Source organism: Salvelinus namaycush, unplaced genomic scaffold (genome assembly GCF_016432855.1).
Source record: "Salvelinus namaycush isolate Seneca unplaced genomic scaffold, SaNama_1.0 Scaffold7, whole genome shotgun sequence".
NCBI lineage: Eukaryota > Metazoa > Chordata > Actinopteri > Salmoniformes > Salmonidae > Salvelinus > Salvelinus namaycush.
In genome coordinates this window covers 784436-856524 of record NW_024061419.1, presented here as the reverse complement: position 1 = coordinate 856524, position 72089 = coordinate 784436, and the positions used below count along the sequence as shown (strand labels likewise).

General features: G+C 42.6%; 1 protein-coding gene across 1 annotated transcript; it reads right to left on the bottom strand.

The window, feature by feature from the left end:
* Window positions 1-39114: 39114 nt before the first annotated feature.
* LOC120042496 (zinc finger protein 883-like) lies at window positions 39115-48858 on the bottom strand. The gene is made up of 2 exons (XM_038987328.1): window positions 48477-48858; window positions 39115-40839 (listed from the first exon to the last, which is right to left on the bottom strand). The coding sequence occupies exons 1-2, from the start codon at window positions 48856-48858 to the stop codon at window positions 39485-39487; spliced, it is 1737 nt and encodes a 578-aa protein (XP_038843256.1). The 3' UTR covers window positions 39115-39484.
* Between the last annotated feature and the right edge of the window lie 23231 nt (window positions 48859-72089).

The window sequence follows — 72089 nt, the reverse complement described above, 5'->3', positions numbered from 1 at the left end:
TCTTTACTCTCTTCCTGTGGAACCATAAGATGTAAGGATTGGAGAGAAGGAGGAGTGTCATAAGTGAGATATATATCTGGATGGAACAAATGTTGGGATGTCTGAATTACAGCTGTACATAACCTTTGGGAATAATTAAACTTGGTTAAAGCTTCTCTAGTGTCCGTGAGTTATTTACTGTGAAAAAAAATAACCTAACAACATCAACAACATAGGAATCACTACAAACAATTGTATGACCTCTTATATAGCACATTAGGCCAAGCCTTTTGGAACTTTGCTTTTCCTAGATATGGCTACTATATTGTGATCACTACATCCGATGAATTTGGATACTGCTTTCAAACAAATTTCTGCATTAGTAAAGATATGATCAAAATATGTGGATGATTTAATTTCTTTACTGTTTGTAACTACCCTGGTAGGTTGATTGATAACCTGAACAAGGTTGCAGGCACTGGTTACAGTTCAAAGCTTTCTCTTGAGTGGGCAGCCTGATCACAGCTTTCCTCCAGTATTAGTTAATTAATTAACAGTGTCTGGAGTTTAGTTTGCCTGTTCTACAGTCTTGTAAAGATAGGGGGGTTGACTGGGACAGGCAATGTAACATCCATAATGTTTTTAGGAAAAGTTTTTGTAAAATTTGCACCTTACAACAGATCATTGAAACTTTCTCTCCAAAGCTAACTTTCATCAAGGTTTTATATGGTCTATTGGTTTCTCTCTTTTCATTGGCAGAATCCTTTTTCAGTGTTATGATATTCATAACATCCATATCCACCAGTCCATTTTCCTGTCAACTAACAGAACTCTGCTGGTTGTCCTGGTAACAGATACCAGTCTATCTTCCTGTCAACTAACAGAACTCTGCTGGTTGTCCTGGTAACAGATACCAGTCTATCTTCCTGTCAACTAACAGAACTCTGCTGGTTGTCCTGGTAATAGATACCAGTGAACAGATCTATTTATTTGTTCAAACTGAACTACAGCACTTACTTTGATGAGTCAAATCTGATCCTTTCTTCTCTTCTCCTCCTCTCACAGTTCCACTCAGCCCCGTTGTTTTCCTGCAGTCCACCAGCAGCACAGACAACCTCTTCATACCCAGCAGTAAGGTGCTACCGGGAGAGGCACGACACAGGGACTCCGGGAGGGAGGAAGGGCTAGCATTGTCCTGGTAACCATAAAGAGGGGACACAGATACATATCATTATGGATACTGATGTAACTGTTGTCATAAAGTGTCTTTACAGAAACCCAGCCCAGACCCCGATAGAGCAAGCTGTATGCTAGACCAGACCAAGCTGTACCATCTGGTGTTCTGTTCTGGAGAGACTCTTCTCTGACTCGTCAGCATCAGGATGTTGTTGAGGCTCCCCAGAGGATCCACAATAGTCATGTCTCTCTCCTGTGTGAATGAGAACATCAAACAGATGGTAAACTTATAACCGTCTATTTAATTAATTAATTAAATCTAATTTAAAAGTCCCCAAAATAAATGTACCAATGGCAGATTGAACCTTTAAGAATGTATACAGTAGGAAACGGGTGGGTATAATTTGTGGAACGTTCAAACACGAATCTATTCCAAAAACTTCGTAAATGACAAGGATGCCAACAAACAACGCATACAAAGTAGCATGATCAATTCACCTAGCTAACTAGCTGCCAAAAGGGCATTAACTCACCATGTAGCTTATTCTTAATAAGTGAGTGAGGACAGACATTTTTCAGAATAAACGTGGTGAGTGAAAAACCTAATGAAATAGCCCACTCCCTACCCGGTATCCTGTTCTGCCGCTATACAACTGTGTATGCGTTGTTTGTTGGCATCCTTGCTCGAAACATATTCAAGTGTAGAACTTCAGTAGAATGCCCCACAGTTCAACAACTGCAGAGTTTGTGCCCCTGCTTTTAAGTCAGTACTCACTGGTGATAATGAGATAATCTGTCTCCTCCTCTTTCACTCCAAAAACGTCTTCCATCTTCACCTTTATTGAGATAGCCTCCTCTTCCTCCTTTTTCATCCTGAAAGGTTCTTTCTCTTCTTCCTTCACTATAACAGCCTCTTCTTCCTTCACTATAACAGCCTCTTCTTCCTTCACTATAAAAGCCTCTTCTTCTTTCACTATAACAGCCTCTTCTTCCTTCACTATAACAACCTCTTCTTCCTCCTTTTTCATTATTAAAGGTTCTTTCTCTTCTTTCACTGTAATACCCTCCTCTTCTTCTTCCACGACATTGTTCAGCGCCAGAGCTTCTTTCTCCGTCCAGCAGACCTCCTCTTCTTTAACAGGGGATGAGTAGTTTAATGAGCTCATGGTCAGGGATGTTAGCTAGCGAGTTAGCATTAGCGACTAGCCTAGTGCTAGGCTCAGCATCAATCTTTAACAAGTTTGCAAATTGAACAAGCAAATTAGGTTAAAGTTAACCAGTTAATACGTCAACAGAATTGTGTTTACAACATTGAGATTAGATAATTTACATTAACGTGGTCTAAAGCGTCAATCTTTCAGTTTTATGTTGGCTAGCAAGCTACCGAGATGGATGAAAGAGTAGACGCGTTGTTGTTGGTGAAGAAGCGTCCCGTCCAGTAAATTATACGTCACGCAAGAAGCATCAACTGAAAGACGCACATCCGCCATCTGCTGGCTGGAGTGGGTAACGCAGTTTGGAAACAAGTTACTACACTTTTTGTACTGGAAAGAACGTCATAATAATTTAACAATAAGCTGATGTTTTTTCTCTTACGTCTTACAAATAATACTTTCCTGTAGACAGACGTAGATGCTGAATATGAATATCAAATAAAATAAAATGTATTTATATAGACCTTCGTACACCAGCTGATATCTCAAAGTGCTGTACAGAAACCCAGCCTAAAACCCCAAACAGCAAGCAATGCAGGTGTAGAAGCACGGATGATGAATAAATACTTCCATGAATAGGTAAGGTGTTAAAACACATTTGCTCTGTTCATTTTTCACATTCGTTTTTATCTAGATGTGAACGTACTACTCCCTTAAAGCCACGCTCTATAAGATACAAATCATCCTGTAAACAACAGAGCAAATACGGTGAAGCATTGTGGTGGCAGCATCATGCTGTGGGGTTGTTTTTCAGTGGCAGGGACTGGGAGACTAGTCAGGATTGAATGGAAAGATGAACAGAGCAGATGTATTCTTATTTTGAATCCCAGCCGCCGTAGGAGGCCTTTTGCCTTTTAGTAGGCCGTCATTGTGAATAAGAATTTGTTCTTAACTGACTTGCCTAGTTAAATAAAGGATAAATAATAAATAAAATACAGAGAGATCATTAATGAAAACCTGCTCCAGAGCACTCAGGACCTCAGACTGGGACAAAGGTTCAGCTTCCAACAGAACAACAACCCTAAGCACACAGCCAAGACAACGCAGAAGTGGCTTCGGGACAAGTCTCTGAATGTCCCTGAGTGGCCCAGCCAGAGCCTGGACTTGAACCCGATCGAACGTCTCTGGAGAGACCTGAAAATAGCTGTGCAGCGACGCTCCCCATCCAACCTGACAGAGCTTGAGAGGATCTGTAGAGAAGAATGTGAGAAAAATACAGGTGTACCCAAGAATACTCGAGCCTGTAATTGCTGCCAAAGGTGCTTCAACAAAGTACTGAGTAAAGGGTCTGAATACTTATGTAAATGTTATATTTCAGTTTTTAATTATAAAATACATTTGCCATAATGTCTAAAACCCTGTCTTTGCTTTAACATTATGGAGTATTTTGTGTAGATTGAAGAGGAAAACATCCCAATTTAATCAATTTGAGAACAAGGCTGTAACGTAACAACATGTGGAAAAAGTCAAGAGGTCTGAATACCTCCCGAATGTAAGTGATTGTGGTGGTGTATGTAGACCAGAATATCAGGAACAGGCTGGATGTGAGAAGGAGGATGGCATCTCACTGCCATTCAGCATTCAGGAAGTAAACTGAAAATGCCAATTCTCTTCTATGGTTTTCAATGAGGAATATGTTGAATTGGAATTTGGTTAACTTCCTGAAATGACTGGAATTGAAATGGAATTGACTCCAACCCTGGTTTTACTACAAAGCTGTCAACGTCATCATTTAGTCAATCGATGTTATAATGCATAACGCTCACAGATGTGCTTGTTCTCATTCAGACTACATTTTCTAATTGAATAACAGAATAGAAGAAAAACTTCATGATTTCTCAATTTGCAATCAGAGTACATTTTCTAATTGAATAAAACAGAATTAAACAAATAAAATGTATTATACACCTGAGTATCTTCAACATGGACAATCTGGTTGATTCTCTGCTCAACAACACTGACTGTGAATCAATCTGGTTGATTCTCTGCTCAACAACACTGACTGTGAATCAATCTGGTTGATTCTCTGCTCAACAACACTGACTGTGAATCAATCTGGTTGATTCTCTGCTCAACAACACTGACTGTGAATCAATCTGGTTGATTCTCTGCTCAACAACACTGACTGTGAATCAATCTGGTTGATTCTCTGCTCGACAACACTGACTGTGAATCAATCTGGTTGATTCTCTGCTCAACAACACTGACTGTGAATCAATCTGGTTGATTCTCTGCTCAACAACACTGACGGCGTCAAACTTTGATGTGTGTCCAGGCTGTCACTTCTGTCATCAGCTACTAACACAAAGTGTAGAGTGTAGACTTTGTATAGTCACTGTACAGCCTTAACTGTGGAGTGACCTCATTAAATGGGATATCAGCCAACTCACTGACAACCACAGAACACAACTATGTATAGTTTACACAAATATTAGCATCTTAGCTCTTATTGCAGGACTTTGAATGTGGTACATCACCTCCATAACCAACCTATTGTGTGTATTGAACATTCATATTGGACTGTAGCAGCTAGCTATCTGGCTACTGATCAACCTATTGTGTGTATTGAACATTCATATTGGACTGTAGCAGCTAGCTAACTGGCTACTGATCAACCTATTGTGTGTATTGAACATTCATATTGGACTGTAGCAGCTAGCTAACTGGCTACTGATCAACCTAGTGTGTGTATTGAACATTCATATTGGACAGCCTTACCTATATAGTAGCACCACCACCCATCAGCCCATTCTCTTCTTGATGTCAAAGCTGCAGTGTATTGTTGGTATAGGAGTATTAAATTAATGAATAATCCTATTTATTTAAAGCCCCGCTAAGATGTCACCATACTATTCCTTTAAAGCCCCTCTGTCAGATATAAATCATCAGAGTGGGAAACCAACTGACATGGAAACAATGGAGCAAATGTATCACTATCAGAGGGGTGTATTATGACATCATATAGAACTACTCAGACATTCCAAATATCACTTGATTATCAGAGGGGTGTATTATGACATCATATAGAACTACTCAGACATTCCAAATATCACTTGATTATCAGAGGGGTGTATTATGACATCAGATAGAACTACTCAGATATTCCAAATCAGGCTTCATCCATATCATGAAGGTGGATATTGATCCAACCATTTCAAAAGTAATGACTGGGCTGATGGAAACAGGATATGCCTTTACACTTTTATAAATGCCGACAGACGATTTGTTACTTCGTTTGACAATTTGTTTGTATATTTGTGTCAGTAAAAATGTCTAAGCGAGAAATGGCTGTGGAAACTCCTTAATGCTCAAATATTTATATAATAACAATCACATCTTAGTTAACCTGGAGTCACATGATGATATGTTGTGTGGTCCTCCCACTACGACTTGGGAACCCATGTAGTTTATTAGGCTACAGATGAAATAAGTTATGAACTTCACAGGGTGGTGAAAGAGCATGTGATGAGCTTGATGCTCCATTCCAATACATGTTGATGGTCTTATATTGGTGACATGATGATTGATGGTTGGTTGCCATTTGACAAATAAAATAATAATCTCATCATTCGGGTAACAACGTTTATTCAACCAGTGGGAGGCTTGTAAATGCCTCCAGGAAAGTAAAACAAAGAACTCTTCATTGAGACAATGATAAACAGCAATCCGTGGGAGAATTGTGGTGGATATTATAAAATAAGGATCTGCTGGAGTCCAAGTCAAACCAAGATTCTTTATTTCTGAGCTCAGAGAGAATAACAGAGTTACACAGCGCAGTGTAGACAGTCTGAATTCTGAAGCATTGGGTGATGAGCACATATCTTTATAGTTTCCTGTTCCTGGGAGGGACTTTATTCATACAAGGACACAGGTGCAGCTGGTTTGCAACACAGAATGATACTCCCAGGAACAGGAGATTATAATAGGACAGTTTCACAAGGTTAGTCACATACTCAGTTATGTGGACACATACAATTAACGTTTTCCATTACAGAGTCTGAACATTTTCATGTCATTAAATCATCAGTGGGCCAAAAATGCAAATGTCAACAATGGAGCAAATGCATCACATCCAAATATAAATTGATTATCTGTAGTGCTGGAGGAATGACACACCCAGATAAACACACAAAGAGTTTTAAAAAAGGACCATTTAAAACAAGGAACCTGATCTTCTTTATATACAAACTGACATACTCCATATTAAATTCATGTTTTCTAATAAAAACAAACAAATATATGTTTGAGTATACCTTGTACCATTTAATTTCATATGGTAAAAACAAGTAAACACATTATCAGTGAACAATATAAGACAATGGGAGCACTGTGTATGTTCTCTGATAAATTTTAAGTCAATGTGATGTGAAATATCAATATACAAGTAATTCTTCTCTTCTGTGTGGATTCTCTCATGATGTTTAAGTGACTGTGATGAGTAATATGTTTTCCCATTCTGAGCATTTTGTAAGCCTTCTCCTCTGTGTGCAGTCTTGTGTGTTATTTAAGGCTTCCTAATTTGTTAAAATGCTTTGAACACTGGGAGCAGTGGTAAGGCTTCTCGACTGTGTGTATTCGCTTATGTGTTTTCAGTTGACATAAGTTGGAAAAACTCTTTCCACACTGGTAACAGTGGTACAGCTTTTCTCCTGTATGTATTCTCTCATGTATTCTCAGAGTCCCTAATATTGTAAACCGCTTTCCAAACTGGGAGCAATGGTAGGACATCTCCCCTATGTGTATTCTCTCATGTGTTTTCAGGTCCCTTAACTGGTTACAACCCTTTCCACACTGGGAGCAGTGGTAAGGCTTCACCCCTGTGTGTATTGGATTGGGTGTCCTTTCTGGTTAAAACTCTTTCCAGGCCCTCTACTCTTTTCTATTTTTGCCAATGACCATACAGTTTTTTAATTCCTTAACAGTTCTAACAATCAGTTTCTTAACAGGTATTATCAATAATTGGAAGAAACAATTTCATATGGTGAAAACAGGTAAACACATTATCAGTCAACAATAAGACAACAGGAGCTGTGTATGTTCTCTGAGGAATTTTAAGTCAATGTGATGTGAAATATCAATATACACGCTAAGAGAAGTAATTTCTCTCTCCTGTGTGGATTATCTAATGACGTTTAGGTGACTGTTATGAGTAATATGTTTTCCCACAGTCTGGGCTTCTGTAAGCATTCTCCGCTCTGTGTGCAGTCTAATGTGTTCTTTCAGGCTTCCTAAATGGGCAAAAGCTTTGCACCCTGGGAGGAGTGGTAAGGCTTATCCCCTGTGTGTATTCTCTCATGTTGTTTCAGCTCCCTTGACTGCTTGAAACACTGTCCACACTGGGAGCAGTGGAAAAGGCTTCTCCCCTGTGTGTATTCTCTCGTGCCGTTTCAGCTCCCATGACTGGCTGAACCACTTTCCACACTGGGAGCAGTGGTAAGGCTTCTCCCCTGTGTGTATTCTCTCATGTTGTTTCAGCTCCCCTGACTGGCTAAAACACTTTCCACACTGGGAGCAGTGGTAAGGCTTCTCCCCTGTGTGTATTCTCTCGTGCCGTTTCAGCTCCCCTGACTGGCTAAAACACTTTCCACACTGGGAGCAGTGGTAAGGCTTCTCCCCTGTGTGTATTATCTCATGCCGTTTCAGATGCCCTGGCTGTTTGAAACACTTTCCACACTGGGAGCAGTGGTAAGGCTTCTCCCCTGTGTGTATTCTCTCATGTTGTTTCAGCTCCCCTGACTGGTTGAAACACTTTCCACACTGGGAGCAGTGGTAAGGCTTCTCCCCTGTGTGTATTCTCTCATGCCGTTTCAGATGCCCTGGCTGTTTGAAACACTTTCCACACTGGGAGCAGTGGTAAGGCTTCTCCCCTGTGTGTATTCTCTCATGGGCTTTCAGGTGTGCTTTCTGGTTAAAACTCTTTCCACTCTGGGAGCAGTGGTAAGGCTTCTCCCTTGTGTGTATTTTATCCCCTGTGTGTATTCTCTCATGAGCTTTAAGGGTTCCTAAAAGCTTAAAACTCTTTCCACACTGGGAGCAGTGGTAAGGCTTATCCCTTGTGTGTATTTTCTCATGTTGTTTCAGGTCCCATAAACGGTTACAACCCTTTCTACAGTGGGAGCACTGGTATCGTCTTGCTGGTTTGGACGTCCCTGGCTCTGGTTCCTCTGAGTCTGGTCTTTCTCCTGCCAAAGACACTGTGTTATCTTTAAATAGAGACCCGAATGAAACCTCCACATGATAAAACAACCTTGCTACGAGGGTAAATCCTAAATTAGATCTCTCAATAACCTGAGGCCAGTTTTAACAATTATAGTGTGATTTTAAAACAAATGTAGAGCTTCCTGGCAATTACTGCTATGTTTACATTACTTATTTATTCATCTTGTTTTACAAGTCAGAACACAAAAAACTAGACAGTTCTAGGACACTGAAGACACAGACGTCGCTAGATTCCAATCGAGCAGGTGGTTCTAAATATATAACTTCATAGCTGTATGATACAGAATGTGACCTACACACTTCCTTGAACATAAAATAACTAAAGAAGTAATTTTGTGTGGAAGTCCAAAACTTGTTTTTACGTCGAAAATACAAAGCACAAGATACAAAGAACTTGAACTTTGTGAAGCATTTATTTGGGCTGCAATTTCTAAGGCTGGTAACTCTAATGAACTTATGCATCAGAAGTAACTCTGGGTCTCCCATTCCTGTGGTGGTCCTTAAAGTAATGATGGACTGTTGTTTCTCTTTGCTTATTTGAGCTGTTCTTGACATAATATGAACTTCGTCTTTTACCCAATAGGGCTATCTTCTGTATACCACCCCTACCTTGTCACAACACAACTGATTGGCTCAAACACATTAAAACCTGTTATGGCTAGGGGTTCCGCTAGCGGAACGTTTCGACAACATCCGGTGAAATTGCAGAGCGCAAAATATTTTTTTATTTATTAAAATAATTAACTTCCATGCATTCACAAGTGCAATACACCAAATTAAAGCTTAAGGAAAGAAATTCCACAACTTAACTTCTAAAAAGGCACACATGTTAATTGAAATGCATTTCAGGTGACTACCTCATGATGCTACAGTCCTCCTTTAAGACTCCATGCTACAGTCCTCCTTTAAGACTCCATAATGTTTCATCATTAGATGCTACAGTCCTCCTTTAAGACTCCATCATGTTTAGAATGTGTCTGGAAGCGCTACTCTATCTATTCTACTCTTATCCTTTCAGTTTTAATCATATTTATAATAATAATAATGTTATAATAGGTAATAACTAACTTTAATAACTAGAGTTAATACCTGCCTGGCACCCAGACAAAACCTTTATCTTTACCCCCCTCTAACAATACCGCTACAGAATTAGCATAGTAGGCCATGTAACTTAAGGTAATCTGAAATATTTAGGACTAACTTATTCCTTGCCACCCATTCTGAAACTAACTGCAGCTCTATGTTAAGTGTTGCAGTCATTTCAGTTGCTGTGGTAGCTGACGTGTACAGTGTTGAGTCATCCGCATACATAGACACACTGGCTTAACTCAAATGTCATTGGCATGTTGTTGGTAAAGATTGAAAAAAGGTGCCAAACAGCTGCCCTGGGGAATTCCTGATTCTACTTTGATTTTGTTGTACAGGCTTCCATTAAAGAACACTGTGTTCTGGTAGACAGGTAGCTCTGGGGCGGCAGGTAGCCTAGTGGTTAGAGCGGTAGGCCAGTAACCGAAACATTGCTGGATCGAATCCCCAAGCTGACAAGGTAAAACTCTGTCGTTCTGCCCCTGAACAAGGCAGTCCTAGGCCGTCATTGAAAAAAATAATTTGTTCTTAACTGACTTGCCTAGTTAAATAAAGTTTACATTTAAAAAAAAAACTCTTTATCCACAATATAGCAGGGGGTGTAAAGCCATACGTTTTTTTCAGCAGCAGACTATGATCGATACTGTCAAAAGCCGCACTGAAGTCTAACAAAACAGCCCCAACAATATTTTTATCATCAATTTCTCTCAGCCAATCAGTCATTTGTAAGTGCTGTGCTTGTTGAATGAACTTCCCTATAAGATGAAAGTCTCAATTTGTTTACTGTAAAATAGCATTGTATCTGGCCAAACACCATTTTTTTTATTTTTTATGTAAGGGTTGGTAACAGGTTGATTGGTCGGCTATTTAAGCCAGTAAAGGGAGCTTTACTATTCTTGGGTAGTGGAATGACTTTAGCTTCCCTCCAAGCATGAGGGAACACACTTTCTAGTAGGCTTAAATTGAAGATAATGCGAATAGAAGTGGAAATATCGGCCGCTATTATCCTCAATCATTTTCCATCCACGTTGTCAGACACCAGTGACATGTCATTGTTGATTTTTTTTGCCCAAAATGTCATTTAAGGTGCTCCAAAGCATTTTACAATCATTCTTCATGTCATTTATCTTTGTTTCATAGTGTAGTTTCTTCTTTTTATTCAGTTTAGTCACATGATTTCTCAATTTGCAATAGGTTTGCCAATCAGTTATACAGCCAGACCTATTTGCCATCTCTTTTGCCTCCCTCTTCATCATACCATTTTTCTATTCCTCATCAATCCACGTGGATTTAACAGTTTTTACAGTCATTTTCTTAATGGGTGCATGCTTATAAGTAACTGGGATAAGCAATTTCATAAATGTGTCAAGGGCAGCGTCTGGTTGCTCGTCATTACACACCACGGACCAACAGATATTGTTTCCATTGTTGGAATCGGCTAAACTTTGAACATGGAGACATTAAAGAAGTGATAGGAAGTGAAAGAGACTGGGTGTTATGTCAGAAGTTAATGGTTCTCTGAAGAAAGACAGATGGCTTCGGAATGTGTTGGGTGACGAGAGGAGAGCGAACAGGATGTTGGAGCGAGTAGTCGCATTTCGCTTCGCTCCACAGGTAGTATTTCATTTCATTTCATTACAGTACAACGGTTTGATTTGTTTGATCTTAGCAATTTTTTCTTAGCTAGCTACATAGCCGTCTTTGTATCAAAGATAATTATGTAGTTTAGAGTAATTATCGAGGTTAGCTAGCCAGCTATTTTCGTCCTTCTAACGTAGTCAACACTGCTAGCTGCTAGCTAGCCAGCTAGCTAACTTCTACCGAATAGCAGCACTGTAGGAACTATTACATTACAACGGAACGACTTGATTAGTGTAGTGTTAGCTAGCTACATAGTTGTCTTTGCTGTCTTTGTATCTAAGATAATTGTGTAGTTTAGAGTAATTATCGAGTAATTATCGAGGTTAGCTAGCGCCGCCGTTAGCTAGCGCAGCCGTTCTCCTACCTAGTCAACACTGCTAGCAACACTGCTAGCTAGCCAGCTAGCCAACTATCATTTTAGTCAATAAGATTTTTTGCAACGTAAGCTTAACTTTCTGAACATTCGAGACATGTAGTCCACTTGTCATTCCAATCTCCTTTGCATTAGCGTAGCCTCTTCTGTAGCCTGTCAACTATGTGTCTGTCTATCCCTCTTCTCTCCTCTCTGCACAGATCATACAAACGCTTCACACCGCGTGGCCGCTGCCACTCTAACCTGGTGGTCCCAGCGCGCACGACCCACGTGGAGTTCCAGGTCTCCGGCAGGCTCTGGAACTGCCGATCTGCGGCCAACAAGGCAGAGTTCATCTCAGCCTATGCTTCCCTCCAGTCCCTCGACTTCTTGGCACTGACGGAAACATGGATTACCACAGATAACACTGCTACTCCTACTGCTCTCTCCTTGTCTGCCCACGTGTTCTCGCACACCCCGAGAGCTTCTGGTCAGCGGGGTGGTGGCACCGGGATCCTCATCTCTCCCAAGTGGTCATTCTCTCTTTCTCCCCTTACCCATCTGTCTATCGCCTCCTTTGAATTCCATGCTGTCACAGTTACCAGCCCTTTCAAGCTTAACATCCTTATCATTTATCGCCCTCCAGGTTCCCTCGGAGAGTTCATCAATGAGCTTGATGCCTTGATAAGCTCCTTTCCTGAGGACGGCTCACCTCTCACAGTTCTGGGCGACTTTAACCTCCCCACGTCTACCTTTGACTCATTCCTCTCTGCCTCCTTCTTTCCACTCCTCTCCTCTTTTGACCTCACCCTCTCACCTTCCCCCCCTACTCACAAGGCAGGCAATACGCTTGACCTCATCTTTACTAGATGCTGTTCTTCCACTAACCTCATTGCAACTCCCCTCCAAGTCTCCGACCACTACCTTGTATCATTTTCCCTCTCGCTCTCATCCAACACTTCCCACACTGCCCCTACTCGGATGGTATCGCGCCGTCCCAACCTTCGCTCTCTCTCCCCCGCTACTCTCTCCTCTTCCATCCTATCATCTCTTCCCTCTGCTCAAACCTTCTCCAACCTATCTCCTGATTCTGCCTCCTCAACCCTCCTCTCCTCCCTTTCTGCATCCTTTGACTCTCTATGTCCCCTATCCTCCAGGCCGGCTCGGTCCTCCCCTCCTGCTCCGTGGCTCGACGACTCATTGCGAGCTCACAGAACAGGGCTCCGGGCAGCCGAGCGGAAATGGAGGAAAACTCGCCTCCCTGCGGACCTGGCATCCTTTCACTCCCTCCTCTCTACATTCTCCTCTTCTGTCTCTGCTGCTAAAGCCACTTTCTACCACTCTAAATTCCAAGCATCTGCCTCTAACCCTAGGAAGCTCTTTGCCACCTTCTCCTCCCTCCTGAATCCTCCTCCCCCTCCTCCTCCCTCTCTGCGGATGACTTCGTCAACCATTTTGAAAAGAAGGTCGACGACATCCGATCCTCGTTTGCTAAGTCAAACGACACCGCTGGTTCTGCTCACACTGCCCTACCCTGTGCTTTGACCTCTTTCTCCCCTCTCTCTCCAGATGAAATCTCGCGTCTTGTGACGGCCGGCCGCCCAACAACCTGCCCGCTTGACCCTATCCCCTCCTCTCTTCTCCAGACCATTTCCGGAGACCTTCTCCCTTACCTCACCTCGCTCATCAACTCATCCTTGACCGCTGGCTACGTCCCTTCCGTCTTCAAGAGAGCGAGAGTTGCACCCCTCCTGAAAAAACCTACACTCGATCCCTCCGATGTCAACAACTACAGACCAGTATCCCTTCTTTCTTTTCTCTCCAAAACTCTTGAACGTGCCGTCCTTGGCCAGCTCTCCTGCTATCTCTCTCAGAATGACCTTCTTGATCCAAATCAGTCAGGTTTCAAGACTAGTCATTCAACTGAGACTGCTCTTCTCTGTGTCACGGAGGCGCTCCGCACTGCTAAAGCTAACTCTCTCTCCTCTGCTCTCATCCTTCTAGACCTATCGGCTGCCTTTGATACTGTGAACCATCAGATCCTCCTCTCCACCCTCTCCAAGTTGGGCATCTCCGGCGCGGCCCACGCTTGGATTGCGTCCTACCTGACAGGTCGCTCCTACCAGGTGGCGTGGCGAGAATCTGTCTCCGCACCACGTGCTCTCACCACTGGTGTCCCCCAGGGCTCTGTTCTAGGCCCTCTCCTATTCTCGCTATACACCAAGTCACTTGGCTCTGTCATATCCTCACATGGTCTCTCCTATCATTGCTATGCAGACGACACACAATTAATCTTCTCCTTTCCCCCTTCTGATAACCAGGTGGCGAATCGCATCTCTGCATGTCTGGCAGACATATCAGTGTGGATGACGGATCACCACCTCAAGCTGAACCTCGGCAAGACGGAGCTGCTCTTCCTCCCGGGGAAGGACTGCCCGTTCCATGATCTCGCCATCACGGTTGACAACTCCATTGTGTCCTCCTCCCAGAGTGCTAAGAACCTTGGCGTGATCCTGGACAACACCCTGTCGTTCTCAACTAACATCAAGGCGGTGACCCGTTCCTGTAGGTTCATGCTCTACAACATTCGCAGAGTACGACCCTGCCTCACACAGGACGCGGCGCAGGTCCTAATCCAGGCACTTGTCATCTCCCGTCTGGATTACTGCAACTCGCTGTTGGCTGGGCTCCCTGCCTGTGCCATTAAACCCCTACAACTCATCCAGAACGCCGCAGCCCGTCTGGTGTTCAACCTTCCCAAGTTCTCTCACGTCACCCCGCTCCTCCGCTCTCTCCACTGGCTTCCAGTTGAAGCTCGCATCCGCTACAAGACCATGGTGCTTGCCTACGGAGCTGTGAGGGGAACGGCACCTCCGTAACTTCAGGCTCTGATCAGGCCCTACACCCAAACAAGGGCACTGCGTTCATCCACCTCTGGCCTGCTCGCCTCCCTACCTCTGAGGAAGTACAGTTCCCGCTCAGCCCAGTCAAAACTGTTCGCTGCTCTGGCACCCCAATGGTGGAACAAACTCCCTCACGACGCCAGGTCAGCGGAGTCAATCACCACCTTCCGGAGACACCTGAAACCCCACCTCTTTAAGGAATACCTAGGATAGGATAAAGTAATCCTTCTAACCCCCCCCCTTAAAAGAGTTAGATGCACTATTGTAAAGTGGTTGTTCCACTGGATATCATAAGGTGAATGCACCAATTTGTAAGTCGCTCTGGATAAGAGCGTCTGCTAAATGACTTAAATGTAAATGTAAATGTAAATGAGAGCAAAGTGTGAAACAGGGGAGACAGATGGACATCTGTGGATTAGATGAAGGAGGGGTTGAGGTCAGGACAGATTCTCATCAGGGAGACGAAGGTTTGGTATCCTGTTACCCTCTTTACTCTCTTCCTGTGGAACCATAAGATGTAAGGATTGGAGAGAAGGAGGAGTGTCTTAAGTGGGATATTTATCTGGATGGAACAAATGTTGGGTTGTCTGAATTACAGATGTACAGAACCTTTGGGAATAATTAAACTTGGTTAAAGCTTCTCTAGTGTCCGTGAGTTATTTACTGTGAAAAAAAAGAACCAAACAACATCAACAACATAGGAATCACTACAAACAATTGTATGACCTCTTACATAGCACATTAGGCCCAGACTTTTGGAACTTTGCTTTTCCTAGATATGGCTACTATATTGTGATCACTACATCCAATGAATCTGGATACTGCTTTCAAACACATTTCTGCAGCATTAGTAAAGATATGATCAAAATATGTTGATGATTTCATTTCTGTACTGTTTGTAACTACCCTGGTAGGTTGATTGATAACCTGATCAAGGTTGCAGGCACTGGTTACAGTTCGAAGCTTTCTCTTTTGTGGGCAGCCTGATCACAGCTTTCCTCCAGTATTAGTTAATTAATTAACAGTGTCTTGAGTTTAGTTTGCCTGTTCTACAGTCTTGTAAAGATAGGGGGTTGACTGGGACAGGCAATGTAACATCCATAATGTTTTAAGAAAAAGTTTTTGTAAAATTTGCACCTTACAACGGATCATTGAAACTTTCTCTCCAAAGCTAACTTTCATCAAGGTTTTATATGGTCTATTGGTTTCTCTCTTTTCATTGGCAGAATCCTTTTTCAGTGTTATGATATTCATAACATCCATATCCACCAGTCTATCTTCCTGTCAACTAACAGACCTCTGCTGGTTGTCCTGGTAACAGATACTAGTGGGCAGATCTATTTCATTTGTTCAAACTAAACTACAACACTTACTTTGATGAGTCAAATCTGATCCTTTCTTCTCTTCTCCTCCTCTCACAGTTCCACTCAGCCCCGTTGTTTTCCTGCAGTCCACCAGCAACACAGACAACCTCTTCATACCCAGCAGTAAGGTGCTACCGGGAGAGGCACGACACGGGGACTCCAGGAGGGAGGAAGGGCTAGTGTTGTCCTGGTAACCATAAAGAGGGGACACAGACACATAACATTATGGATGCTGATGTCACTGTTGTCATGAAGTGCTTTACAGAAACCCAGCCCAGACCCAGATAGAGCAAGCTGTATGCTAGACCAGACCAAGCTGTACCATCTGGTGTTCTGTTCTGGAGAGACTCTTCTCTGACTCGTCAGTATCAGGATGTTGTTGAGGCTCCCCAGAGGATCCACCATAGTCACGTCTCTCTCCTGCTTGAATGACAACATCAAACAGACAGTCAACTTATAACCGTCTATTACAATCATAGGGTTTAAAAAAAAATTGTAACTTTCATCATGATTTTTAAATATATTGTTTGTGATGCAAATGTGAAAGGGTGACTTTCACGTATACTTGAGTCATTTTCTATTAAGGTATCTTTACTTATATTCAAGTATGACAATTGGGTACTTTTTCCACCACTGTGATTCATTGGGTCTTACAATAGGCATGAATGTGTCTAAAAAGGGCCTATAAAATATTATTTGTGATGCAAATGTTAAAGGGTCGTTATACTAAATGGGTGCCTTTTGTGTCCCTTTGATATTTTAAGTAGAAATTATGCAACAATATTGAATTTGAAAAGACTGTTATATTAGATGAGGGGAACTTTAATATAGACCACATGGAGAATTCAATACATCTAATTTAAAAGTCCCCAAAATAAATGTACCAATGGCAGATTGAACCTTTAAGAATGTAAACAGTAGGAAACGGGTGGGTATAATTTGTGGAACGTTACAACAGGAATCTATTCCAAAAACTTCGTAAATGACAAGGATGCCAACAAACAACGCATACAAAGTAGCATGATCAATTCACCAGCTAACTAGCTGCCAAAAGGGCATCAACTCACCATGTAGCTTATTCTTAATGTTTGTCCATAGGCTACCAGAGAGAGGACAGACATTTTTCGGAATAAACGTGGTGAGTGAAACACTTTATGAAATAGCCCACTCCCTACCCAGTATCCTGTTCTGCCGCTATACAACTGTGTATGCGTTGTTTGTTGGCATCCTTGCTCAAAACATATTCAAGTGTAGAACTTCAGTAGAATGCCCCTTAAAACCACACATTAGTTCAACAACTGCATAGTTTGTGCCCATGTTTAAGAAAGTACTCACTGGTGTTAATCGGATCTTCTGTCTCCTCCTCTTTCACTCCCAAAACGTCTTCCTCCTTCACCTTTATTGAGATAGCATCCTCTTCCTCTCTAAAAGGTTCTTTCTCTTCTATCACTATAACAGCCTCCTCTTCCTCCTTTTTCATTCTGAAAGGTTCTTTCTCTTCTTCCTTCACTATAACAGCCTCTTCTTCCTTCACTATAACAGCCTCTTCTTCCTTCACTATAACAGCCTCTTCTTCCTTCACTATAACAGCCTCCTCTTCCTTCACTATAACAGCCTCTTCTTCCTTCACTATAACAGCCTCTTCTTCCTTCACTATAACAGCCTCTTCTTCCTTCACTATAACAGCCTCTTCTTCCTTCACTATAACAGCCTCCTCTTCCTTCACTATAACAGCCTCTTCTTCCTTCACTATAACAGCCTCTTCTTCCTTCACTATAACAGCCTCCTCTTCCTCCTTTTTCATTCTGAAAGGTTCTTTCTCTCCTTTCACTGTAATACCCTCCTCTTCTTCTTTCACGACAATGTTCAGCGCCAGAGCTTCTTTCTCCGTCCAGCAGACCTCCTCTTCTTTAGCAGGGGAGGAGTAGTTTAGTGAACTCATGGTCGGGGATGTTAGCTAGCTAGTTAGCATTAGCGACTAGCCTAGTGCTAGGCTCAGCATCAATCTTTAACAAGTTTGCAAATTGAACAAGCAAATTAGGTTAAAGTTAACCAGTTAATACGTCTACAGAATTGTGTTTACAACAGTGAGATTAGCTAATGTACATAAACGTGGTCTAAAGCGTCAATCTTTCAGTTTTATGTTGGCTTGCAAGCTACCGAGGCGGTTGAAAGAGTAGCCGCGTTGTTGTTCCTGAAGAAGCGACCCGTCCAGTAAATTATACGTCACGCAAGAAGCATCGTCTGAAAGACGCACATCCGCCATCTGCTGGCTGGAGTGGGTAACGCAGTTTGGAAACAAGTTACTACACTTTTGTATTGGAAAGAACGTCATAATAATTCAACAATAAGCTGATGTTTTTTCTCTTACGTCTTACAAATAATACTTTCTTGTACATAGAAGTAGAAGCTTAATATGAACATGTGGATGATGAATAAATACTTCCATGAATAGGTAGTGTGTTAAAACACATTTGCTCTGTTCATTTTTCACATTCGTTTTTATCTAGATGTGACCATACTACTCCCTTAAAGCCATGCTCTATAAGATACAAATCATCCTGTAAACAATAGAGCAAATACGGTGAAGCATTGTGGTGGCAGCATCATGCTGTGGGGTTGTTTTTCAGCGGCAGGGACTGGGAGACTAGTCATGATCGAGGGAAAGATGAACAGAGCAGATGTATTCTTATTTTGAATCCCAGCCGCCGTAGGAGGCCTTTCACCTTTTGGTAGGCCGTCATTGTGAATAAGAATTTGTTCTTAACTGACTTGCCTAGTTAAATAAAGGGTAAATAATAAATAAATCAAATAAAAATAAAGTACAGAGAGATCTGAAAACCTGCTCCAGAGCACTCAGGACCTCAGACTGGAGCAAAGGTTCACCTTCCAACAGAACAACAACCCTAAGCACACAGCCAAGACAACGCAGAAGTGGCTTCGGGACAAGTCTCTGAATGTCCTTGAGTGGCCTAGCCAGAGCCTGGACTTGAACCCGATCGAACGTCTCTGGAGAGACCTGAAAATAGCTGTGCAGCGACGCTCCCCATCCAACCTGACAGAGCTTGAGAGGATCTGCAGAGAAGAATGTGAGAAAAATACAGGTGTACCCAAGAATACTCGAGGCTGTAATTGCTGCCAAAGATGCTTCAACAAAGTACTGAGTAAAGGGTCTGAATACTTATGTAAATGTTATATTTCAGTTTTTAATTATAAAATACATTTGCAAAAATTTCTAAAACCCTGTCTTTGCTTTATCATTATGGGGTGTTGTGTGTAGATTGATGAGGAAAACATCCCAATTTAATCAATTTTAGAATAAGGCTGTAACATAACAAAATGTGGAAAAAGTCAAGAGGTCTGAATACCTCCCGAATGCACTGTAAGTGATTGTGTATGTAGACCAGAATATCAGGAACAGGCTGGATGTGAGAAGGAGGATGGCATCTCACTGCCATTCAGCATTCAGGAAGTAAACTGAAAATGCCAATTCTCTTCTATGGTTTTCAATGAGGAATATGTGGAATTGGAATTTGGTTTACTTCCTGAATTGACTGGAATTGAAATGGAATTAACTCCAACCCTGGTTTTACTACAAAGCTGTCAACGTCATCATTTAGTCAATCGATGTTATAATGCATAACGCTCACAGATGTGCTTGTTCTCATTCAGACTACATTTTCTAATTGAATAACAGAATAGAAGAAAAACATTGTATTATGCACCTGAATAACTTTCGACATGGACAACCTGGTTGATTCTCTGGTTGATTCTCTGCTCAACAACACTGACTGGGGTGTATTATGACATCATATAGAACTACTCAGACATTCCAAATATCACTTGATTATCAGAGGGGTGTATTATGACATCATATAGAACTACTCAGACATTCCAAATATCACTTGATTATCAGAGGGGTGTATTATGACATCATATAGAACTACTCAGACATTCCAAATATCACTTGATTATCAGAGGGGTGTATTATGACATCAGATAGAACTACTCAGACAATCCAAATATCATATGATTATCAGAGGGGTGTATTATGACATCAGATAGAACTACTCAGACAATCCAAATATCATATGATTATCAGAGGGGTGTATTATGACATCAGATAGAACTACTCAGACATTCCAAATATCATATGATTATCAGAGGGGTGTATTATGACATCAGATAGAACTACTCAGACATTCCAAATATCATATGATTATCAGAGGAGTGAATTATGACATCAGATAGAACTACTCAGACATTCCAAATATCATATGATTATCAGAGGGGTGTATTATGACATCAGATAGAACTACTCAGACATTCCAAATATCACTTGATTATCAGAGGAGTGTATTATGACATCAGATAGAACTACTCAGACATTCCAAATCAGGCTTCATCCATATCATGTAGGTGGATATTGATCCAACCATTTCAAAAGTAATGACCGGGCTGACGGAAACAGGATATGCACTTTTATAAATGCCAACAGACAATTTGTTAGTTTGTTTGACAAGTTGTTAGTTGTCTTTTTGTGTCAGTAAAAATGTCTAAGCGAGAAATGGCTGTGGAAACGGCTTTATGCGCAAATATTTCTATAATAACTGTCGTGTCTCTTTGTCTTAGCTCTTATTACTTATTTATATCATAAGACTCCGCACACAAGGAATGGAACTGCAGCTTCACATTTACTAAAACGAGTTAGTACCAGATTAACATAGAACAACACTGCGCATGACCAAGGGCGCTCCGTTCTTAAAGGGGACATCAGTAATTAACAGAACATTCCTTCTCTTATTCAATCAGACTTTAACCAAACCACAACTGAAACATGTCCCAGAACTTGTTGTAGTTGTTTTGCATCTTTTAATTTGAACTTGATCAATTCGTTTTTTTGTGTGTTTGTTTATAAGTCCAGTCTGTCTGGTGGACGGTGCCTTCGTTCTGGGTAGCACCTTGGATTGAAAAGTGAAATTTGTAAGGCTTCTTTCTCCCTGTGTGTATACGCTCCCTGTGTGTATGAGCTTTCTGCTTCCCTAACTCCGTAAAACTCCTTCCACACTGAACGCAATGGTATGGCTTCTCCCCTGTGTGTATTTCGCTCATGATATTTCATGTTTCCTAACATGTTAAAACTCTTTCCACAATGGGAGCAGTGGTACATCCCTCTTAGTGAACATTTATCCTTTGCCAAGATAATCCATCCACCTGACAGGTGTGGCATATCAAGAATCTGATTAAACAGCATTATCATTACACATGTGCACCTTGTGCCGGGGACAATAAAAGGCCACAAAAATGTGCAGTTCTGTCACACAACACAGCGGGCAATTGGCATGCTGACTGCAGGAATGTCCATTGAGGCGGTTGCCAGGGGATTTTATGTACAGCACCAGTCAAAAGTTTGGTTAAACCTACTCATTCAAGGGTTTTTCTTTATTTTCACTATGAAATAACACATATGGAATCAGTAACCAAAAAAAGTGTTAAATAAATCAAAATATATTTTAGATTCTTCAAACTTGCCACCTTTTGCCTTGATGACAGCTTTGCACACTCTTGGCATTCTCTCAACCAGCTTCACCTGGAATGCTTTTCCAACAGTCTTGTAGGAGTTCCAACACATGCTGATAATGCTGTTGGCCACTTTTCCTAACCTCTGCGGTCCAATTCATCCCAAACCAGCTCAATTGGATTGAGGTCAGGTGATTGTGGAGGCCAGGTCATCTGATGCAGCACTCCATCACTCTCCTTCTTTGTCAAATAGCCCTTACACAGCCTGGAGGTGTGTTGGGTCATTGTCCTGTTGAAAAACAAATGATAGTCCCACTAAGCCCAAAACAGATGGGATATCACTGCAGAATGCTGTGGTAGCCATGCTGGTTAAGTGTGCCATTAACTCAAAATAAAATCACTGACAGTCTCAACAGCAAAGCACCCGCACACCTCCTTCTCTATGCTTCACGGTGGGAACCCCACATGCGGAGATCATCCGTTCACCTACTCTGCATCTCACAAAGACATGGCGGTTGGAATTAAAGATCTCAAATTTGGACTCATCTATCCCACCATGTATTGGGCATTCTCCTGTCCTATGTCCTACTGTTCAGAGGCCTACATCTTTCCTATGTCCTACTGTTCAGAGGCCTACATCTTTCGTATGTCCTACTGTTCAACAGCCTACATCCTTACCTCCTGTGTGGTTTATCTCATGTCTTCTCAGGTTACCTAACTCCTTAAAACTCTTTTCACACTGGGAGCAGTGGTAAGGCTTCTCCCCTGTGTGTATTCTCTCATGTGTTTTCAGGTTACATAACTGGGTAAAACTTTTTCCACACTGGGAGCAGTGGTAAGGCTTCTCCCCTGTGTGTATTTGCTCATGTCTTTTCAAGCCACTTAAGTGGTTACAACCCTTTCCACACTGGGAGCAGTGGTACGGCTTTTCTCCTGTATGTATTGTCTCATGAATCTTCAGGCCCCCTAACCTTGTAAAACTCTTTGCACACTGTGAGCAGTGGTATGGCTTCACAGCTGGGTGTATTCTCTCATGTTGGATCAGGTGTCCTTTCTGGTTAAAACTCCCTGTGTGTATTCTCTCATGTTTTTTCAGGTATCCTCTCTGGTTATAGCTCTTTCCACACTGGGAGCAGTGGTAAGGCTTCTCCCCTGTGTGTATTCTCTCATGTTGTTTCAGGTATCCTTTGTGGTTAAAATTCTTTCCACACTGGGCGCAGTGGTAAGGCTTTTCTCCTGTATGTATTCTCTCATGTTGTTTCAGGTCCCGTAACTGTTTAAAACCCTTTCCACAGTGGGAGCAGTGGTGTCCTCTTGCTGGTTTGGACGTCTCTGGCTCTGGTTCCTCGGAGTCTGGTCTTTCTCCTGTCAAATACAAACAGAGTGTTTATTTAAAGAGACCTGAATGAAACCTCCACATGAAAAAACAGCCTTGCTACAAGGGTAAATCAGATCCCTCAATAACCTGAGGCCAGTTTTAACAATCTTGGTGTGATTTTAAAACAGTAATTACCAGCTTCCTGGTAATTACTGATATGTTTACATTACTTATTTTATTCATCCTGTTTTACAAGTCAGAACACAAAAAATAAACAATTCTAGGACACTCAAGACACAGACATCGCTGGATTCCTATCGAGTAGGTGGTTCTAAATATATAACCTTCATAGCTGTATGATACAGAATCCGACCTACACACTTCCTTGAACCAAAAATAAGTAAAGTAATTTTAAGTGGAAGTCCAAAACTAGTTTTTATGTCGAAGACACAAAGCACATCAGTAACATCTCCCCGTTGTTGAAAGGGTTCAAAACGCTATTTAAAAAGGCCCAATTTATTTAGACGTTCACAAATGTTCAACATTTGGACTAAATGCTGATGTCGTGAACTTTTTGGGTAAAGTAAAAAAATAGGGTGAAATATTTTGGGTAGATGTTCCTAAAACTGATAGTAACTATATATAAACTCAGCAAAAAAAGAAACGTCCTCTCACTGTCAACTGCGTTTATTTTCAGCAAACTTAACATATGTTCATACAAATATTTACACAAGATTCAACAACAGACATAAACTGAACACGTTTCACAGACATGTGACTAACAGAAATTGAATAATGTGCCCCTGAACAAAGGGGGGTTCAAAATCAAAAGTAACAGTCAGTATCTGGTGTGGCCACCAGCTGCATTAAGTACTGCAGTGCATCTCCTCCTCATGGACTGCACCAGATTTGCCAGTGCTTGTTGTGAGATGTTACCCCACTCTTCCACCAAGGCACCTGCAAGTTCCCGGACATTTCTGGGGGGGGAATGGCCCTAGCCCTCACCCTCCGATCCAACAGGTTCCAGACGTGCTCAATGGGATTGAGATCCGGGCTCTTTGCTGGCCATGGCAGAACACTGGCATTCCTGTCTTGCAGGAAATCATGCACAGAACGAGCAGTATGGCTGGTGGCATTGTCATGCTGGAGGGTCGTGTCAGGATGAGCCTGCAGGAAGGGTACCACATGAGGGAGGAGGATGTCTTCCCTGTAACGCACAGCGTTGAGATTGTCTGCAATGACAAGCTCAGTCCGATGATGCTGTGACACCGCCCCAGACCCTCCACCTCCAAATCGAACCCGATCCAGAGTATAGGCCTCAGTGTAACGCTCATTCCTTCGACGATAAACGCGAATCCGACCATCACCCCTGGTGAGACAAAACCGAGACTCGGCAGTGAAGCGGACTTTTTGCCAGTCCAGTCTGGTCCAGCGACGGTGGGTCTGTGCCCATAGGCAACGTTATTGACGGTGATGTCTGGTGATGACCTGCCTTATAACAGGCCTACAAGCCCTCAGTCCACTCTCTCTTTGTCCTCAATAGGCTGTCTGAGCACTGATGGAGGGATTGTGCATTCCTGGTGTAACTCGGGCAGTTGTTGTTGCCATCCTGTACCTGTCCCGCAGGTGTGATGTTCGGATGTACCGATCCTGTGCAGGTGTTGTTACACGTGGTCTGCCACTGCGAGGACGATCAGCTGTCCGTCCTGTCTCCCTGAAGCTCTGTCTTAGGCGTCTCATAGTACAGACATTGCAATTTATTGCCCTGGCCACATCTGCAGTCCTCATGCCTCCTTGCAGCATGCCTAAGGCACATTCACACAGATGAGCAGGGACCCTGGGCATCTTTCCTTTGGTGTTTTTCAGAGTCCGTAAAAAGGCCTCTGATGTGGAACGGTCGTTAAAACACAAACAGCTGACGGAATTAAAGGTCACAGTTGTGACATCAAAGAGGCAAATACTTATTTTCCACCATAATTTGCAAATAAATTCATTAAAAATCCTACAATGTGATTTTCTGGATTTTATTTTTTTTGTCTGTCATAGTGAAGTGTACCTATGATGAAAATTACAGGCCTCTCTTATCTTTTTAAGTGGGAGAACTTGGACAATTGGTGGCTGACTAAATACTTTTTTGCCCCAAAAAGCTTATTTCTCTCAAATTGGGCATTATTATTACACAGGTGCACCTTGTGCTGGGGACAATACGTTTTGCCACACAACACAATGTCACAGATGTCTCAGAGGGACTGCAGAAATGTCCACTGGAGCTGTTGCCAGGGAATTTAATGTACAGTACCAGTCAAAAGTTTGGACACGCCTACTCATTCAAGGGGTTTTCTTTATTTTTACTATTTTCTACATTGTAGAATAACAGTAAAGACATCAAAGCTATGAAAAAACATAAGGAATCATGTAACCAAAAAAGTGTTAAACAAATCAAAATATATTTTACAACTTATTGTGGGAAGCTTGTGGAAGGCTACCAAAATCGTTTGACCCAAGTTAAACAGTTTAAAGGCAATGCTACCAAATACTAATTGAGTGTATGTTAACTTCTGACCCACTGGGAATGTGATGAAAGAAATAGAAACTGAAATAAATTATTCTCTCAACTATTATTCTGACATTTCACATTCTTAAAATAAAGTGGCAAACTGACCTAAGACAGGGCATTTTTACTAGGATTAAATGTCAGGAATTGTGAAAAACTGAGTTTAAATGTATTTGGCTAAGGTGTATGTAAACTTCCGACTTCAACTGTAGATGAAAACTCTCTTGGTAGATGGTGTGGTCTACAGCTTATCATGTTATACTCTACCTCAGGTGAGCAAAACCTTGAGACTTCCTTAGATATTGTGCACAAGCTGTTGTTCACAAATATACATAGACCGCCGCCCCTTTTCTTACCAGAGGCTACTGTTCTATCCTGCACCCAGCTGTTGTTTACAAATATACATACGTGATCGTAGTTTGTCTATTTTATTATCCAATGATTGTACGTTGGCTAATAGTACCGATGGTAAAGGCAGATTACCCACTCGTCCCCAGATCCTTACAAGGCACCCCGACCTCTGTCCGCGATATCTCTGTCTCTTTCTCCTGCGAATTATGGGGTTGAGGGCCTTGTCGGGTGTCTGGAGTAAATCTCGTCCGAATCATTCAAAAGAAAAATTCTTCCCCCAGTTCAAGGTGAGAAATCGCTGTTCTGATGTCCAGAAGCTCTTTTCGGTCATAAGAGACGGTAGCAGTAACATTATGGACAAAATAAGATACAAACAACGTGAAAAAACAAACTAAATAGCACGGTTGATTAGCAGCCCATAAAACGGCAGCCGTCATCTCTGACGCCATTCTCTTTTATTATGTAATAGATCATATGGGTTGAAAGGTGTTTTATTAGACTTTTATTATGTAATAGATCATATGGGTTGAAAGGTGTTTTATTAGACTTTTATTATGTAATAGATCATATGGGTTGAAAGGTGTTTTATTAGACTTTTATTATGTAATAGATCATATGGGTTGAAAGGTGTTTTATTAGACTTTTATTATGTAATAGATCATATGGGTTGAATGGTGTTTTATTAGACTTTTATTATGTAATAGATCATATGGGTTGAAAGGTGTTTATTAGACTTTTATTATGTAATAGATCATATGGGTTGAAAGGTGTTTTATTAGACTTTTATTATGTAATAGATCATATGGGTTGAAAGGTGTTTTATTAGACTTTTATTATGTAATAGATCATATGGGTTGAAAGGTGTTTTATTAGACTTTTATTATGTAATAGATCATATGGGTTGAAAGGTGTTTTAGACTTTTATTATGTAATAGATCATATGGGTTGAAAGGTGTTTTATTAGACTTTTATTATGTAATAGATCATATGGGTTGAAAGGTGTTTTATTAGACTTTTATTATGTAATAGATCATATGGGTTGAAAGGTGTTTTATTAGACTTTTATTATGTAATAGATCATATGGGTTGAAAGGTGTTTTAGACTTTTATTATGTAATAGATCATATGGGTTGAAAGGTGTTTTATTAGACTTTTATTATGTAATAGATCATATGGGTTGAAAAGTGTTTTATTAGACTTTTATTATGTAATAGATCATATGGGTTGAAAGGTGTTTTATTAGACTTTTATTATGTAATAGATCATATGGGTTGAAAAGTGTTTTATTAGACTTTTATTATGTAATAGATCATATGGGTTTAAAGGTGTTTTATTAGACTTTTATTATGTAATAGATCATATGGGTTGAAAAGTGTTTTATTAGACTTTTATTATGTAATAGATCATATGGGTTGAAAAGTGTTTTATTAGACTTTTATTATGTAATAGATCATATGGGTTGAAAGGTGTTTTATTAGACTTTTATTATGTAATAGATCATATGGGTTGAAAGGTGTTTTATTAGACTTTTATTATGTAATAGATCATATGGGTTGAAAGGTGTTTTATTAGACTTTTATTATGTAATAGATCATATGGGTTGAAAGGTGTTTTTTTCTCAAGGTGAAAGACAAAGGCCAATAGCTTTAATAAAACAAATTTGTCCACACACTTTGTGGATTTCTGAATCATGAATTAACTGGCAAAGTAGCAAAGCGACGGCCGCATCCAGAAACGTCACAAGTCCCATTTCTGCAGCTGTTTCAGTACAACACTACAGGGAGAGAGAGGGGGAGAGGACAAACTCCACTGGACTAGTTTCATAGTATGGAATCACTTAGGAGTTTCTGGATGTTGGGTAAACTTCTCCTTTAAAGCATCATTGAGAAATAATTAATTAAAGTTGGAACATTTGTAGACTAACGGTTAAGAGTGTTGAGCCAGTAACCGAAAGGTCACTGGTTCGAATCCCCACGACGTCAAGTAGGAAAAATCTGCCGGTCTGCCCTTGAGCAAGGCAAATAACCCCAACAACAAGTAGTCCCCTGGGCGCCGATGACGTGGACGTCGATTAAGGCTGTCTCCAGCACCTCCCTGATTCAGAGGGGTTCAATGGGGAAGACAGGTTTATGGTGAATGGATTTAGTTGTACAACTGACTAGGTATCCCCTTTCCCTTACCTTTTAATCATTAGACTCCATAATGTTTAAACATCAGATGCTACAGGCCTCCAACAATGGGTTTCATGAAGCATTACCACTTTTTCTGTAATATGAGTAGTATTTTGATTTAATTCAAACAATTCTGACATGAATTTATGAATATTGAAAAATATGAATATTGAAAATATAAATGTTTAGATAAGTATTCAGACCCTTTGCTATGAGACTCGAAATTCAGCTCAGGTGCATCCTGTTTCCATTGATCATCCTTGAGATGTTTCTACAACTATTCATACAATCGAATAGAATCCACAGATTGCGAGTTGAAGATAACTACTTTACTAAGAATGATATAGTATATATGGGATATTAGTAATTGACATACCCGTTCTCTCCAGATCTCCCAACAATACTATTTATAGGTTTCCTGAACCTGAGAACAGAAACAGGCAATACCAAAACAAATGATCTAATGACTCTGCCTCCTCACAGCAAAATCTGCAGAGCTTGGAAGATTGTATGTATGTATGTATGATTGTATGATATATATATAACATTCTGTTGGTTGCAATAATTTTGTATAGTATTTTAAATTGAAAAATTTGAAGTTTTGAATCCGGCATTGTTTTGCGTATCAATTCATAAACAATGTGCCTTGAATTTGGGTACATCGAAAATCTCTTCCCAACTATTTTGCAATTTATATGGCACAGCTGTCAGTTTTTTGGTCCTGAAATGAAATTGGTATTTGCTTTGATTTATCATACTTTTCTTAAACCATTTATATTCTTTAATACAGAGGCCGACATACAAGCTCCTTACTTTTCCCCCATTTTTGTGGTAATGCTGCAATTAGTTGAAAGCAGACATTTCCATATGTCTGTGTTAGCTGTATGTGTGGTATAACTCCACCAGTCCTATTTATGATATCATTCACTAAAATTATACCTTTTTTTAAATTTAAATTTCTTAGAAAAATACGTTTTTTTAAATCAATTAGTATATTTGAGTTTAACCACAATATTTGTTGTACCATGACTATATCCAACCCAACTCCATGTGTTGCCACTATCATGTATCCTACCATGACTATATCCAACCCAACTCCATGTGTTGCCACTATCATGTATCCTACCATGACTATATCCAACCCTACTCCATGTGTTGCCACTATCATGTATCCTACCATGACTATATCAAACCCTACTCCATGTGTTGCCACTATCATGTATCCTACCATGACTATATCCAACCCAACTCCATGTGTTGCCACTATCATGTATCCTACCATGACTATATCCAACCCAACTCCATGTGTTGCCACTATCATGTATCCTACCATTACTATATCCAACCCAGCTCCATGTGTTGCCACTATCATGTATCCTACCATGACTATATCTAACCCTACTCCATGTGTTTCCACTATCATGTATCCTACCATGACTATATCCACCCAACTCCATGTGTTGTCACTATCATGTGTCCTACCATTACTATATCCAACCCATCTCCATGTTCTGCCACTAACATGTATCCTACCATGACTATATCCAACCCAACTCCATGTGTTGCCACTATGATGTATCCTACCATGACTATATCAAACCCAACTCCATGTGTTTCCAATATCATGTATCCTACCATGACTATATCCAGCCCAACTCCATGTGTTTCCAATATCATGTATCCTACCATGACTATATCCAACCCTACTCCATGTGTTGCCACTATCATGTATCCTACCATGACTATATCCAACCCAACTCCATGTGTTGCCACTATCATGTATCCTACCATGACTATATCCAACCCAGCTCCATGTGTTGTCACTATCATGTATCCTACCATGACTATATCAAACCCTACTCCATGTGTTGCCACTATCATGTATCCTACCATGACTATATCAAACCCTACTCCATGTGTTGTCACTATCATGTATCCTACCATGACTATATCCAACCCATCTCCATGTGTTGTCACTATCATGTATCCTACCATGACTATATCCAGCCCAACTCCATGCGTTGCCACTATCATGTATCCTACCATGACTATATCCAACCCAGCTCCATGTGTTGACACTATCATGTATCCTACCATGACTATATCCAACCCAAGTCCATGTGTTTCCACTATCATGTATCCTACCATGACTATATCCAACACAACTCCATGTTTTGCCACTATCATGTATCCTACCATGACAATATCCAACCCAACTCCATGTTCTGCCACTATCATGTATTCTAGTTAAATGTTGCAATTCTTCAGTGATTCCTGGACCTATGACCAAAAAACGAGCTACAGATGGACAGTACCAAAATAAATAATCTAATGACTGCCTCCTCGCAGCAAAATCTGCAGAGCTGGGAATATTATATCCCCATATATAACAGTCTATTGGTTGCAAGGATTTTGTATAATAATTTAAGCTTTGAATCCGGCATCATTTTGCGTGTCAATTCATAAACCACGTGCCATGGAATCAGTACATTGAAAATCTCTTGCCAACCATTTTGAAATTTATATGGAAAATTAAATGTATATGGCACAGCTGTCAGTTTTTTGGTCCTTAAATGGAACTGGTATACAGTTCCATTTATCACAATGTTGGTCCTTAATGCAGGGCTGACAAGTTCCTGTTCTACAGTCTTGTAAAGATAGGGGGGTTGACTGGGACAGGCAATGTAACATCTATAATGTTTTGAGAAAATGTTTTTGTAAAACACGCACCTTACATCAGATTATCTTGAAACTTTCTCTCTAAAACTAACTTACATCAAGATTTTACATGTCAACTAACAGAACTCTGCTGGTTGTCCTGGTAACAGATACCAGTCTATCTTCATGTCAACTAACAGAACTCTGCTGGTTGTCCTGGTAACAAATACCAGTATATCTTCCTGTTAACTAACAGAACTCTGCTGGTTGTCCTGGTAACAGATACCAGTCTATCTTCCTGTCAACTAACAGAACTCTGCTGGTTGTCCTGGTAACAGATACCAGTCTATCTTCCTGTCAACTAACAGAACTCTGCTGGTTGTCCTGGTAACAGATACCAGTGGGCAGATCTATTTTATTTGTTCAAACTAAACTACAGCACTTACTTTGATGAGTCAAATCTGATCCTTTCTTCTCTTCTCCTCCTCTCACAGTTCCACTCAGCCCCGTTGTTTTCCTGCAGTCCACCAGCAGCACAGACAACCTCTTCATACCCAGCAGTAAGGTGCTACTGGGAGAGGCACGACACGGGGACTCCGGGAGGGAGGAAGGGCTAGCGTTGTCCTGGTAACGATAAAGAGGGGACATAGACACATAACATTATGGATGCTGATGTCACTGTTGACAAAGTGCTTCACAGAAGCCCAGCCCAGACCCAGATAGAGCAAGCTGAATGCTAGACCAGACCAAGCTGTACCATCTGGTGTTCTGTTCTGGAGAGACTCTTCTCTGACTCGTCAGCATCAGGATGTTGTTGAGGTTCCCCAGAGGATCCACAATAGTCATGTCTCTCTCCTGTGTGAATGACAACATCAAACAGATGGTAAACGTATGACCATCTATTGCGATCACAGAGTCTTACAAGAGGCATGAATATGTCTAAAATGGCCACTTTCATCATGATTTTGTAAAATATTCTTTGTGATGCAAATGTAAAAGGTTGTACCACGAAATGGGTGCCTTTTGCATTCCTTTGATATTTTATGTAGAAATTATGCACCAGAATTGGATTGTAAAATCCTGTTATACAAGATGAAGTGCGCTTTAATATAGACCACATGGAGATTAAAATAAATAGATTAAAAAAATATATGTACCAATGGCAGTACTGAACAACATATTCAAGTGTAGAACTTCAGTAGAATCCCCCTTTAAAACCCCACAGTTCAACAACTGCTGTTTGTATCCCTGTTTTTAAGACAGTACTCACTGATGGTAATCGGATATTCTGACTCCTCCTCCTCCCTTTTCACTCCTAAAACGTCTTCCTCCTCCTCTTTTATTGAGATAGCCTCCTCTTCCTCTTTTACTCCAAAAGGTTCTTCCTCGTCTTTCACTACATTCTCCTCCTTCAATGTTACGGAATCTTCCTCCTTTTTGATTCTGAAAGGTTCTTCCTCGTCTTTCACTACATTCTCCTCCAATGTAACGGCATCTTCCTCCTTTTTGATTCTGAAAGGTTCTTCCTCGTCTTTCACTACATTCTCCTCCTTCAATGTTACGGCATCTTCCTCCATTTTCATTCTGAAGCTTCTTCCTTTCCTTTCACCAGAACTTCTTTTCTCCGTCTAGTTTAGTGAGCTCGTGCTCTGGGCGATTAGCCTAGTGCAGTATGAAGTTAACACATTCGCTAATTTAAGAAGCAAATTACGTTAAAATGAACTAGTAGATACGTAAACAGAATTGTGTTCTAAACACCATATAATATACACAGGATTAGTCTAAAGAGCTTAAATGCTCCGGTTTTATGTTCGCTAGCAAACCACCGCGTTGGTTGAATCAGAGGCCTTTTGTCGCTGTTGAAGAAGCCTCCCGCCCCGTCCATTAAATTATACGTCACGCAAGAAGCATTACCTGAAATACTCACATTGCCAGCTGCTGACTGGAGTGGGTAACACAGATTGGAACAAAAATAAAGCAATGTCAAAAAAAATAATTTAAAAACAACCAGATGTTATGTTATCTTACTTCTTAGAGCCAAAACTTTCCTCCAGGGCTGACCTGCCCATTAGGTGACAGATTGAAGAGGATTAGGTGACAGATTGAAGAGGATTAGGTGACAGATTGAAGAGGATTAGGTGACAGATTGAAGAGGGCGACATTAGCTTGGAATATGCCATCCTCGTCAAATTGACCAAGGCTCATCGCTAACAACACCTCACATATTTCTGCCCAAAAACAATGAAAACTTCTCACCCAGTGGCATATGGGATATTTAGGTGAGTGTTGGTGTTAGCACATAAAGCAGTGCCCACTTTGCAAAAGGAAACATGGACAGATAGGACTCTACCTGTGTAGAGCACATGCCCCTTTACCCTTCCTGTCTCTAAAGTGTCCTTTTGGGTGGTGGTATAATTTGTATTCATTTTTTGTAATAGTTATTTTTAACCCACTGCCTGCAAGTCGTTTTTAAATTCACCTAAGTGATTTGTATTTTCCTTCAACTTTCTGAAGAGGAAACAGCCAGGAAATGCCCCTGTCTGAGTGCATTTGTCTACCACTATGTGTAGCTGTTAGCGATGATGCTAATGACAACCATCTTCTGGTTGATGGAAAAGCTTTCCCAAAAAACCTTGTCAGTTAAATGTCAACTACAAAGTAGTCTATGCCTACCTGGCAGAATGATATCATGATTATTTGCATCAATCCAGTTGTGATTTGTTCAGCAGACTCTGCAATCACATGTGTGCTACAGAGACACCACTAACCAAGCAAGGCTCTTGCTGGTGCCACTTGAATTAAACGGTATCTACACACAAAAATGTAAATGTCTTAGATTTTTCTCAGACGACAAAAGTGGTCTCCTTTTGTTGTTTTTCTATTAACAATGTGAATTTGAGAGCGAAAAACTGAAAAACAGAGACAAATCAGAAACCTGGAAAATTACTAAATGGAGAAAACGGAATTTGAGAAAATATATTAAATATTCTATTGATTTTCTCTCATTATGTCACACCAGACTTCGCTTTGGCTCCCCCTCCTGTCCAGTCTAGGCGTTCAGCGTTGCCGGCCTTCTAGCTGCTGCCGAACCTACTGCTGTCAAACGCCCTTCACTCCTATGGGCCTATGGGCCCTCCCGGGAGGCCTTCTTGTTTTCCTGAGAGGAATCTCTCCTACTATTTCCTGAGTACTTTATATAGTTCACCCTGGGCCTTTTTGTTTATGAAGATCTAATTTGAGCACAACCACGTTTGGGTTTTGTTCCGCTTTGATCTGTTGGTGCTGAAATAAATTCAGTCGTTCCAAACCTGAGACTGCATCCTTCCTACTCCTCTCTACACCAGTAACACATTATCTAGGATAGTGTAGAGCAGTGTTAACCAATCTTGGTCCTCTCTATACCAGTAACACATTATCTAGGATAGTGTAGAGCGGTGTTAACCAATCCTACTCCTCTCTACACCAGTAACACATTATCTAGGAGAGTGTAGAGCAGTGTTAACCAATCCTACTCCTCTCTACACCAGTAACACATTATCTAGGAGAGTGTAGAGCAGTGTTAACCAATCCTACTCCTCTCTACACCAGTAACACATTATCTAGGATAGTGTAGAGCAGTGTTAACCAATCCTACTCCTCTCTACACCAGTAACACATTATCTAGGAGAGTGTAGAGCAGTGTTAACCAATCCTACTCCTCTCTACACCAGTAACACATTATCTAGGAGAGTGTAGAGCAGTGTTAACCAATCCTGGTCCTCTCTACACCAGTAACACATTATCTAGGAGAGTTTAGAGCAGTATTAACCAATCCTAATCCTCTCTACACCAGTAACACATTATCTAGGAGAGTGTAGAGCAGTGTTAACCAATCCTACTCCTCTCTACACCAGTAACACATTATCTAGGAGAGTGTAGAGCAGTGTTAACCAATCCTGGTCCTCCAGTACCCCTAAAAGTAACACATTATCTAGGAGAGTGTAAAGCAATGTTAACCAATCCTACTCCTCTCTACACCAGTAACACATTATCTAGGAGAGTGTAGAGCAGTGTAAACCAATCCTGGTCCTCCAGTACCCCCAACAGTAACACATTATCTAGGAGAGTGTAAAGCAGTGTTTCCCAATGCTGGTCCTCCAGTACCCTCAACAGTACACATTTTTACTGTTGTAGAGTAACAGCTGTATCCTGAAGTGACCTTTAACCTCCCTGCTCCTCAATACTTCTTCCTCTGGATCAAAGCTTCAGCCAACTAGGATACATGATAGTGGCAACACATGGAGTTGGGTTGGATATAGTCATGGTAGGATACATGATAGTGACAACACATGGAGCTGGGTTTGATATAGTCATGGTAGGATACATGATAGTGGCAACACATGGAGTTGGGTTGGATATAGTCATGGTAGGATACATGATAGTGGCAACACATGGATTAGGGTTGTATATAGTATGGTAGGATACATGATAGTGGCAACACATGGAGTTGGGTTGGATATAGTCATGGTAAGCAAAATACTTTACTCAACATATTGTGCAGCTTTCTGTTGCAGGATCTTTTTATGGGGGGGTGCCCTTTGTTGTTTACACATCACACACATGGTTATGGGCTTAAAAAGGAAGACATCAGTACCATGTCAGATACAGTTTAAATGTATACATATTTGTGTTTACATCCCAATATGACACTTCATCACAGAAGACTGAAATGTAACAAAACTACTATTGTGTTTATTGAGCTGTACACTGAGATGCTCAGTTGGTCAACATTCCCCTCCAGTGATTCCCCAACATCTTGTCAACATGTTCAATAAAAATGGATCAGATATCTAATACCAGTCATTCTTTATAGACATGTATCCACAACAAGGCTTAGGCCTCTCATATAGTCTGCAAAAAACTCTCCAAAATGTCAATTTTTTTTTAACATCTTTATTTTCATGCATATAACTTGTCAAAAATCATTTTTATTACCAAATTCAGTCTTTCGTGTGGACAATATTTTTATCATGTTTTCATGACTGCTTGAGATTAGGTCCCTGAATGGTCAAAAAGCTCTTCAAATAGAAGTACGTTTATAGCACAAAATATCTTACAGGTAGGTCCTCTCTCACTCTCTCTCATCATGTCACAAGCTGACAGGCTCCCAGAGGCAGGGCCATAAAAGGCCCCAGCTCACTCAACTGCCCCTCCCCTCTCCAACAGCCATCAACCCAGAACATCCTGAAGACAGAACATCTAAAAGATCATCTGGGAATCCTTTCTCCTCATGGAGCTTTTCAAAAGTGAGGTGAATATTCAATGTGATGTTTGTTCAGCGCATTCGGAAAGTATTCAGACCCCTTTACTTTTTCCACATTTCGTTACGTTACAGCCTTATTTGAAAATGGATTTTAAAAATATATATATATATTCAGCAATCTACACACAATAGCCCATCATTTGGGGTGGCAGGTAGCCTATTGGTTAGAGCATTGGGCTAGTAACCATAAGGTTGATGGATCGAATCCCTGAGCTGGACAAGGTAAAACTCTGTTGTTCTGACCCTGAACAAGGCAGTGTTCAGCGGTAGGCCGTCATTGTAAATAAGAAATTGTTCTTAACTGTAAATAAGAAATTGTTCTTAACTAATTACAAAGCAAAAACAGGTTTTTAGAAACATTTATTAAAGGTAAAAAATATACCTTTACATAACAGTAAGTATTCAGACCCTTTATATGAGACTGTCAGGGTAAAAACCAAGCCATGAGGTATAAGGAATTGTCTGTAGAGCTCCGAGACAGAATTGGGTCGAGGCACAGATCTTGGGAAGGGTCCCAACACATTTCTGCAGCATTGAAGGTCCCCAAGAACACAGTGGCCTCCATCATTCTAAAATGGAAGAAGTTTGGAACCACCAAGACTCTTCCTAGAGCTGGCGGCACAGCCAAACTGAGCAGTCGGGGGAGATGGGCCTTGGTCAGGGAGGTGACCAAGAACCCGATGGTCACTCTGACAGAGCTCTAGAGTTCCTCTGTGGAGATGGGAGAACCTTCCAGAAGGACAACCATCTCTCCACCTCTCCACCAATCAAGCCTTTATGGTAGAGTGGCCTGACGGAAGCCCCCCCTCAGTAAAATGCACATGACAGCCCACTTGGAGTTTGCCAAAAGGCACCAAAAGGACTTTCAGACCATGAGAAACCAGATTCTCTCGTCTGATGAAACCAAGATTGAACTCTTTGGCCTGAATGCCAAGCGTCACGTCTGGAGGAAACCTGGCACCATCCAAGGGGGGAGCATGGTGGTGGCAGCATCATGCTGTGGGGATGTTTTTCAGCAGCAGGGACTAGGAGATTAGTCAGGATCAAGGGAAAGATGAACCGAGCAAAGTACAGAGAGATCCTTGATGAAAACCTGCTCCAGAGCACTCAGGACCTCAGACTGGGGGCGAAGGTTCACCTTCCAACAGGACAACAACCCAAAGCACACAGCCAAGACAATGCAGTAGTGGCTTCGGGTCAAGTCTCTGGTCTCTGAATGTCCTTGAGTGGCCGAGCCAGAGCCCGGACTTGAACCTGGTCTAACATCTCTGGAGAGACCTGAAAATAGCTGTGCAGCGACGCTCCCCATCCAACCTGACAGAGCTTGAGAGAGTCTGCAGAGAAGAAAGGGAGAAACTCCCCAAATACAGGTGTGCCAAGCTTGTAGCGTCATACCCAAGAAGACTCAATGCTGTAATCGCTGCCAAAGGTGCTTCAACAAAGTACTGAGTAAAGGGTCTGAATACTTCTAAACATTTTATTTTTCAGTTGTTAAAAAATAAAATAACATTTGCAACAATTTCTAAAGATCAGTTTTTGTTTTGTCATTATGGGATATTGTGTGTAGATTGATGAGGGGAAAAAATGATTTAATACATTTTAGAATAAGGCTGTAACGTAACAAAATGTTGAAAAAAGTCAAGGGGTCTGAATACTTTCTGAAGGCATTGTATATAGCCATGTTATAAAGTATGAAAATGCTTGTTCATTCACATGTTATGAAATCACTATGACATCATCATATTTGTATATATCCTAATGAATAAACTTTGGCTGGAAACATGATTATTATTTATTTATTTAACAAGGTAAGTCAACTGAGAACACATTGTCATTTACAGCAACAACCTGGGGAATCATTACAGGGGAGAGAAGGGAGGATGCATGAGCCAAATTGTAAACAGTTTATATAGTTTACACAAATATTAGTCTCTTAGCTCTTATTGCAGGACTTTGACTGTGGTACATCACCTCCCCAGTCAACCTATTGTCAGAGGGGTGTATTATGACATCATATAGAACTACTCAGACATTCTAAATATCACTTGATTATCAGAGGGGTGTATTATGACATCATATAGAACTACTCAGACATTCCAAATCAGGCTTCATCCATATCATGAAGGTGGATATTGATCCAACCATTTCAAAAGTAATGACCAGGCTGATGGAAACAGGATATGCCTTTACAATTTTATAAAAGCCGACAGACGATATGTTAGTTCGTTTTACATGGTGGGGTCTTTTTGTGTCAGTAAAAATGTTTAAGCGAGAAATGGCGGTGGAAACTCCTTTATGCTCAAATATTTATATTTAAGTTTTGTCACGCAAAGCCTTTTATCTGCAATGAGTATGTTTGATAGAAACATTTCTGGTGGGAAAATGCGTATATTGTTTAATGCAGATTTTAGAATATTCACATGAAAATCTGTCGCAAATTGCATGGAAACTTAGCTACTAAGGTGGATATTGATCCAACACCTGCCACGTATTCAAACCAGCCCACTGGGCACAGACGTCAGTTCAACATCTAGTTTCTATTTACATTTCTTTGAGTCGTCAACTAAAGTGAATTCAACATGAAATCAACACAAAATGTCACCTGTCATTGGATTTAGGTTGCCAGTTGGATGAAAAATAACTAAAAATAACTGATGTTGATGGCTTTTTACAAATCCAATCAGTTTTCTACATCTATCATCATCACATGGATTTGTTTTGTTGAAAGTACGTGGAAACAACGTTTATTCAACCAGTGGGAGGCTTGTAATTGCCCCCAGAAAAGTTGTACGAGGAACTCTTCATTGAGACAATGATAAACAGCAATCCGTGGGAGAGTTGAGGTGGATATTATAAAATAAGCATCTGCTGGAGTCCAAGTCAAACCAAGATTCTTTATTTCTGAGCTCAGAGAGAATAACAGAGTTACACACCGCAGTGTAGACAGTCTGAATTCCTGAAGCATTGGGTGATGAGCACATATCTTTATAGTTTCCTGTTCCTGGGAGGGACTTTATTCATACAAGGACGCAGGTGCAGCTGGTTTGCAACACATAATGATGGTCCCAAGAACAGGAGATTATAATAGGACAGTTTCACAAGGTTAGTCACATAATCAGTTATGTGGACACACATACAATTAACATTTTCCGTTACAGTCTGAATATTTGAATTTCATTAAATCATCAGTGGGCCAACAATGCAAATGTAAACAATGGAACAAATGCATCACATCCAAATATCACTGTATTATCTGTAGTGCTGGAGGGATGACACACCCAGATAAACACACACAGAGTTTTAAAAAGGACCATTTAAACACATGGAATCTGATCTACTTTATATTCAAACTGACATACTCCATATTAAATTCATGTTTTCTAATAAAAACAAACAAATATATGTTTGAGTATACCTTGTACCATTTAATTTCATATGGTAAAAATAAGTAAACACATTACCAGTCAACAATATAAGACAATGGGAGCACTGTGTATGTTCTCTGATGAATTTTAAGTCAATGAGATGTGAAATATCAATATACAAGTAATTCTTCTCTTCTGTGTGGATTCTCTCATGACGTTTAAGTGACTGTGATGAGTAATATGTTTTCCCAGTCTGAGCAATTTCTAAGCCTTCTCTTCTGTGTGTAGTCTCATGTGTTCTTTCAGGCTTCCTAAATGGGCAAAAACTTTGCACCCTGGGAGGAGTGGTAAGGCTTCTCCCCTGTGTGTATTCTCTCATGTTGGGTCAGGCTTCCTTTCTGGATGAAACACTGTGCACACTGGGAGCAGTGGTAAGGCTTCTCCCCTGTGTGTATTCTCTCATGTTGTTTCAGCTCCCCTGAACGGCTGAAACACTTTCCACACTGGGAGCAGTGGTAAGGCTTCTCCCCTGTGTGTATTCTCTCATGTTGGGTCAGGCTTCCTTTCTGGCTGAAACACTGTGCACACTGGGAGCAGTGGTAAGGCTTCTCTCCCGTGTGTATTCTCTCATGTCGTTTCAGCTCCTGTGTCATTTTGAAACACTTTCCACACTGGGAGCAGTGGTAAGGCTTCTCCCCTGTGTGTATTCTCTCATGTTGTTTCAGCTCCCCTGAGCGGCTGAAACACTTTCCACACTGGGAGCAGTGGTAAGGCTTCTCCCCTGTGTGTATTCTCTCGTGTTGTTTCAGCTCCCCTGGCTGGCAGAAACACTTTCCACACTGGGAGCAGTGGTAAGGCTTCTCCCCTGTGTGTATTCTCTTGTGTTTGTTCAGGGTTGCTTTCTGGTTGAAACACTTTCCACACTGGGCGCAGTGGTAAGGCTTCTCCCCTGTGTGTATTCTTTTGTGTTGTTTCAGCTCCCCTGACTGGCAGAAACACTTTCCACACTGGGAGCAGTGGTAAGGCTTCTCCCCTGTGTGTATTCTCTCGTGTTGTTTCAGCTCCCCTGACTGGCAGAAATACTTTCCACACTGGGAGCAGTGGTAAGGCTTCTCCCCTGTGTGTATTCTCTCATGCCGTTTCAGATCCCCTGGCTGATTGAAACACTTTTCACACTGGGAGCAGTGGTAAGGCTTCTCCCTTGTGTGTATTCTCTCATGCCGTTTCAGATGCCATGGCTGATTGAAACACTTTTCACACTGGGAGCAGTGGTAAAGCTTCTCCCCTGTGTGTATTCTCTCATGAGCTTTCAGGTGTGCTTTCTGGTTAAAACACGTTCCACACTGGGAGCAGTGGTAAGGCTTCTCACCTGTGTGTATTCTCGCATGTTGTTTCAGCTCCCATGACTGGTTGAAACGCTTTCCACACTGGGAGCCGTGGTAAGGCTTCTCCCCTGTGTGTATTCTTTCGTGAGCTTTAAGGGTTCCTAAAAGCTTAAAACTCTTTCCACACTGGGAGCAGTGGTAAGGCTTCTCCCCTGTGTGTATTCTCTCATGTTGTTTCAGGTTCCATAACCGGTTACAACTCTTTCTACAGTGGGAGCACTGGTGTCGTCTTGCTGGTTTGGATGTCCCTGGCTCTGGTTCCTCTGAGTCTGGTCTTTCTCCTGCCAAAGACACTGTGTTATTTTTAAATAGAGACCCGAATGAAACCTCCACATGACAAAACAACCTTGCTACGAGGGTAAATCCCAAATCAGATCTCTCAATAACCTGAGGCCAGTTTTAACAATTATAGTGTGATTTTAAAACAAATGTAGAGCTTCCTGGCAATTACTGCTATGTTTACATTACTTATTTTATTCATCCTGTTTTACAAGTCAGAACACAAAAAACTAGACAGTTCTAGGACACTGAAGACACAAACGTCGCTAGATTCCAATCGAGCAGGTGGTTCTAAATATATAACTTTCATAGCTGTATGATACAGAATGTGACCTACACACTTCCTTAAACATAAAATAACTAAAGAAGTAATTTTGTGTGGAAGTCCAAAACTTGTTTTTACGTCGAAAATACAAAGCACAAGATACAAAGCACAAGATACAAAGAACTTGAACTTTGTGAAGCGTTTATTTGGGCTGCAATTTCTAAGGCTGGTAACTCTAATGAACTTATGCATCAGAAGTAACTCTGGGTCTCCCATTCCTGTGGTGGTCCTTAAAGTAATGATGGACTGTTGTTTCTCTTTGCTTATTTGAGCTGTTCTTGACATAATATGAACTTCGTCTTTTACCCAATAGGGCTATCTTCTGTATACCACCCCTACCTTGTCACAACACAACTGATTGGCTCAAACACATTAAAACCTGTTATGGCTAGGGGTTCCGCTAGCGGAACGTTTCGACAACATCCGGTGAAATTGCAGAGCGCAAAATATATATATTTTTTAAATTAGAAATATTTAACTTTCATGCATTCACAAGTGCAATACACCAAATTAAAGCTTAACTTCTTGTTAATCTAGCCACCGTGTCAGATTTCAAAAAGGCTTTACGGCAAAAGCAAACCATGCGATTATCTGAGGACAGCACCCCATCAAACAAACACATGACAATCATATTTCAACCCGCCAGGCGCGATACAAAACTCAGAAATAACTATATAATTCGTGCCTTAAGTTTGAAGAGCTTCTTCTGTTGGCACTCCAATATGTCCCATAAACATCACAAATGGTCCTTTTGTTCAATTAATTCCGTTGTTATATCTCCAAAATGTCCATTTATTTGGCGCGTTTGATTAAAAAAACACCGGTTCCAACTCACCCAGCATGACTACAAATATCTAATAAGTTAAGTTACCTGTAAACGCTGTCCAAACATTTCAAACAACTTTCCTAATCCAACTTTAGGTATTTTAAAATGTAAATAATCGAGAAAATTTAAGACGGGATAAACTGTGTTCAATACCGGATAAAAACAACGTGAAGCGCGTGACCTGGAGCGCGCATCAAAACATTAGAGAGCACTAGGCTGGACCCTCATTCTGAATAGCCGTACTTCTTCATTTCTCTAAAGAAAAACATCAACCAATTTCTAAAGACTGTTGACATCTAGTGGAAGCAATAGGAACTGCAACCAAGTGCCACAGAAAAGTGCCACACAAAGCCATTTGAAAACAGAGTCACATCAACAACAAAAAATTCCTCCTGGATGGTTTGTCCTCGGGTTTCACCTGCCAAATAAGTTCTGTTATACTCACAGACATTATTTTATTCATTCATTCACCGCAAAGATAGCATTCGCAAAAACCAGCAAAAGATATAAAATTAATCACTAACCTTGACCAACTTTATCAGATGACAGTCTTATAACATCATGTTACACAATACATATATGTTTTGTTCGAAAATGTGCATATTTAGAGGTACAAATCTTGGTTTTACATTGTGAATACGTAGCCAAAATGCACAAAATTGTCCGGAGATATTTTGGACAGTCACCTAACCTAATCAAAGAACTCATCATAAACGTTACTAAAAAATACATGTTGTACAGCAAATGAAAGATACACTGGTTCTTAATGCAACCGCTGTGTTAGATTTTTAAAAATAACTTTAGTACGACAGACAGCTTGCGTTATTGCGAGACAGCGCCCGCTAAAAGGGCGGAGAATAGGACTAAACATTTCACACAAAAATACGAAATAACATCATAAATTGTTCTTACTTTTGCTGGGCTTCCATCAGAATCTTGTACAAGGAGTCCTAGGTCCAGAATAAATCGTTGTTTGGTTTTAGAATGTCCTTCTCTCCTGTCGAATTAGCAACCAAAGCTAGCCAAGTGGCGCGAAGCTGTCCATCACCACCAAACGCAGAGAACGGAACACGCCAAAACTCCCGAAAAACGTTCAATAATCTGATAAAACTATATTGAAAAACATACTTTACGATGATATTGTCACATTTATCAAATAAAATCAAAGCCGGAGAAATTAGCCGTCTATAAGGAAAGCTTTTCAGAAGCCAATGCTGATGTCCTACCCGCGCCTTCCTGAACAAAGGAAATTGGGGTCATGTCATTCCAAGACCTCTCTTTTGACCTCAGATCAAGCTATACACTCCATTTCTTCTCTCACTGCCTATTGACATCTAGTGGAAGGCGTATGAAGTGCATGTATACTAATAGATTTCAAGCAAATGAATAGGGAGGCCCTGGAACAGAGCCTCGATTTCAGATTTTTCACTTTCTGACAGGAAGTTTGCTGCAAAATGAGTTCTGTTTTACTCACAGATATAATTCAAACGGTTTTAGAAACTTGAGTGTTTTCTATCCAATATTTTTCTATCCAATAATAATATGCATATTACATGAGCAAGAATTGAGTACGAGGCCGTTTGAAATGGGCACCTTTCATCCAAGCTACTCAATACTGCCCCTGCAGCCATAAGAAGTTAAGACTCCATGCTACAGTCCTCCTTTAAGACTCCATGCTACAGTCCTCCTTTAAGACTCCATAATGTTTCATCATTAGATGCTACAGTCCTCCTTTAAGACTCCATCATGTTTAGAATGTGTCTGGAAGCGCTACTCTATCTATTCTACTCTCATCCTTTTGGTTTTAATAATATTTAATAATAATAATAATGTTATACTAGATAATAACTAACTTTAATAACTAGAGTTAATACCTGCCTGGCGCACCAACAAAATCTTCATCTTTACCCCCCTCTTACAATACCGCTACAGAATTAGCATAGTAGGCCATGTAATTTAAGGTAATCTGAAATATTTAGGACTAACTTATTCCTTGCCACCCATTCTGAAACTAACTGCAGCTCTATGTTAAGTGTTGCAGTCATTTCAGTCGCTGTAGTAGCTGACGTGTACAGTGTTGAGTCATCCGCATACATAGACACACTGGCTTAACTCAAATGTCATTGGCATGTTGTTGGTAAAGATTGAAAAAAGAAGGTGCTAAACAGCTGCCCTGGGGAATTCCTGATTCTACCTTGATTTTGTTGTACAGGCTTCCATTAAAGAACACTCTCTGTGTTCTGTTAGACAGGTAGCTCTGGGGCGGCAGGTAGCCTAGTGGTTAAAGCGGTAGGCCAGTAACTGAAACATTGCTGGATCGAATCCCCGAGCGGACAAGGTAAAACTCTGTCGTTCTGCCCCTGAACAAGGCAGTCCTAGGCCGTCATTGAAAAAAGGAATTTGTTCTTAACTGACTTGCCTAGTTAAATACCTAGTTTACATTAAAAAAAAAATAATCTTTATCCACAATATAGCAGGGGGTGTAAAGCCATACGTTTTTTTCAGCAGCAGACTATGATCGATACTGTCAAAAGCCGCACTGAAGTCTAACAGCCCCAACAATATTTTTATCATCAATTTCTCTCAGCCAATCAGTCATTTGTAAGTGCTGTGCTTGTTGAATGAACTTCCCTATAAGCTGAAAGTCTATATTTGTTTACAGTAAAATAGCATTGTATCTGGCCAAACACCATTTTTCTTTTAAAATGTAAGGGTTGGTAACAGGTTGATTGGTCGGCTATTTAAGCCAGTAAAGGGAGCTTTACTATTCTTGGATGGTGGAATGACTTTAGCTTCCCTCCAAGCCTGAGGGAACACACTTTCTAGTAGGCTTAAATTGAAGATAATGCAGATAGAAGTGGAAATATCGGCCGCTATTATCCTCAATCATTTTCCATCCACGTTGTCAGACACCAGTGACATGTCATTGTTGATTTTATTGCCCAAAATGTCATTGAAGATGCTCCAAAGCTTTTTACAATCATTCTTCGTGTCATTTATCTTTGTTTCATTGTGTAGTTTCTTCTTTTTATTCAGTTTAGTCACATGATTTCTCAATTTGCAATAGGTTTGCCAATCAGTTATACAGCCAGACCTATTTGCCATCTCTTTTGCCTTCCCCTTCATTATACCATTTTTAAATTCCTCATCAATCCACGTGGATTTAACAGTTTTTACAGCCATCTGTGGATTAGATGAAGGAGGGGTTGAGGTCAGGACAGATTCTCATCAGGGAGATAAAGGTTTGGTATCCTGTTACCCTCTTTACTCTCTTCCTGTGGAACCATAAGATGTAAGGATTGGAGAGAAGGGGGAGTGTCCTAAGTGGGATATATATCTGGATGGAACAAATGTTGGGATGTCTGAATAACAGCTGTACATAACCTTTGGGAATAATTAAACTTGGTTAAAGCTTTTCTAGTGTCCGTGAGTTATTTACTGTGGAAAAAAATAACCAAACAACATCAACAACATAGGAATCACTACAAACAATTGTATGACCTCTTATATAGCACATTAGGCCCAGCCTTTTGGAACTGTGGTTTTCCTAGATATGGCTACTATATTGTGATCACTACATCCGATGAATTTGGATACTGCTTTCAAACAAATTTCTGCAGCATTAGTAAAGATATGATCAAAATATGTTGATGATTTAATTTCTGTACTGTTTGTAACTACCCTGGTAGGTTGATTGATAACCTGAACAAGGTTGACGGCACTGGTTACAGTTTGAAGCTTTCTCTTGAGTGGGCAGCCTGATCACAGCTTTCCTCCAGTATTAGTTAATTCATTAACAGTGTCTGGAGTTTAGTTTGCCTGTTCTACAGTCTTGTAAAGATAGGGGGGTTGACTGGGACAGGCAATGTAACATCCATAATGTTTTAAGAAAAAGTTTTTGTAAAATTTGCACCTTACAACGGATCATTGACACTTTCTCTCCAAAGCTAACTTTCATCAAGGTTTTATATGGTCTATTGGTTTCTCTCTTTTCATTGGCAGAATCCTTTTTCAGTGTTATGATATTCATAACATCCATATCCACCAGTCTGACTTCCTGTCAACTAACAGACCTCTGCTGGTTGTCCTGGTAACAGATACTAGTGGGCAGATCTATTTTATTTGTTCAAACTAAACTACAACACTTACCTTGATGAGTCAAATCTGATCCTTTCTTCTCTTCTCCTCCTCTCACAGTTCCACTCAGCCCCGTTGTTTTCCTGCAGTCCACCAGCAGCACAGACAACCTCTTCATACTCAGCAGTAAGGTGCTACCGGGAGAGGCACGACACGGGGACTCCAGGAGGGAGGAAGGGCTAGTGTTGTCCTGGTAACCATAAAGAGGGGACACAGACACATAACATTATGGATGCTGATGTCACTGTTGTCATGAAGTGCTTTACAGAAACCCAGCCCAGACCCAGACAGAGCAAGCTGTATGCTAGACCAGACCAAGCTGTACCATCTGGTGTTCTGTTCTGGAGAGACTCTTCTCTGACTCGTCAGTATCAGGATGTTGTTGAGGCTCCCCAGAGGATCCACCATAGTCATGTCTCTCTCCTGTGTGAATGACAACATCAAACAGACAGTCAACTTATAACCGTCTATTACAATCATAGGGTCTCAAAAAAAATGGTAACTTTCATCATGATTTTTAAATATATTGTTTGTGATGCAAATGTGAAAGGGTGACTTTCACGTATACTTGAGTCATTTTCTATTAAGGTATCTTTACTTATATTCAAGTATGACAATTGGGTACTTTTTCCACCACTGTGATTCATTGGGTCTTACAATAGGCATGAATGTGTCTAAAAAGGGCCTATAAAATATTATTTGTGATGCAAATGTTAAAGGGTCGTTCCACTAAATGGGTGCCTTTTGTGTCCCTTTGATATTTTAAGTAGAAATTATGCAACAATATTGAATTTTAAAAGCCTGTTATATTAGATGAGGGGAACTTTAATATAGACCACATGGAGAATTCAATACATCTAATTTAAAAGTCCCCAAAATAAATGTACCAATGGCAGATTGAACCTTTAAGAATGTATACAGTAGGAAACGGGTGGGTATAATTTGTGGAACGTTCCAACACGAATCTATTCCAAAAACTTCGTAAATGACAAGGATGCCAACAAACAACGCATACAAAGTAGCATGATCAATTCACCTAGCTAACTAGCTGCCAAAAGGGCATCAACTCACCATGTAGCTTATTCTTAATGTTTGTCCATAGGCTACCAGAGTGAGGACAGACATTTTTCAGAATAAACTTGGTGAGTAAAAAAACTAATGAAATAGCCCACTCCCTACCCGGTATCTTATTCTGCCTCTATACAACTTTGTATGCGTTTTTGTTACAGATTCCTTTTGGAACGTTCCACAAATTATACCAACCTGTATATGCATTTTTAAAAACGTTTTAAATGAATGATATATGGGCCAGGCTTAGCCCGTTCATAGACGCTAACTAGCCTACACTTGGTGCCCTCGGGAAAACGGTATCTTGTTTACGGAGGGAGTTTTGTTCATAGCAACTATGCTCGGTCTGTACGTTAACACCGATCGCTTGCTGTACGGTCCTGGAAAAAACATAAGCAGCGTATCTTTTACACCAGCAAGAATTACTTAAAAAAAAAAAAGAAGTGTTCTCAAGAGTTTAACCTAACCTAGCCTTAGATCTCTTTTCTTTAATTACTTCATTTATTAAGAAGACGGGTCTAATGACGGTCAATAACGATTCGCATTCGAGGTATGACGTTTACGGTATCACGTCTAAAATCTGTATCTGTGTAGCCGCACTTGTTCGACGTTAGAATTAATATCCATTGTCAGTTCAGTTTTAAAAGGTCGTTCCTTACGTCACTGAGCGCTGCCCAGGAAATAATGACATCCTATTGTTAGATGATGCAAGATATCTTATTGATGTGGCACTGACTCGCCCATGGATTGCTGTTTAATTTGTATTTTTAAATGTTGTGGGGGGGGGGGGGGGGGTAGATCAGCTTTAATATTCTAGATTGTGTCTTCTATCAATGTAATCGTCTGCTTCATTTCCAATCCCCCATATATTTTCTTGTAAATGTATATACATTTATATAATATATATATACACACACACAGAAGTAGAACTCACCAATAACATTTTAACTCCACTTTTTTCCCAAAGCTGTAAACTCTTACAAATCATGAGCAAGAAATAATAGTGCAAGTCAATAATATGCATTATAACTGTTAGCCTAATGGCACGTCACAGTTGGGGTAGTTGTTGTCTTACAAGCCAGAAAGACAAGTCTGTCTAAGGTCTCTGGCTTTAAAGCTGCCCTATGGCAGGTCACTATGTTGCCACCTGTGCTAAAAACACACTCTGAGGGGGAGCTGGTCGCAGGAATACACAGGTAGCACTTTGCCAGGTGGCTGACTTGGGGAATTTTTTATTATTTTTGGGGGGTGGATCTTCCACCTGTTCAGTGGATTTGTTTCACTGTCAGCATCGGGAGACTGAAGGTAGCAGCTGAGTTCCTTGTCTACCAGCTGGATTTCAGTAAGACCTGTGGTGGTGGAACACGGCTTCTTGAAAAAACTACCCAGTGACTTTTCTCTTTGTAGCTGGTAGTTGTGGTGAAGCAGCAGCGACGTCTCCCTGTGCTGGACCTGGGTTTGTCCCTCGTTGACCATCTCTGAGACAGCTCTTATGTGGCCCACATTCTCCTCTTTGATGTAATGTGTTTTAAACCGAGGGTCGACCAACGAGGCGATGTCCACGAGGTCATCTGTTGCTAGGTCATTATATTTCTCATTCAGATAGTCCATGACTACCGTTTTGATGGTTTGGGTGAACTCTGTTTCACCATCATCAGGTTTCATGACCTCTGTATTGAACAGGTGTAGTACTGGCTCCAGGTAAGACACACTGACATAAGACTCACCAGACAGAGCATCTGTGAATTCTAGGAGTGGGGTTTCAATGCCTTGTTGATGGACTCAAGAACATCAATATCTGTGTAGGTGGGAGCTAAGTGCCGGGTCTTCTTGCCTCTGGACAAGACCTGTGAATTGTCTTTCTCCTGCTCCAGTGCTCTTTGCACCATGTTTTGACGTGATCCCCAGCTGGTAGGCGACTCTGTCACCAACTTGTGCTAGGGTAGGTGGTGTTCTTTTTGACCAACTGGCAGGTCTCTCCTCTTTTTCCACCAATAGGAAAAGGCACCTACCAGTTTCTTACACACTCCAATTGCTCGATCCACCCGTTTGTCTCTACCCCACTCTCTCTAAGAGAAATCAAGAGATTTTACTAAAATGTTAATCACAATAATCCATTTAGTTATGTACAAATGTAATATTTAACTTTATCAGTTGATGAAAAAAAAAATGCACATTTAGTTTCATCTAACCAATCACTTCAATATACACAATTGACAAGGTTACTTACCAATGGCCAAGTGCAGACGATGTCCAAAACATTGCAGTCGGGTCCATTTGTTGATTTGAGCGGCCTTCATCACTTTAGCACCACTATCCGTTGTAATGCAGACCTGTCTGTCTTGACTGGGTCCCCAGGAGGCAGAGCGTCAACGAGCCCCTCTAATATAGCTTCACCCGTGTGGTTGTTGGGAAAGTATGTTTGAAGGCATTTATTTAGAAGATTCCAGTCTCTGTCAGTATAGTGGGTAGATTCCAGTCTGTCAATATAGTGGGTAGATTCCAGTCTTTGTCAGTATAGTGGGTAGATTCCAGTCTCTGTCAGTATAGTGGGTAGATTCCAGTCTCTGTCAGTATAGTGGGTAGATTCCAGTCTCTGTCAGTATAGTGGGTAGATTCCAGTCTTTGTCAGTATAGTGGGTAGATTCCAGTCTCTGTCAGTATACTGGGTAGATTCCAGTCTTTGTCAGTATAGTGGGTAGATTCCAGTCTTTGTCAGTATAGTGGATAGATTCCAGCCTTTGTCAGTATAGTGGGTAGATTCCAGTCTTTGTCAGTATAGTGGGTAGATTCCAGTCTGTCAGTATAGTGGGTAGATTCCAGTCTCTGTCAGTATAGTGGGTAGATTCCAGTCTTTGTCAGTATAGTGGGTAGATTCCAGTCTCTGTCAGTATACTGGGTAGATTCCAGTCTTTGTCAGTATAGTGGGTAGATTCCACTCTGTCAGTATAGTGGGTAGATTCCAGTCTTTGTCAGTATAGTGGGTAGATTCCACTCTGTCAGTATAGTGGGTAGATTCCAGTCTTTGTCACTATAGTGGGTAGTGAGGCTAATATAAGACTCTGACGTGCGACTACACCACAGATCGGTATTAGTAGCAAAATACGTCAAATCTGTCTTGAGCAGTTCCTCAACTTTTTCCCTACACTCGGCGTAGAGTTTAGGCAGTGCGGTGTGAGAGAAATGTTTGTGGCCAGGGAGCACGTACCTGGGGTCAATTCAATTGATAAGCCTCTTGAAACCTTCCTTTTTCACTGTGCTAATTGGCAGCACGTCCTTAGCAATGCAATGTATAATAGCATGTGTGATGTCTGTCTTTTCCATGTTTGCTCGCAGGGCATAAACGCTGTCAGTGTTGACTGCTTCGGGCGAACATCCCTAGATTGGCTGGTGCTTGAGGGGCTTTTATCAATACCGTGGCACAAACTCAAACTTCCTGCATGTTCCAAAGAGTGATTTAGCTTCAGATGTTTTAAAAGGTTTGTCGTATTACCAGACTTGGTAGCCATCTGTCTACGGCACAATTTGCACCGAACATTGCTCTGCTCTTTGTCGGACTTCAAAAAGCCAAACCACTTCCAAATTACTGAAACAGTTTAACCCTTTTTATCAATCATTTCTACGTTGGAAGCTGCTCCTTCTCCATGGCTATCACTGCCACCATTTTCGCCTACATCACACATTTTTCGCGGTTAATAGTGGCTACTTCACTCGGTGCTAAGTGGTTTTTAGTGGGCGTATACCTCTCCATGTGCATATTGTCACTTCTCCGCACGTTTCTGCTGTGTCACAGAGGTGAAATGGACTGCTGTACCTACATTTTCCATAATGTTGATATAGAATAATTATCTAAATGTTTTTATATCGTTATTGAGGGAAGTAATTACCTGTTATTGATATTGATTTATCGCCCAGCCCTACTACAAGCTTGGCACATCTGTATTTGGGGAGTTTCTCACATTCTTCTCTGCAGATCCTCTCAAGCTCTGTCAGGTTGGATGGGGAGTGTCGCTGCACAGCTATTTTCAGGTCTCTCCAGAGATGTTCAATCAGGTTCAAGTCCGGGCTCTTGCTGGGCCACTCAAGGACATTGAGACTTGTCCCAAAGCCACTCCTTTGTTGTTTTGGCTGTGTGCTTAGGGTCATTGTCCTGTTGGAAGGTGAACCTTCGCCCCAGTCTGAGGTCCTGAGCGGTCTGGAGCAGGTTTTCATCAAGGCTCTCTCTGTAGTTTTCTCTGTTCATCTTTCCCTCAATCCTGACTAGTTTCTCAGTCCCTGAAACTGAAAAACATCCCCACAGCATGATGCTGCCACCACCATGCTTCACTTTAGGGATCGTACCAGATTTCCTCCAGGCGTGACTCTTGGCATTCAGGCCAAAGAGTTTAATCTTGGTTTCATCAGACCAGACAATCTTGTTTCTCATGGTCTGAGAGTCATTTAGGTGCCTTTTGGCCAACTCGAAACGGGCTGTCATGTGCCTTTTACTGAGGAGTGGCTTCCGTCTGCCACTCTACCATAAAGGCCTGTTTGGTGGAGTGCTGCAGAGATGGGAGAACCTTCCAGAAGGACAACCATCTCCACAGAGGAGCTCTGTCAGTGACCTTCGGGTTCTTGGTTATGTCCCTGACTCTCCTTCTCCCCCGATTGCTCAGTTTGCCCAGGCAGCCAGCTCTAGGAAGATCAATCAATCAAATGTATTTATGAAGCCCTTTTTACATCAGCAGATGTAAAATAACTGCCTTCATTTAGCTGGACCCCAGGAAGACCATAATACATCCAAATACAAAGTCCTGTACAGAAGCCCAGCCTAAAACCCCAAACAGCAAGCAATGGAGATGTAGAAGCATGTTGGCTAGGAAAAAACTCCCTAGAAAGGCAGGAACCTAGAAAGAAACCTAGAGAGGAACCAGGCTCTAAGGGGTGGCCAGTTCTCTTCTGGCTGTGCCGGGTGGAGATTATATGAGTACATGGCCATTTAAGGCCAGGTTGTTCTTCAAGATGTTCATAGATGACCATCAGGGTCAAATAATAATCACAGTGGTTGTAGAGGGTGTAACAGGTCAGTACCTCAGGAGTAAATGTCAGTTGGCTTTTCATAGCTGAGCATTCAGAGGTCGAGACAGCAGGTGCAGTAGAGAGAGAGAGTCGAAAACAGCTGGTCCGCGACAAGGTAGCACGTCCAGTGAACAGGTCAGGGTTCCCTAGCCACAGGCAGAATAGTTGAAACTGGAGCAGCAGCACGACCAGGTGGACTGGGGACAGCCAGGAGTCATCATCGCCTCAGGTCCTCCGTGAGGGGAGGGAGAGAGAATTCGAGGGAGCATACTTAAATTGACACAGGACACAAGATAAGACAGGAGAATTACACCAGATATAACAGACTGACCCTAGCCCCCTGGCACATAGGCAGCTGTGGCCCTGTCCGAAGATACCCCCAGACAGGGCCAACCAGGCATGATATAACCCCACCCACTTTGCCAAAGCACAGCCCCCACACTACTAGAAGGATATTAACAGACCACCAACTTACTACCCTGAGACAAGGCTGAGTATAGCCCACAAAGATCTCCAACTACAACAACCTTAAATTACATACCAGCTAGACAAAAAAGAAGCCTTCAGATTAAATTCCTCCGACAATAAACTCAAATAATCAAAAGGAAAACAAAATCTAAATTCAGTTTTAGAATCTACAACGGACTAGAATCCTCCAGTGATGACAGTACCCATTGCATTATCACAGAGGACTGGATATTAATAATATATAGTACCCATTACATTATCACAGAGGACTGGATAATAATAATATATAGTACCCATTACATTATCACAGAGGACTGGATAATAATAATATATAGTACCCATTACATTATCACAGAGGACTGGATAATAATAATATATAGTACCCATTACATTATCACAGAGGACTGGATAATAATAATATATAGTACCCATTACATTATCACAGAGGACTGGATAATAACTAGTACCCATTACATTATCACAGAGGACTGGATAATAATAATATATAGTACCCATTACATTATCACAGAGGACTGGATAATAATAATATATAGTACCCATTACATTATCACAGAGGACTGGGTAATAATAATATATAGTACCCATTACATTATCACAGAGGACTGGATAATAACTAGTACCCATTACATTATCACAGAGGACTGGATAATAATAATATATAGTACCCATTGCATTATCACAGATGACTGGATAATAATAATATATAGTACCCATTACATTATCACAGAGGACTGGATAATAATAATATATAGTACCCATTACATTATCACAGAAGACTGGATAATAATAATATATAGTACCCATTACATTATCACAGAGGACTGGATAATAATAATATATAGTACCCATTACATTATCACAGAGGACTGGATAATAATATGTAGTGTCCACACCACCACAAACTCAACATCCTGGATAAACCAACAACTAAAGTCAAAATATTCCACAAGAAACACATGCTGGAGAAACTGGCCAATCAGAAGCCAACCATTCAGACTCTATCTGGACCAGCCCCTAATATACGACCTCCTTGGGCAGCTGGCCAATCAGAAGCCAACCATTCAGACTCTATCTGGACCAGCCCCTAATATACGACCTCCTTGGGCAGCCGTCATCTCGGAACTCAAACACATTTTTTGTAAAAGACGACATCCTAAATAACATAAAATATCCTGGAATTACTCCAGAAGCACTCAACAACACAGACAAACTGCTGTGTAATATCTCTCTAGCCGCAAGAATGAAAACAATAACGAGACACTGACGATCACCTCCAATTCCTCCTGGACTGGACCAACAATATCCATCACCTCCAATACCTCCTGGACCAACAACATCCATCACCTCCAATACCTCCTGGACTGGACCAACAACATCCATCACCTCCAATACCTCCTGGACTGGACCAACAACATCCATCACCTCCAATACCTCCTGGACCAACAACACCCATCACCTCCAATACCTCCTGGACTGGACCAACAACATCCATCACCTCCAATACCTCCTGGACTGGACCAACATCCATCACCTCCAATACCTCCTGGACTGGACCAACAACATCCATCACCTCCAATACCTCCTGGACTGGACCAACAACATCCATCACCTCCAATACCTCCTGGACCAACAACATCCATCACCTCCAATACCTCCTGGACTGGACCAACAACACCCATCACCTCCAATACCTCCTGGACTGGACCAACAACACCCATCACCTCCAATACCTCCTGGACTGGACCAACAACATCCATCACCTCTAATACCTCCTGGACCAACAACACCCATCACCTCCAATACCTCCTGGACTGGACCAACAACATCCATCACCTCCAATACCTCCTGGACTGGACCAACAACACCCATCACCTCCAATACCTCCTGGACTGGACCAACAACACCCATCACCTCCAATACCTCCTGGACTGGACCAACAACACCCATCACCTCCAATACCTCCTGGACTGGACCAACAACACCCATCACCTCCAATACCTCCTGGACTGGACCAACAACATCCATCACCTCCAATACCTCCTGGACTGGACCAACAACATCCATCACCTCCAATACCTCCTGGACTGGACCAACAACATCCATCACCTCCAATACCTCCTGGACCAACAACATCCATCACCTCCAATACCTCCTGGACTGGACCAACAACACCCATCACCTCCAATACCTCCTGGACTGGACCAACAACACCCATCACCTCCAATACCTCCTGGACTGGACCAACAACATCCATCACCTCTAATACCTCCTGGACCAACAACACCCATCACCTCCAATACCTCCTGGACTGGACCAACAACATCCATCACCTCCAATACCTCCTGGACTGGACCAACAACACCCATCACCTCCAATACCTCCTGGACCAACAACACCAACAACACCCATCACCTCCAATACCTCCTGGACTGGACCAACAACACCCATCACCTCCAATACCTCCTGGACTGGACCAACAACACCCATCACCTCCAATACCTCCTGGACTGGACCAACAACACCCATCACCTCCAATACCTCCTGGACTGGACCAACAACACCCATCACCTCCAATACCTCCTGGACTGGACCAACAACACCCATCACCTCCAATACCTCCTGGACTGTACCAACAACACCCATCACCTCCAATACCTCCTGGACTGGACCAACAACACCCATCACCTCCAATACCTCCTGGACTGGACCAACAACATCCATCACCTCCAATACCTCCTGGACTGGACCAACATCACCCATCACCTCCAATACCTCCTGGACCAACAACACCCATCACCTCCAATACCTCCTGGACTGGACCAACAACACCCATCACCTCCAATACCTCCTGGACTGGACCAACAACATCCATCACCTCCAATACCTCCTGGACTGGACCAACAACACCCATCACCTCCAATACCTCCTGGACTGGACCAACAACACCCATCACCTCCAATACCTCCTGGACTGGACCAACAACATCCATCACCTCCAATACATCCTGGACCAACAACACCCATCACCTCCAATACCTCCTGGACTGGACCAACAACACCCATCACCTCCAATACCTCCTGGACTGGACCAACAACATCCATCACCTCTAATACCTCCTGGACTGGACCAACAACATCCATCACCTCCAATACCTCCTGGACCAACAACACCCATCACCTCCAATACCTCCTGGACCAACAACACCCATCACCTCCAATACCTCCTGGACCAACAACATCCATCACCTCCAATACCTCCTGGACCAACAACATCCATCACCTCCAATACCTCCTGGACTGGACCAACAACATCCATCACCTCCAATACCTCCTGGACTGGACCAACAACACCCATCACCTCCAATACCTCCTGGACCAACAACACCCATCACCTCCAATACCTCCTGGACTGGACCAACAACATCCATCACCTCCAATACCTCCTGGACTGGACCAACAACATCCATCACCTCCAATACCTCCTGGACCAACAACACCCATCACCTCCAATACCTCCTGGACTGGACCAACAACACCCATCACCTCCAATACCTCCTGGACTGGACCAACAACATCCATCACCTCCAATACCTCCTGGACTGGACCAACAACATCCAATACCTCCTGGACTGGACCAACAACATCCAACAACATCCAATACCTCCTGGACTGGACCAACAACATCCATCACCTCCAATACCTCCTGGACTGGACCAACAACATCCAACACCTCCAATACCTCCTGGACCAACAACACCCATCACCTCCAATACCTCCTGGACTGGACCAACAATATCCATCACCTCCAATACCTCCTGGACTGGACCAACAACATCCATCACCTCCAATACCTCCTGGACTGGACCAACAACACCAACAACATCCATCACCTCCAATACCTCCTGGACTGGACCAACAACACCCATCACCTCCAATACCTCCTGGACTGGACCAACAACATCCATCACCTCCAATACCACCTGGACTGGACCAACAACATCCATCACCTCCAATACCTCCTGGACTGGACCAACAACATCCATCACCTCCAATACCTCCTGGACCAACAACACCCATCACCTCCAATACCACCTGGACTGGACCAACAACACCAACAACATCCATCACCTCCAATACCTCCTGGACCAACAACACCCATCACCTCCAATACCACCTGGACTGGACCAACAACATCCATCACCTCCAATACCTCCTGGACCAACAACACCCATCACCTCCAATACCTCCTGGACTGGACCAACAACATCCATCACCTCCAATACCTCCTGGACTGGACCAACAACATCCATCACCTCCAATACCTCCTGGACTGGACCAACAACACCCATCACCTCCAATACCTCCTGGACTGGACCAACAACATCCATCACCTCCAATACCTCCTGGACTGGACCAACAACACCCATCACCTCCAATACCTCCTGGACTGGACCAACAACACCCATCACCTCCAATACCTCCTGGACCAACAACACCCATCACCTCCAATACCTCCTGGACTGGACCAACAACATCCATCACCTCCAATACCTCCTGGACCAACAACACCCATCACCTCCAATACCTCCTGGACTGGACCAACAACATCCATCACCTCCAATACCTCCTGGACTGGACCAACAATGTCCATCACCTCCAATGCCTCCTGGACTGGACCAACAACATCCATCACCTCCAATACCTCCTGGACTGGACCAACAACATCCATCACCTCCAATACCTCCTGGACTGGACCAACAACATCCATCACCTCCTGGACTGGACCAACATCACCCATCACCTCCAATACCTCCTGGACCAACAACACCCATCACCTCCAATACCTCCTGGACTGGACCAACAATATCCATCACCTCCAATACCTCCTGGACTGGACCAACAATATCCATCACCTCCAATACCTCCTGGACTGGACCAACAACATCCAATACCTCCTGGACTGGACCAACAACACCCATCACCTCCAATACCTCCTGGACTGGACCAACAACATCCATCACCTCCAATACCTCCTGGACCAACAACACCCATCACCTCCAATACCTCCTGGACTGGACCAACAACACCCATCACCTCCAATACCTCCTGGACTGGACCAACAACACCCATCACCTCCAATACCTCCTGGACTGGACCAACAACATCCATCACCTCCAATACCTCCTGGACCAACAACACCCATCACCTCCAATACCTCCTGGACTGGACCAACAACATCCATCACCTCCAATACCTCCTGGACCAACAACATCCATCACCTCCAATACCTCCTGGACTGGACCAACAATATCCATCACCTCCAATACCTCCTGGACTGGACCAACATCATCCATCACCTCCAATACCTCCTGGACCAACAACACCCATCACCTCCAATACCTCCTGGACCAACATCACCCATCACCTCCAATACCTCCTGGACTGGACCAACAATATCCACGACATGGAAAAAAATAAGTGACAATTTGCTTGACTGGACCCCATTGGTAATAGCTCGACAAAATGGACATCACATATTAACCATAAAACACACACCCAGACCAATGAAACACATGAAGGATGCACATGGGAAGAGGGAGGAGCTCCCGTCATCCTCGACAAATGTATATGTTTAAAAATAAATCATATTTGTATTTTTTTAAATAAAATAGGGAAAATTATATTATTTTATACTAATTGCTTAGAATTATTTTTTTTTTTTTTAAAGAAATTATTTTATGCCCAATAGAAATAAATGGTAAATAATGTATTTAGCAGGTGTTGAGGTTTCATTCAGGGTCATTCGTTAGTCCACACAGTAGCAAAAGGTTTTGCAACAGAAGACAAAAACCCTCCCCATTTTGTCCCTCCCAGTTTCGGCCCGTTTGCTTCAGTTGAATTTCTATTAAACATGACCCTGATCTCTCTGTTATACTAAATAATCTGTTTTTGACAGGAGAGAGGCCAGACACAGAGGAACCAGTGCCAGAGACGTCCAAACAAGCAAGACCACACCACTGCTCCCTCTGTGGAAAGAGTTTTAGCCAGTTAATGAATCTGAAAAGACATGAGAGAACACACATAGGAGATAAGCCTCATCACTGCTCCCATTGTGGAAAGAGTTTTACCCGATTAGAACACCAGAAAAAACACGAGAGAACACACACAGGAGAGAAACCTTTCCAATGCTCCCAGTGTGGAAATAATTTTACCCGGTTAGGGAGCTTGAATGAGCATAAGAGAATTCACACAGGAGAGAAACCTTTCCACTGTTCCCTGTGTGGAAAGAATTTTACCTGGTTAGCGAGCCTGAATGAACATAAGAAAATTCACACAGGAGAGAAACCTTTCCACTGCTCCCAGTGTGGAAAGAATTTTGCCCGGTTATGGAACCTAAAGGAGCATGAAAGAATACACACCGGAGAGAAGATATACAAATGTTCTCAATGTGGAAAGAGTTTTACCTGGTTAGGTGATCTGAAAAGACATAACAGGACACACACAGGAGAGAAGCCTTAGCAATGCTCCCACTGTGGAAAGAGATTCACCCGGATTGGGAGCATGAAAATACATTCGGGAGCGAAACCTCATCAATGCTCTCTGTGTGGAAAGAGATTTACCTGGTTAAGGCGACTGAAAGAACATGTACGAATCCACACCTTATAAAATGTTATCAATGCTCCCTGTGTGGAAGGATATTTACACAGTTGGGGAAAGACCATGAGGGAACACACAGACAAAAAAGCCTTACCACTGCACCCAGGGTGGAGAGCGATTATCAAATCACATGGACCTAAAGTTCACAAGAGCACACACTCTGCTCTGACATTTGTCTTCTATATTTTAAATGTTTTTTTTATGCCACATTAACTCAATTATACAGAATGTAATAAAGACATAGTTATGTTTTTTTTTTAACATGAATTGAATATATAGTATGTCTGTTTTAAATGTAGAATACGTCAGTTTCATCTGCATGTAATGGAGGAGTATTAATACCTGGGTGTTGTACTTGACCAGGCTTACAGTGGGGAGAAATGCACAGATAAAGATAGCAGAGGCTCTACAGTTTTTTGATTATCCAGATGCCACAATATCACATAATCATAGAGGCTGTCACAGTGGAAGAGGAGGAGACTGTCACATTAGAAGAAGAGGTGGATTTTATAGTGAAAGAAGAGAAAGGACCTTTTGGAGAGGAAGAGGAAGAGGAGACTGGAGATCTGATTAACACTAGTGAGTACTGTCTTAAAAACAGGACCACAAACTCTGCCATTGTTCAACTAATGTATGATTTTTAAGAGGCATTCTATTGACGTTTTACACTTGAATATGTTATTCAGGGATGTGTTCAGTACGAGATAACAGTGTTCAGCGTTTAATTAAACAGTGTGATTGGTGGCCCAGAGATTGTGTTTTCAAATGGTCACACCCATATTAAAGGAGAATTGTGCATTTTTTTATATTTCTTTTTACAACCAAATCTTTATTTTTGATGTAAGTGTTATAGAAGGTTCCAGACACTTGTTCTTGAGAAACTTACCCCAACCATTGACTAGGGGTGGACACAGTTATTTGAATATTCTTTACATCAAATAACCTTACATTCTCTGTGACATTTCTACATACAAGGATACAAGGATAGACCACGACAGTTTTATGAGTGCACCCTGTAAAAAATACATACCGGTAGATGACACACTTTTCATACTTGTAGCTTCTTGTCAGCCAATCAAAGCAGCTCTACAGTCAGAGACTCCATGTTTATTACAATTACAGAATGAAGTTGGTTAAATGACAAGGAGTCGGCTACAATTATCAACCAACAGGTGGGCTGTTGTTTAATCTGAATGGAGTTGTTGTAGACATGGACAGGTAATGCAGAGAAATAGCCTCTATTAGCCTAGCTAGCTAGCTTCTTTACACCGATTTGATGCAGTCAAAACAGACACTACCAGATGAGATGATAGATAACCTATGGCGGCAGGTTACCTAGTGGTTAGAGTGTTGGGCCAGTAACCGAAAGGTTGCTGGATCAAATCCCTGAGCTGACAAGGTGGCCGTCAATTGTAATTAAGAATTTGTTCTTAACTGACTTGTCTAGTTAAATAAAGGTTATATGAAAAAACAAGTTTGCTCAAGTTGGTTTGGCTACTCTCTCTCTCCGTGTCAGACAGACTGGTCCTCTGCTCCTCCTCATCCATCTCTACTCTCTCTCTCTCTCTCTCCGTGTCAGACAGACTGGTCCTCTGCTCCTCCTCATCCATCTCTACTCTCTCTCTCTCTCTCCGTGTCAGACAGACTGGTCCCTCTGCTCCTCCTCATCCATCTCTACTCTCTCTCTCTCTCCGTGTCAGACAGACTGGTCCCTCTGCTCCTCCTCATCCATCTCTACTCTCTCTCTCTCTCTCTCCGTGTCAGACAGACTGGTCCTCTGCTCCTCCTCATCCATCTCTACTCTCTCTCTCTCCGTGTCAGACAGACTGGTCCCTCTGCTCCTCCTCATCCATCTCTACTCTCTCTCTCTCTCTCTCTCCGTGTCAGACAGACTGGTCCTCTGCTCCTCCTCATCCATCTCTACTCTCTCTCTCTCTCTCCGTGTCAGACAGACTGGTCCCTCTGCTCCTCCTCATCCATCTCTACTCTCTCTCTCTCTCCGTGTCAGACAGACTGGTCCCTCTGCTCCTCCTCATCCATCTCTACTCTCTCTCTCTCTCTCTCCGTGTCAGACAGACCGGTCCCTCTGCTCCTCCTCATCCATCTCTACTCTCTCTCTCTCTCCGTGTCAGACAGACCGGTCCCTCTGCTCCTCCTCATCCATCTCTACTCTCTCTCTCTCTCCGTGTCAGACAGACTGGTCCCTCTGCTCCTCCTCATCCATCTCTCTCTCTCTCTCTCTCTCTCCGTGTCAGACAGACCGGTCCTCTACTCCTCCTCATCCATCTCTACTCTCTCTCTCCGTGTCAGACAGACCGGTCCTCTGCTCCTCATCATCCATCTCTACTCTCTCTCTCCGTGTCAGACAGACCGGTCCTCTGCTCCTCCTCATCCATCTCTACTCTCTCTCTCTCTCTCCGTGTCAGACAGACCGGTCCTCTGCTCCTCCTCATCCATCTCTACTCTCTCTCTCTCTCCGTGTCAGACAGACCGGTCCCTCTGCTCCTCCTCATCCATCTCTACTCTCTCTCTCTCTCCGTGTCAGACAGACCGGTCCTCTGCTCCTCCTCATCCATCTCTACTCTCTCTCTCTCCGTGTCAGACAGACCGGTCCTCTGCTCCTTCCTCATCCATCTCTACTCTCTCTCTCTCTCTCTCCGTGTCAGACAGACCGGTCCTCTACTCCTCCTCATCCATCTCTACTCTCTCTCTCTCTCTCCGTGTCAGACAGACCGGTCCTCTGCTCCTCCTCATCCATCTCTACTCTCTCTCTCTCCGTGTCAGACAGACCGGTCCTCTACTCCTCCTCATCCATCTCTACTCTCTCTCTCTCTCCGTGTCAGACAGACCGGTCCTCTACTCCTCCTCATCCATCTCTACTCTCTCTCTCTCTCCGTGTCAGACAGACCGGTCCTCTGCTCCTCATCATCCATCTCTACTCTCTCTCTCTCTCCGTGTCAGACAGACCGGTCCTCTACTCCTCCTCATCCATCTCTACTCTCTCTCTCTCTCCGTGTCAGACAGACCGGTCCTCTACTCCTCCTCATCCATCTCTACTCTCTCTCTCTCTCTCCGTGTCAGACAGACCGGTCCTCTGCTCCTCCTCATCCATCTCTACTCTCTCTCTCTCTCCGTGTCAGACAGACCGGTCCTCTGCTCCTCCTCATCCATCTCTACTCTCTCTCTCTCTCCGTGTCAGACAGACCGGTCCTCTACTCCTCCTCATCCATCTCTACTCTCTCTCTCTCCGTGTCAGACAGACCGGTCCTCTGCTCCTCCTCATCCATCTCTACTCTCTCTCTCTCTCTGTGTCAGACAGACCGGTCCTCTACTCCTCCTCATCCATCTCTACTCTCTCTCTCTCTCCGTGTCAGACAGACCGGTCCTCTGCTCCTCCTCATCCATCTCTACTCTCTCTCTCTCTCCGTGTCAGACAGACCGGTCCTCTGCTCCTCCTCATCCATCTCTACTCTCTCTCTCTCTCCGTGTCAGACAGACCGGTCCTCTGCTCCTCCTCATCCATCTCTACTCTCTCTCTCTCTCCGTGTCAGACAGACCGGTCCTCTGCTCCTCCTCATCCATCTCTACTCTCTCTCTCCGTGTCAGACAGACCGGTCCTCTGCTCCTCCTCATCCATCTCTACTCTCTCTCTCTCTCTCTCCGTGTCAGACAGACCGGTCCTCTGCTCCTCCTCATCCATCTCTACTCTCTCTCTCTCTCCGTGTCAGACAGACCGGTCCTCTGCTCCTCCTCATCCATCTCTACTCTCTCTCTCTCTCTCTCCGTGTCAGACAGACCGGTCCTCTGCTCCTCCTCATCCATCTCTACTCTCTCTCTCTCTCTCTCCGTGTCAGACAGACCGGTCCTCTGCTCCTCCTCATCCTTCTCTGCTGAAACAACAAGCAGAGTGCAACTACATTGAAGTACAACATAAATAAGTTGCTCTTTAAACGCATGTATTTCCAATATCCTGATATCCAGAATAATCTGGATATTAGTCCAATAGTGAAATCATTTAAAATGCCCTCCTCTACCATCAATTCATTTCCTTCTTGTTGTGCAGTATGGGGGTTCTGAACAAACATGGACAAAGGATCCAAAAACACCCAAATACGTCTTTTTAGGAACTGAAAAGATCTCAGTATCGTGATGCAAGTCTTTAGATGTTGGACACAAACTTTATCCACAATGTTATTATTCCATTTTGTTGCGACTCGAGCGATACCTCTCCGTCCATTCTACAGGTAACTGCCAAAATATAGGTAACACTAGTAAATGAGGGATACAAAGTACGCTATAAATGCAAAAGTATGCGGACACCCCTTCAAATTAGTGGATTTGGCTATTTCAGCCACACCCGTTGCTGACGGGTGTATAAAATAGAGCACACAGCCATGCATTTTCCATAGACAAACATTGGCAGTAGAATGGCCCATACTGAAGAGCTCAGTGACTTTCAACGTGGCACCGTCATAGCATGCCACTGTTCCAATAAGTCAGTTTGTAAAAATGTTGTCCTGCTGGATTTGCCCCGGGTCAACTCTAAGTGCTGTTATTGTGAAGTGGAAACGTCTCGGAGCAACAATGGCTCAGCTGCGAAGTAGCAGGCCACACAAGCTCACAGAAAGGGACTGAACGCCAAGACACCGCCAATTCCTCCTGGACTGGACCAACAATACCAACAACATCCAGCACCTCCAATACCTCCTGGACTGGACCAACAACATCCACGACATGGAAAAAATGACAAAATGGACATCACATATGAACCAAGAGTCACTGGAACCTGTCCAAGCAACAGACCAGATTACAGATCAATGAAGCACATGAAGGATGCACATGGGAAGAGGGACACCAGGGTGAAGATGGAGGACCTCTCATTATCCTCGACAAAAGCTTTTCAGGGTCCTGTTGGTTCCAGACTTGGTGCATCGGGCCTTCTTCTGACACCGCCTGGTAGCAGAGTCTATGATTCTGGTGGTTGGAGTCTGATCATTTTGAGGGCCTTCCTCTGACACCGCCTGGTAGCAGAGAGAACAGTCTATGATTCTGGTGGCTGGAGTCTGATAATTTTGAGGGCCTTCCTCTGACACCGCCTGGTAGCAGAGAGAACAGTCTATGATTCTGGTGGCTGGAGTCTGATCATTTTGAGGGCCTTCCTCTGACACCGCCTGGTATAGAGGTCCTGGATGTGAATGGGGGAGTGCTCGGCCCTCCGTTCCCGTTTCCTGTAGTCCATGATCAGCTGAAGGAGAGGTTGTTGTAGAAACATTATATTCTTATTTAAATTAAAAGTTAGACTGAAAATGACATGATACATTATTTATCATTAATTTCTATTGGGCACAAAATAATCTGAAACACAACCAAAACAACCCGGAAATGCATCCAACAAGTTTGTAGAGTGACAAGCTTAATGTAATCGTTACGTGCAATGAATATGGGACCATGAACTAAACATATACTTTAGACAACAGGGGTGACAATCACTTGGTCCCATATCTTTTTGAGAAGAAAACATATTGTTAAACAAAATCTATTTTTCTGAACAATTGTATTAATATAAAATAATATAATTTTCTTTGAGACTATAGTATAGCTCAGTATTTGCATTATTTATTTTATAGTATTTTTCTACTCATCTTTCTCGAGGGAGCCAATCATTTTGGAGGTGACCCTGTCTAGAAATGAGCAGAATCAAAAAAGGTTTGAGATATTCATATTTTTTTTATGTTTAATAAAAGTAAGTGCAAAATTGTGTCCATATGAGGACTATAATGACAAGATGTTGTCTGTATCATGTAGGGTTCAGAGGTCATGGGGTCTGACAGTATAATGACTAGATGATGTCTGTATCATGTAGGGTTCAGAGGTCATGGGGTCTGACAGTATAATGACTAGATGATGTCTGTATCATGTAGGGGTCAGAGGTCATGGGGTCTGACAGTATAATGACTAGATGTTGTCTGTATCATGTAGGGGTCAGAGGTCATGGGGTCTGACAGTATAATGACTAGATGTCTGTATCATGTAGGGTTCAGAGTTCATGGGGTCTGACAGTATAATGACTAGATGTTGTCTGTATCATGTAGGGTTCAGAGGTCATGGGGTCTGACAGTATAATGACTAGATGATGTCTGTATCATGTAGGGTTCAGAGGTCATAGGGTCTGACAGTATAATGACTAGATGATGTCTGTATCATGTAGGGGTCAGAGGTCATGGGGTCTGACAGTATAATGACTAGATGATGTCTGTATCATGTAGGGTTCAGAGGTCATGGGGTCTGACAGTATAATGACTAGATGCCTGTATCATGTAGGGTTCAGAGGTCATGGGGTCTGACAGTATAATGACTAGATGATGTCTGTATCATGTAGGGTTCAGAGGTCATAGGGTCTGACAGTATAATGACTAGATGTTGTCTGTATCATGTAGGGTTCAGAGGTCATGGGGTCTGACAGTATAATGACTAGATGATGTCTGTATCATGTAGGGGTCAGAGGTCATGGGGTCTGACAGTATAATGACTAGATGATGTCTGTATCATGTAGGGGTCAGAGGTCATGGGGTCTGACAGTATAATGACTAGATGATGTCTGTATCATGTAGGGTTCAGAGGTCATGGGGTCTGACAGTATAATGACTAGATGTCTGTATCATGTAGGGGTCAGAGGTCATGGGGTCTGACAGTATAATGACTAGATGATGTCTGTATCATGTAGGGGTCAGAGGTCATGGGGTCTGACAGTATAATGACTAGATGATGTCTGTATCATGTAGGGGTCAGAGGTCATGGGGTCTGACAGTATAATGACTAGATGTTGTCTGTATCATGTAGGAGTCAGAGGTCATGGGGTCTGACAGTATAATGACTAGATGTTGTCTGTATCATGTAGGGTTCAGAGGTCATGGGGTCTGACAGTATAATGACTAGATGATGTCTGTATCATGTAGGGGTCAGAGGTCATGGGGTCTGACAGTATAATGACTAGATATCTGTATCATGTAGGGGTCAGAGGTCATGGGGTCTGGCAGTATAATGACTAGATGTTGTCTGTATCATGTAGGGTTCAGAGGTCATGGGGTCTGACAGTATAATGACTAGATGCCTGTATCATGTAGGGTTCAGAGGTCATGGGGTCTGACAGTATAATGACTAGATGATGTCTGTATCATGTAGGGTTCAGAGGTCATGGGGTCTGACAGTATAATGACTAGATGATGTCTGTATCATGTAGGGTTCAGAGGTCATGGGGTCTGACAGTATAATGACTAGATGATGTCTGTATCATGTAGGGGTCAGAGGTCATGGGGTCTGACAGTATAATGACTAGATGATGTCTGTATCATGTAGAGGTCTAAAAAGGGCCTAAAATGTCCACTTTCATCCTGATTTTCTCAGGAAGAGAATCTGAGATAACAAAAATATTCTCCGGGGGTGGAATCTGCTTTTTATCGTGTGGAGGTTTCATTCAGGGTCATATTCATTAGTCCACACTGTAGCAAAAGGTGTTGCAAACAGAAGACAAAACCCCTTCCTGTTTCGTCCCTCCCCATTTCAGCCCGTTTGCTTCTGTTTCATTTCTATTGAATAGACCCTGATCTCTCTGTTAAACTAAATAATCTGTCTTTGGCAGGAGAGAGACCAGACTCAGAGGAACCAGAGCCAGAGATGTCCAAACCAGCAAGACGACTCCACTGCTCTCTGTGTGGAAATAGTTTCACCCGGTTAGACAGCCTGAAACGACATGAAAGAACACACACAGGAGAGAAGCCTCATCACTGCTCCCACTGTGGAAAGCGATTTAGCCAGTTAGTGAACCTGAAAGAGCATAATAAATTGCACACCGAGGAGAAGCCTTACCATTGCTCCCTGTGTGAACAGAGTTTTAAACGGTTAGGGCACCTGAAAAGACATGAGAGAACACACATAGGAGATAAGCCTCATTGCTGCTCCAAGTGTGGAAAGACTTTTACCCGATTAGAACACAAGAAAGAACATGAGAGAACACACACAGGAGAGAAACCTTTCCACTGCTCACAGTGTGGGAATAATTTTACCCGGTTAGGGAGCCTGAATGAACATAAAAAAATTCACACAGGAGAGAAACTTTTTCCACATTTTGTTAGGTTAACAGCCTTATTTGAAAATGATTTCTAAAAAATATACTATATAGATTCAGCAATATACCCACAATAGCCCATCATTTGGGGTGCAGGTAGCCTATTGGTTTATGAGCAGTGGGCTAGAGTAACACACCATAAGGGTTGATGAGATCGAATCCCGAGCGACGCAAAAGGTGTTAAAACTCTGTTGTTTATGACACCTGACAAGGCAGTGCTTCAGCGTAGGCCTTCATTCAGTAAATAAGAAAGTGTTCTTAACTGACTGCTAGTTAATATAAAAACATCTAATTACAAAGCAAAAACTAGTTTTTAGAAAACATTTTATTAAAGATAAAAAATATACCTTGCTTTACAACATAAAACAGTAAGTATTCAGACCCGTTATGTGAGACTGATCGGTAAAAACCAAGCCATGTAGGTAGAAGGAATTGTCTGTAGAGCTCCGAGACCAGGATTATGTCGAGGCACAGATCTGAGGAAGGGTCCCAACACATTTATGCCAGTATTAAAGTTCCCCAGACACAGTGGCTCGTCTAATTTAAAAAAAGGGAAGTTTAAAACAGAATGCACTAGAGCTGGCTGCGCCAACTGAGCATCGGGGGAGAGAGGAGAGTCAGGGAACCAAGAACACGAGGTCACTGACAGAGAGCTCTCTCTGTGGAGATGGTGGCTTCCGAAGGCCCATCTCTGCACCTCCACCAACAGAGCCTTTATGGTAGAGTGGCCGACGGAAGCCCCCCCTCAGTAAAAAGCACATGACACCCCTGGTTTGCCAAAAGGCACCTAAAAGACTTTCAGACCATGAGAAACCAGATTGCTGGTCTGATGAAACCAAGATTAAACTCTTTGGCCTGAATGCCAAGGTCACGCTGGAGGAAACTGGTACCATCCCTAGTAGGAGCATGTGTGGCAGCATCATGCTGTGGGGATGTTTTTCAGGGCAGGAGCGAGACAATGATCAGGGAAGGAAAGATGAACGAGAAAACTACAGAGAGATCTGATGAAAACCTGCTCCAGAGCCTCTGGACCTCAGACTGGGGCAAGGTCACCTTCCAACAGGACAAGACCCTAAGCACACAGCCAAAAAGGTGCGTTTGGGACAAGTCTTAATGGCTTGAGTGGCCCAGCCAGAGCCGACGAACGCTAGACAACTCTCTGAGAAGACCTGAAAATAGCTGTGCAGCGACATCCCCATCCAACCTGACAGAGCTTGAGAGGATCTGTAGAGAAGAATGGGTGAGAAACTCCCAAATCAGGTGTGCCAAGAGTGGATAGCCGTTCATTTACCCCAAGACATGAACAAGGGTGCGTAATCGCTGACTAGGTGCTTCCACACAAAAGGTACTGAGTAAAGGGTCTGAATACATTCTTAAAATACTTAGCAAAAAATGTCTAAAATTCCTTTTTTGTTTTTCTAATGGGGGTTTATGTTAGTAATTGATGAGGAGTATCTCCCAATTGAATATCCATTTAAATAAAGTTGTATTGTAACAACACGTTGGAACAATGTCAAGAGGTCTGAATAACTCCCGAATGCAATGTAAGTGATTGTGGTGGTGTATGTAACCAGATAATCAGGAACAGGCTGCGACTGCTGAGAAGAGAAGGGTGGCATCTCACATGCACATTCAGCATTGGGTATGCTAGCCGCAGGAATATCAGAGACAGCTGGATGTGATGAAGGAGGGTGGCATCTCACTGCCATTCAGCATTAGGTCTATTGTCGACAGAAAGTGCTGTGGTTTGGAGGAACAGGAACAGGCTGGATGTGGTGTTAAAGTGCTGTGGTTTGGGGGACAGGACAGGAACAGGGCTGGATGTGGTGTTAAAGTGCTGTGGTTTGGAGACAGGAACAGGCTGGATGTGGGGTAAAGTGCCGTGGTTTGGAGAAGGAACAGGAACAGGCTGGATGTGGTGTTAAAGTGCTGTGGTTTGGACAGGAACAGGAACAGGCTGGATGTGGTGTTAAAGTGCTGTGGTTGGAGACAGGAACAGGAACAGGCGGATGTGGTGTTAGTGCTGGGTTTGGAGACAGGAACAGGACAGGAACAGCGGATGTGTGTTAAAGTGTTGTGGTTTGGAGACAGGAACAGGCTGGATGTGGTGTTAAAGTGCTGTGTTGTTGGAGACAGGAACAGGCTGGATGTGTGTTAAAGTGCTGTGGTTTTGGAGACAGGAACAGGCTGGATGTGGTGTTAAAGTGCTGTGGTTTGAGAGCAGGCAGGAACAGGCTGGAGTGGTGTTAAAGTGCTGTGGTTTGGGGAAGGAACAGGAACAGGCTGGAGTAAATGAGTGTATGTGTGTTGGACACAAGGTGCTGTGGTTTGGAGACAGGAACAGGGCTGGATGTGGTGTTAAAGTGGTGTGGTTGGAGACAGGACAGAACAGGCTGGAGTGTGGTGTTAAAAGTGCTGTGGTTTGGAAACAGGAACAGGAACATGCTGGATTGTGGTGTTAAAGTGCTGTGGTTTGGGACAGGAACAGGAACAGGCTCTGATGTGGTGTTAAAGTGCGTGGGTTGGGAACAGGAACAGGTGGATGTGGTGTTAAAGTGCTGTGGTTTGGGGAACAGGAACAGGCTGGATGTGGTGTTAAAGTGCTGTGGTTGGGGACAGGAACAGGAACAGAATGGATGTGGTGTTAAAGTGCTGTGGGTTGGGGACAGGAACAGGAACAGGCTGGATGTGGTGTTTAAGTGCTGTGGTTTGGGGACAGGAACAGGAACAGGCTGGATGTGGGTGTTAAAGTGCTGTGGTTTGGAGACAGGAACAGGAACAGGCTGGATTGGTGTTAAAGTGCTGTGGTTTGAGACAGGACAGGAAACAGGCTGGATGTGGTGTTAAAGTGCTTGGTTTGGAGACAGGAACAGGCTGGATGTGGGTGTAAAGTGCTGTGGTTTGGAACAGGAACAGAACAGGGCTGGAGTGGTGTTTAAAGTGCTGTGGTTTGAGACAGGAACAGGAACAGGCTGGATGTGGGTGTTAAAGTGCTGTGGTTTGGGACCAGGAACAGGAACAGCGTGGATGTGGTGTTTAAAGTGCTGTGGTTGGGACAGGAAGGACTGGATTGTGTGTTAAAGTGCTGTGGTTGGAGACAGGAACAGGAACAGGCTGGATGCTGTGTTAAAGTGCTGTGGTTTGGAGACAGGAACAGGAACAGGCTGGATGTGGTGTTAAAGTGCCTGGTTTGGAGACAGGAACAGGCTGGATGTGGTGTTAAAGTGCTGTGGTTTGGAAACAGGAACAGGAACAGGCTGGATGTGGTGTTAGTGCTGTGGTTTGGAGACAGGAACAGGTGGATGTGGTGTGTAAAGTGCTGTGGTTTGGAGCAGGAACAGGACAGGCTGGATGTGGTGTAAAGTGCTGTGGTTTGGGGCAGAACGGACAGGCTGGTGTGGTGTTAAGTGCTGTGGTTTGGAGACAGGAACCGGCTGGATGTGGTGTTAACGTGCTGTGGTTTGGAGACAGGAACAGGCTGGATTTGGTGTTAAAGTGCTGTGGTTTGGAGACAGGAACAGGCTGGATGTGGTGTTAAAGTGCTGTGGTTTGGAGACCGGAAGAGGCTGGATGTGGTGTTAAAGTGCTGTGGTTTGGGGAGGAACAGGACGGCTGGATGTGGTGTTAAAGTGCTGTGGTTTGGAGACAGGAAAAGGAACAGGCTGGATGTGGTGTTAAAGTGCTGTGGTTTGGGGATAGAACAGGCTGGAGTGGTGTTAAAGTGCTGTGGTTTGGAGACAGGAACAGGAACAGGCTGGATGTGGTGTTAAAGTGCTGTGGTTTGGGACAGAACAGGAACAGGCTGGATGGTGTTAAAGTGCTGTGGTTTGGAGACCGAAACAGCGGGATGTGGTGTTAAAGTGCTGTGGTTTGGAGACAGGAACAGGCTGGATGTGGTTTTAAAGTGCTGTGGTTTGGGGACAGGACAGGAACAGGCTGGATGTGGTGTTAAAGTGCTGGGTTTGGAGACAGGAACAGGCTGGATGTGGTGTTAAAGTGCTGTGGTTTGGAGACAGGAACAGGAACAGGCTGGATGTGGTCTTAAAGTGTTGTGGTTTGGAGACAGGAACAGGCTGGATGTGGTGTTAAAGTGTTGTGGTTTGGAAAAAGGAACAGGCTGGATGTGGTGTTAAAGTGCTGTGGTTTGGGAGAACAGGAAACAGGCTGGATGTGGTGTTAAAGTGCTGTGGTTTGGGGACAAGGAACAGGCTGGATGTGTGTTAAAGTGCTGTGGTTTGGGAAGGAACAGGAACAGGCGGATGTGGTGTTAAAGTGCTGTGGTTTGGAGACAAGGAACAGGTGGATGTGGGTTAAGTATGTGGTTTGAGACAGGAACGAGAACAGGCTGGATGTGGTGTTAAGTGCTTGTGGGGACAGAACAGGACAGGCTGGATGTGGTGTTAAAGTGCTGTGGTTGGGACAGGAACAGGACAGCTGGATGTGGTGTTAAGTGCGTGGTTTTGGAAACAGGAACGGTGGATGTGGTGTTAAAGTGCTGTGGTTTGGGGACAGGAACAGGCTGGATGTGGTGTTAAAGTGCTGTGGTTTGGCGGACAGGAAACAGCAAC

Bases quoted from the DNA above. Each gene is read 5' to 3' on its own strand.
- LOC120042496 (XM_038987328.1), bottom strand. From the start codon at position 48,858: ATGAAACCTGATGATGGTGAAACAGAGTTCACCCAAACCATCAAAACG. The intron at 40,840-48,476 runs GTGAAACAAATC...TGTCTTTGGCAG, and splicing joins TCAGTCTCCCGATGCTGACA to GAGAAAGACCAGACTCAGAG.